The sequence below is a fragment of the Zalophus californianus genome, chromosome 4 (genome assembly GCF_009762305.2).
Source record: "Zalophus californianus isolate mZalCal1 chromosome 4, mZalCal1.pri.v2, whole genome shotgun sequence".
NCBI classification, from domain to species: Eukaryota; Metazoa; Chordata; class Mammalia; order Carnivora; family Otariidae; genus Zalophus; species Zalophus californianus.
This window is the reverse complement of record NC_045598.1, coordinates 130059396-130131484: the sequence shown is the minus strand read 5'-3', so window position 1 is coordinate 130131484 and position 72089 is coordinate 130059396. Positions and strand designations below refer to the sequence as shown.

At 36.4% G+C, this 72089-nt stretch overlaps 2 pseudogenes across 1 annotated transcript; both read left to right on the top strand.

Moving 5' to 3' along the window:
- The first annotated feature begins 7786 nt into the window (after positions 1-7786).
- On the top strand, positions 7787-8526 carry LOC113909585 (annotated as a pseudogene).
- Positions 8527-47784: 39258 nt separating this feature from the next.
- Positions 47785-70768, top strand: LOC113925784 (annotated as a pseudogene). The gene is made up of 2 exons (XR_003521056.1): positions 47785-47874; positions 69571-70768. The product of XR_003521056.1 is annotated as a heterogeneous nuclear ribonucleoprotein A3-like (transcript).
- Positions 70769-72089: the final 1321 nt, after the last annotated feature.

The window sequence follows — 72089 nt, the reverse complement described above, 5'->3', positions numbered from 1 at the left end:
TTTTGGCATATATATATAAGTTGTTCTCTCTTTAAAATTTTGAGATACAGTTTCTTCTAACAGATAAAACTATACCCTAAATCACTAGTGTATGGCTCTGTTCTAGTCTCCTGCCTGATCACACTCTCTCCCTTTTTTCTTTCTTTCTTTTTTTTTTAAATCTTCTTTCTTTTTTCAAACAACTTCTTATCTTATCAAGTCCTTTTATAAAATCTATTATAATTTTCATCTTTACAGTCATCTTCTATCCCTTCATTGTATCAACCCTTATTTTGTACATATATGTCTTTGTTCCTTTAAAATTTTAGGAGGCACTTTTTCCTAACAGACCAAAATATGCCCAAAATCTAGTGTGTGGCACTGATCTATGCACTAGCCTGATCATATTTGATCACATTCTGCTTTTTTTGTATTGTTCTGTTTTTGTTTTTATCTTTTTTCTTTTTTTTTTTCTCTTTCTTTTTTCTTTCTTTCCCTTTCTTTTCCCCTGGTTTCAGGTCTTTTCGGATTTGTATACAGTATATTTGCTGGGGACATTGTAAACCTGTTAGCATTTTGTTCTCTCATTCATCTATTCTCCTCTGGACAAAATGACAAGACGAAAAAAATCACCTCAGCAAAAAGAACAAGAGGTAGTACCGTCAGCCAGGGACCTACTCAATACGGACATTAGTACGATGTCGGACCTAGAGTTCAGAATCATGACTTTAAAGATACTAGCTGGGCTTGAAAAAAGCGCGGAAGTTATTAGAGAAACCCTTTCTGGAGAAATAAAAGAACTAAAATCTAACCAAGTCGAAATCAAAAAGGCTATTGATGAGGTGCAATCAAAAATGGGGGCACTAAATGCTAGGATAAATGAGGCAGAAGAGAGAATCAGTGATATAGAAGACCAAATGATGGAAAGTAAAGAGGCTGAGAAAAAGACGGAGAAACAACTACAGGATCACGAGGGCAGAATTCGAGAGATAAGTGATTCGATAAGACGAAACAACATTAGAATAATTGGGATCCCAGAAGAAGAAGAAAGAGAGAGGGGGGCAGAAGGTATATTGGAGCAAATAATAGCAGAGAACTTCCCTAATGTGAGGAAGGAAACAGGCATCAAAATCCAGGAGGCACAGAGAACCCCTCTCAAAATCAATAAAAATAGGTCAACACCCCGACATCTAATAGTAAAACTTACGAGTCTCAGAGACAAAGAGAAAATCCTGAAAGCAGCTCGGGAGAAGAGATACGTAACCTACAATGGTAAAAATATTAGATTGGCAACAGACCTATCCACAGAGACCTGGCAGGCCAGAAAGGACTGGCAAGATATCTTCAGAGCACTAAACGAGAAAAATATGCAGCCAAGAATACTATATCCAGCTAGGCTGTCATTGAAAATAGAAGGAGAGATAAAAAGCTTCCAGAACAAACAAAAACTAAAGGAATTTGCAAACATGAAACCAGCCCTCCAAGAAATATTGAAAGGGGTCCTCTAAGCAAAGAGAGAGCCTAAAGGCAGCAAAGATCAGAAAGGAACACAGACAACATACAGTAACAGTCACCTTACAGGCAATACAATGGCACTAAATTCATACCTTTCAATAGTTACCCTGAATGTAAATGGGCTCAATGCCCCAATCAAAAGACACAGGCTATCAGATTGGATTAAAAAACAAGACCCATCCATATGCTGTCTGCAAGAGACTCATTTTAGACCCAAAGACACCCCCAGATTGAAAGTGAGGGGGTGGAAAACCATTTACCATGCTAATGGACACCAAAAGAAAGCTGGGGTGGCAATCCTTATATCAGACAAACTAGATTTTAAAACAAAGACTGTAATAAGAGATGAGGAAGGACACTATATCCTACTTAAAGGGTCTATCCAACAAGAAGATCTAACAATTGTAAATATCTATGCCCCAAACATGGGAGCAGCCAATTATATAAGGCAATTAATAACAAAAGCAAAGAAACACATTGACAACAATACAATAATAGTGGGGGACTTTAACACCCCCCTGACTGAAATGGACAGATCATCTAAGCAAAAGATCAACAAGGAAATAAAGACTTTCAATGACACACTGGACCAAATGGACTTCACAGACATATTCAGAACATTCCATCCCAAAGCAACGGAATACACATTCTTCTTTAGTGCCCATGGAACATTCTCCAGAATTGATCACATCCTAGGTCACAAATCAGGTCTCAACCGGTACCAAAAGATTGGGATCATTCCCTGCATATTTTCAGACCACAATGCTTTGAAACTAGAACTCAATCACAAGAGGAAAGTCGGGAAAGAACTCAAATACATGGAGGCTAAAGAGCATCCTACTAAAGAATGAATGGGTCAACCAGGAAATTAAAGAAGAATTAAAAAAATTCATGGAAACCAATGAAAATGAAAACACAACTGTCCAAAATCTTTGGGATATAGCAAAGGCAGTCCTGAGAGGAAAGTATATAGCAATACAAGCCTTTCTCAAGAAACAAGAAAGGTCTCAAATACACAATCTAACCCTACACCTAAAGGAGCTGGAGAAAGAACAGCAAAGAAAGCCTAAACCCAGCAGGAGAAGAGAAATAATAAAGATCAGAGTAGAAATCAATGAACTAGAAACCAAAAGAACAGTAGAACAGATCAACGAAACTAGGAGCTGGTTCTTTGAAAGAATTAACAAGATTGATAAACCCCTGGCCAGACTGATCAAAAAGAAAAGAGAAATGACCCAAATCAACAAAATTATGAATGAAAGAGGAGAGATCACAACCAACACCAAAGAAATACAAACAATTATAAGAATATATTATGAGCAACTCTATGCCAGCAAATTAGATAACCTGGAAGAAATGGATGCATTCCTAGAGATGTATCAACTACCAAAATTGAACCAGGAAGAAATAGAAAACCTGAACAGACCTATAACCACTAAGGAAATTGAAGCAGTCATCAAAAATCTCCCAACAAACAAAAGCCCAGGGCGAGATGGCTTCCCAGGGGAATTCTATCAGACATTTAAAGAAGAATTAATACCTATTCTCCTGAAACTGTTCCAAAAAATAGAAATGGAAGTAAAACCTCCAAATTCATTTTATGAGGCCACCATTACCTTGATCCCAAAACCAGACAAAGATCCCATCAAAAAGGAGAATTACAGACCAATATCCTTGATGAACATGGATGCAAAAATTCTCACCAAAATACTAGCCAATAGGATCCAACAGTACATTAAAAGGATTATTCACCACGACCAAGTGGGATTTATCCCTGGGCTGCAAGGCTGGTTCAACATCCGCAAATCAATCAACGTGATACAATACATTAACAAAAGAAAGAACAAGAATCATATGATCCTCTCAATAGATGCAGAAAAAGCATTTGACAAAGTACAGCATCCTTTCTTGATCAAAACTCTTCAGAGTATAGGGATAGAGGGTACATACCTCAATATCATAAAAGCCATCTACGAAAAACCTACAGCGAATATCATTGTCAATGGGGAAAAGCTGAGAGCTTTTCCCCTAAGGTCAGGAACGCGGCAGGGATGTCCACTCTCACCACTGCTATTCAACATAGTATTAGAAGTCCTAGCCACAGCAATCAGACAACAAAAAGAAATCAAAGGCATCCAAATCGGCAAAGAGGAAGTCAAACTCTCACTCTTTGCAGATGATATGATACTTTATGTGGAAAACCCAAAAGACTCCACCCCAAAACTGCTAGAACTCATACAGGAATTCAGTCAAGTAGCAGGCTATAAAATCAATGCACAGAAATCAGTGGCATTCCTATACACCAACAACAAGACAGAAGAGAGACAAATCAAGGAGTCGATCCCATTCACAATTGCACCCAAAACCATAAGATACCTAGGAATAAATTTAACCAAAGAGGCAAAGGATCTGTACTCAGAAAACTATAAAATACTCAGGAAAGAAATTGAAGAAGACACAAAGAAATGGAAAAACGTTCCATGCTCATGGATTGGGAGAACCAACATTGTGAAGATGTCAATGCTACCTAGAGCAATCTACACATTCAATGCAATCCCCATCAAAATACCATCCACTTTTTTCAAAGAAATGGAACAAATAATCCTAAAATTTGTATGGAACCAGAAGAGACCCCGAATAGCCAGAGGAGTATTGAAAAAGAAAAGCAAAGCTGGCGGCATCACAATTCCGGACTTCCAGCTCTATTACAAAGCTGTCATCATCAAGACAGTATGGTACTGGCACAAAAACAGACACATAGATCAATGGAACAGAATCGAGAGCCCAGAAATGGACCCTCAACTCTATGGTCAACTTATCTTTGACAAAGCAGGAAAGAATGTCCAGTGGAAAAATGACAGTCTCTTCAACAAATGGTGTTGGGAAAATTGGACAGCCACATGCAGAAGAATGAAACTGGACCATTTCCTTACACCACACACAAAGATAGACTCCAAATGGTTGAAAGACCTAAACGTGAGACAGGAGTCCATCCAAATCCTAAAGGAGAACACAGGTAGCAACCTCTTCGACCTCAGCCGCAGCAACTTCTTCCTAGAAACATCACCAAAGGCACAGGAAGCCAGGACAAAAATGAACTATTGGGATTTCATCAAGATAAAAAGCTTTTGCACAGCAAAAGAAACAGTCCACAAAACCAAAAGACAACCGACAGAATGGGAGAAAATATTTGCAAATGACATATCAGATAAAGGGCTAGTATCCAAAATCTATAAAGAATTTATCAAACTCAACACCCAAAGAACAAATAATCCAATCAAGAAATGGGCAGAAGACATGAACAGACATTTTTCCAAAGAAGACATCCAAATGGCCAACAGGCACATGAAAAAGTGCTCAACATCGCTCGGCATCAGGGAAATCCAAATCAAAACCTCAATGAGATACCACCTCACACCCGTCAGAATGGCTAAAATTAACAAGCCAGGGAACGACAGATGTTGGCGGGGATGTGGAGAAAGGGGAACCCTCCTACACTGTTGGTGGGAATGCAAGCTGGTGCAACCCCTCTGGAAAACAGTATGGAGGTTCCTCAAACAGTTGAAATTAGAGCTACCATTCGATCCAGCAATTGCACTTCTGGGTATTTACCCCAAAGATACAAATGTAGGGACCCGAAGGGGTACGTGCACCCCAATGTTTATAGCAGCAATGTCCACAATAGCCAAACTATGGAAAGAGCGAAGATGTCCATCGACAGATGAATGGATAAAGAAGATGTGGTATATGTACACAATGGAATATTATGCAGCCATCAAAAGGAATGAGATCTTGCCATTTGCAACGACGTGGATGGAACTGGAGGGTGTTATGCTGAGTGAAATAAGTCAATCAGAGAAAGACATGTATCATATGACCTCACTGATATGAGGAATTATTAATCTCAGGAACAAACTGAGGGTTGCTGGAGTGGTCGGGGGTGGGAGGGATGGGGTGGCTGGGTGATGGACATTGGGGAAGATATGTGCTACGGTGAGCACTGTGAATTGTGTAAGACTGTTGAATCACAGATCTGTACTTCTGAAACAAATAATGCAACATATTTTAAGAAAAAAGAAAAAGAAGAAGATAGCAGGAGAGGAAGAATGAAGGGGAGTAAGTCAGAGGGGGAGACGAACCAAGAGAGATGATGGACTCTGAAAAACAAACTGAGGTTTCTGGAGGGGAGGAGGGTGGGGGGATGGGTTAGCCTGGTGATGGGTATTGAGGGGGGCACATTCTGCATGGAGCACTGGGTGTTATGAACAAACAATGAATCATGGAACAGTACACCAAAACAAATTATGTAATATATGGTGATTAACATAACAATAAAAAAAGAAAAAAAAAAAGACATGGAAGCCAGAAGACAGTAGGACATCTTTAAAGCACTGAAAGAAAAGAACCGTTGAGTTCTACAACCAGTAAAAATATCCTTCATGAATGATGACAAAATAAGGACATTCTCAGCTAAAGAAAAAATAAGATAATCTAAAACAATAACAAATTTAAAAGGATAGAAATCTTACAAAGTATGTTCTTGAACTATAATTAACTAGATATCAAAACAGAAATAGGGATGCCTGGGTGGTGCAGTCGGTTAAGCATCTGCCTTCAGCTCAGGTTATGATCCCAGGGTCCTGGGATTGAGTCCAGCATTGGGCTCCCTGCTCAGTGGGGAGCTTGCTTCTCCCTCTACCTTCTGCTCCCCCTGCTTGTGTTCCCTCTCTCACTGTGTCTCTCTCTGTCAAATAAATAAATAAAATATTTAATAAAAAAAAGAAATATATCTGAAAAATCCCCAATTTGTAAAATGTAGACAACAAACTTCTAAATAAACCATGGGTCAAAGAGGAAGTTGGGAGAAATTAGAAAATATTTTCACTGAATGAAAATGAAAAGATATTAAAATTTGCAGCATGAAGCTCAAAGAGTTCTTAAGGGGAAATTTATAACGTTAAATCTTATGTTAGGGAAAAAAAAAAGGTCTCAGGGCGCCTGGGTAGCCCAGTAAGTTAAGCATCTGCTTTTGGCTGAGGTCATGACCCCAGGGTCCTGGGATTGAGCCTGCTCCCTGCTGAGTGGGGATCCTGCTTCTTACCTCCTCTGCCTCACGCTCTGCCTGCTTGTGCTCTCTCACACTCTCTCTCTCTCTCTCTGTCAAATAAATAAAATCTTTAAAAAAAAAGAAGAAAAAAGGTCTCAATAATGAAAGAAAGTGGAAAAGGAAGAGCAAATACACCCAAACCAAATAGAGACAAGGAAAAGACAAATCTGAGAACAGAAATCAACAAAATTTTAATAAATTTGATGAAACCAAAACATGGTTCTTTGAAAAGATCAATAATATTTGTAAACCTCTAGACAGACTGACCAAGAAAAAAGAGAAGACATAAATCACCAGTAGCAGGCATAAGAGGTCCTACAGACATTAAAAGGATAATAAGGAAATACAACAAACAACTCTATGCTAATGAATTCAAGAACTTAAATGGGCCAGTGCCTTGAAAGACAGATATTAATAAAATTCACTGAAAAAGAAATAAATAACCTGAATATTCCTATATCTATTAAAAAATTGAAAACATTCCCACAAGGAAAACTCCAGGCTCAGATGGTTTCACTGGAGATTTCTACCAAACATTTCTAGGAAAAAAATATAATTATCAATATAATTGATATATAAATATCAATTTTAAGCTATCTCTTCCAGAAAATGAATTGAGAAAACACTTCCCAATTTATTTTATGAGCCAGCATCACACTGATACCAAAATTAGAAATAATGCATTGTAAGAAACTACAGACCAATATCCTTATGACCACAAATGCCTAAATCATCAACAAAATTCTAGCAAATTATATTCAGCAACATATAAAAATGTAATACATTATGAGCAAACTGGGATTTATCCAAGGAATATAAGGCTGGTTCAATATTTAAAAATCAGTCAATGTAATTCACTATTAAGAATTTTTTTTAATCACAGATAATCTCAATTAATGAAAAAAGGAAGGCTTTGATAGGAGTCAACATCCATTCATGATAGAAATTCTCCACAAAGTACAGACAGAAGAGAATTTCCTCAACCTGATAAAGGACATCTACAAAAAATCTGTAGCTAACATAATACCCAAGTTTTAATCCAAGTTATCCAAGCCTTAATCATCTAGTCTATAAGATGAGGATACAAATATTTGCCTCTTGGATTTATTATGAAAGTCAAAGTTATTAGCACAATGCGTAGCACATTAAAAATTGTGAAAATAGTCCTCTATTCCAGCTGGAACCATGGAGGGTGCAGAAGAGAAGAAGTTTCCTATTGTGCCAGAAATCCTTAAGAAAAAGCAAAGGAATTTCACAGAGTTGAAGATCAAGTGTCTGAGAAAGAAGTTTGCCCAAAAAATGCTTTGAAAAGTGAGGAGGAAGCTTATCTATGAAAAAGCTAAGCATTACCACAAAGAATATAGGCAGATGTAAGGAACTGAGATTCGAAGGGTGAGGATGGCAAGAAAAGTTGGCAACTTCTCCGTACCTGCAGAACCCAAATTGGCATTTGTCATCAGGATCAGAGGTAGCAGTGGCGTGAGTCCAAAGGTTTGAAAGGTGTTGCAGCTTCTTCACCTTCTCCAGATTCTTCAATGGCACCTTTGTTAAACTCAAAAAGGTTTCTGTTAACATACCAAGGATTGTGGAACCATATATAGCATGGGGGGACCCAACCCTGTAGTCACTGTATGAATTGATCTACAAGCGTGGTTAAGGCAAAAATCAACAAGCGAATTGCCCTGACAGGTAACACATTGATTGCTTGATCTCTTGCTAAATATGGCATTGTCTGCGTGGAGGATCTGATTGACCAGGTCTACACTGTTGGAAAATGTTTCAAAGAAGAAAACAACTTTTTATGGCCCTTCAAATTATCTTCTCTACAAAGGGGAATGAAGAAAAAGGCCACCCATTTTGTAGAAGGTAGAGATGCTGGTAACAGGGAAGACCAGGTCAATAGGCTTATTAGAAGGATGAACTGAAGTATCTACCATGATTATTTTTGTAATCTGGTCAGCTAATAAATGACTACTTTCATATTGAAAACAATGGTGAAAATAATTATTATTATATATGCAATAATAATAAAATTTATATTCATTACACATCACTACTGCATTATTGGTTGGAATGTTGCATAGTCCAGAACTCAGAATGTCTGCAGTATTACCACACCACACACACATACACATACACACACACACACACCACACACACAGAGCACACATTGTAAAAAGCACAAGATGATTTTTAAAAAGTCAAATAGGAAGTAAAACTGGAAAAGGGAAATAATATCCTATGATTGATCATTTTTTATGATAATGAGCACTAGCAGTCACTTCCTAAAATCTACTCCATTGAAAAACAAAATGGAAAACATTGCAATGGATTTGAGAGGAAATCTGCTGACAAAGTTGTCCCTGTAAGAGAATCCAGTGCAAGACATAGTTTCAGACTCACAAAATCAAAGTTGCCTAGTGAAGGTGTTACTCATGGTTTTTCTTAAATCACAGTTCTCATTCATGAAAGTTACAACCAGTCTTCTGGAATTTGTGTCATTTTGGATTTCTTTCTTTTAGAAAGTTTATATAGTAAGGTCCAGATTATTTCAAAGCAGAAATTTTTATTCATATAAACTTGGGACCATTTTTCATGCTGGAGAGATTAAACTAAGAGCCAAATCTATGTGAGAACCAAAAAAAGGGTACTTGCCCACCCACCCACTTGCTAAAAATAAATCTTCTGATAAACAGAAGTAAAATTTCTGAGGTTCCTACTTCCTGCATCCAAGACTTAGTAGACTCCTCAGTAATTCTAAAGGTTCAAGTAGTATGAATGCTTCAGATACCTCATGTTTTATTTCAGAGTATGGAATTCATACCACTCTAAGAGTATTACCTTTCTATTGTGTTGTAATTGTTTCTGTGTTATACATTTTGGGGTGTTTGTGTGCCTACTATGCTCTATTTAAGTCCTCCTGAGTTTTTCTTCCTCTACATTTATGGTTTACTGATATACTAGGAATCTAGCTTAGTTTCTACCACGCCTAATAAGCATTTTATAGTTAAAATTAAATAATGAGGGGTTTTTTTGTTGTTGTTTTTTTTAATCTTGAGTGTCTCACATTACAACAAGGGCTAGTTTAACTAAAGAGTTTTAGTCTTTGGGACTGCAGAAACTCATACAGAAATAAATTGCTGATGGGTGGTCAGCAATATGATGAAACATCATTGAATAATTCTTTATATATATTCTTTAATGGAGTATACTGATCTTGCATTAAGATATTAGGATATTGCATCCTAATGGGAAGTTAAACTTAAAAGTTTCATACTGTTTGATTCTTATGATGTATAGAGTCCTTTATGAGTCCACTGGCAGACGTTACTATTTTAAACCTCAGAAATCATTAGATTAAGTACAACCATCCAGTTGGATACAAAATTTAATTTCCAAATGAAAAATGATTTCTAATGTAATTTACACAAATTCATGATGCTTTTTCTTTGAGGATAGGCAATATTAAATGTTCTTTGTACAGAGTACACAAAACATGCATCCCACGCTATAAAAGTTGATTTTATATCAATATCAAGGGATTTTGATAACATAAGAATACATGTCTTAAAAAAAAAAAAGAATACATGTCTTCACACTAAGGCAGGCCATATGGCCAAATAGCACAGAGCAATTTTTCTGCTATAAAGGGAAACATTCTCTACTTAAGGATTTCACAGTCCTGAAAATCCCTGGTTGTAAACCATGGTCTCATAAAGAGACTAATGAGCAAACCCAAATGTGTAAGATAGGGAAAAATGTATGCACTGGGGTGAGAGAGAGGCAGCTGACTGTGGAATCCTCTGCTGTGATATAAGGCAGAGAACAGATGGGATATTTCTAGATACTACATATTGCTAAAAATAAGGTAATGGACATCTGTCTTAATGCCCTCTCCTTCTAGTAATAGAAGTCTGATATTCCTCATTCTCAGGTCATGTAGTCTGGGTGAGACTGACACTAACCAGCTCCAAGGATGGGCATGTGACCCAAGACAGATAAACCAGAGCCAATGAAATTCAATCCTTATACTTTGGTTGGAACTACTAGGAAAAAAAACATTTTCTTACACTTGAATTGTTGGCAAAATAGGACATAAACCTAGAACTACCGACAGCTATTTTATCACCATGAGGGAAGAGCTTGCTCAAAAAAATGGGGCCAATACAAAGAAGCAGAGCCAAGAAAGAAATACAACCTTACTGACATCATTTGAGTCCCTGGAACAGACCATGTGAGTGAAGGTCTTGACTTTTCAGATATGGAGTCAGTACTTTTTTTTTCTTTTTTCTTAAGCCAGTTATCAAATAAAAGAAAGTTCTCTCTAAAGGATTAGTCTAAAATACACTCATGGTTTACACTTTTAAATATTTGAGGAGAGTCAATACTACAGTCACATATCTCATGTTTTAATATTAAAAGATTCTTTTGTTTGCAATGGGGAGAGTCTCTAGCAAGCACCATACTTTTGTGTTAATATCTTATTGTTTATTTCTTAATTTGTGTATATTTCTCATTACAGATACTCCAGAGTATTCGAGGCTTTCCCCCATTCATAGGGATCTCTGGCAGAGAATAAATTCCTTCATAAATAAAGAAAAATGTGCATATTAACAGAAATATCAGGATAGCCTATTTTTAACTTTCATAAGTTATTTATCAAAGTAAAGGTTATAAATATTAATAAGGAACAAATTAAATGAAAAAACATGAGACTAGTTATCTTTTTATCCTCATCACCTAGCTCAGTACTGGGAACTTAATATTGGTTAAATGAATAAATGTATGCACGAATAAAGAGATGAATAAATGAATTTTTTAAATTAATGGAAAATCATCACCCAACATCTGACTCTTGTATTTTTCCCATATAACATTATTTTTGTTGATTCAGGTTTCTCTACAAGTAAAGTGTAAGGTATAAATGGCAACTTGGTATCACTGTATGTTATTAGTACAAATCAGGGAAATCCACTAACAATTTTACAAATAGTCCACTCTTGTGGTTGAAGAAAATATCATGCTTTCAGGGGATTTTGCAAATGACACACTTCTCATTGCCAGCAGAGAAACAGTCTTCCCCTTCTTTTCCTTTTCTTCTGCTCATAAGGCTTTTAGGAAAGAAAAGTGAGTGATAAAATCATATGGTCCAAGTTCCACTTGGAACGTTTTAGTAAATATGAGCTTCTAATTTATTTTGATCTTTCAGAGGCTTGGCAAATATGTAATATCCATATAGTTGCCATAGAAATAGAACTTTCTCAGATGATTCTATCGTCATTATCAATCTCCACAATAAACTGATGGTGTAAACATTACTATCAACTTTTCAAAAATGAATAAACTGAGAACCAAGATGGATGATTGACCTTCACATGGCAAATTACCAGGCCTAGAGCACAAAACACCTGGCTTCCATATTTTATGAGACCCCGCAATAGTGGCTACCATTCCAAACCACAAAGACAAGAAGCAATGCAAAAGTCCCACTAATAGAACAAGCTTTCAGAGACTTCTCTTCCTTCTAGCCATGTCTGGGCTGATGCCAGTCTGATTCTTTCCTGTGCTACAATATATGTGACCAGATTCTCTCAAACATTGGTATGAAGACACTTTTAAACTCAGTCACTGGGTGCCTGGGTGGCTCAGTCAGTTAAGCATCTGCCTTCAGCTCAGGTCATGATCCCAGGGTCCTGGGATTGAGCCCCACATTGGGCTCCCTACTCAGTAGTGGGGATCCTGCCTCTCTTTCTCCCTCTGCCCCTCTCCCCCTACTCGTGTTCTTGCTTACTCTGCTCTCTCTCTCAAATAAATAAATTTTTTAAAAATAATAAATAAACTCAGTCACTAATACTAGTGCCATTACTAGTGTTTTCAGATTATGAATTTGCTGGAAAGGTTCTAGTTTCTCTATAGTACCTGACACATTTGTGACATTTGATCAATGCAAAATACTAATAAAAGTTATCATAACTATTTGAAAGGAAAGAAGATGTAGTCTTCTTAACTTTTTCTGTAGGACCTCCACAACTTGGAAAATATACTAGGCAATTCCCATGATAACCTCGCCAAATAGATTGACACAATTTTCCTCTTTGAAAGAATAAAGAAACCAAAGTTACTATGCCTGAGTAACAGAATTTAGAACTGAAAGAAACTCCAAAAAATTAGCAATCTGAGCTTCTTCATTTATATCCTGTATCATTTTCATTCCTACTATGTGCCAAGCACTGAACTAGGCAAAAAGACAAGAAAATTGGGGCCCAGCAAGGTTACATGACTTGTCTAAGACCATTCAGCTACCTCAAAGCAAAAATGGTACTCCAAAATTTCCACCACTGTTTCTGGACCACACTAGCTTAAGGTACCAAAGTAAAGTCAGGAAAGTTTTGTCTTCTCTAAGATCTACTCTATCCCACCTAACATGCGGGTGCCCTTGCCAGTACCTCCAATCTGATATGCAAAACTGGTTACTCTTAAAATATAGTTTTAAAGCTTTTTTTCTCACATCATATATTAACTGCAATGGGTAAGGCAGTGTATCAAATATTCTCTTTGGAGAAAAAGAATGCAGACTCAAGATCAAGATGAACCTATTTGTCAGCCTTGGAGAACCTCCTCGATACTTGATTTCTTTGTTTTTCTCCCATCTGTACAACAGAAATAATAAAACCTACATTACAAGGGTGTTGTAAGGTTAAAAATAATGCATTTTTAAAAAGCTTCGTACTTAGGATGAGTCCCATAAATGGTAACTATCATTCTTATTATTTATTTAAATATCACACTCTAGTTTTAGCAGGGAGTTGTCCTGTTGTTGGAATGCAAATTTCCCTCCATTATTCCATTGGTCTGAGACAAAGAACTGGTCCAACCAGTCTTTAATCTTTCTAATAAATTGTGCTCCCAAGCTCAATGGAAATTCCTCTAGCTAGCTTAACTGGCTCAACCTTTGCCTGGCCAAAGCTCTACACATTATTATCCAAATATGTAACTCTCCAGTGAAAACACTACTGTACCCATAATCACTTCCATTCCCCATCCTCATATTCTGGCCTTTCCCCTTAACCTCTCCAGTTTTCTTCTCAAGAAGATACAGCAGGAAGTAACCAAGCATTTTGTAGGCATGGCACATAGTGGAAAGACTATGGGCGTCAGAGACAGACGAGCTTACAATGGCAGCCCCTCCACTGTAGAATTTCAACCCAGATAGGTGAACTTGGGCAGGTGTCTTGGTCTCTTGAGTCTCAGTTTTCCTCCTTTATAAAATGGAGATGATAATATATAGTTTACAATGTTGTCAGGATTGATGAGACTATACATGCAAAGCATCTAGCACAAAGGAAAATCTCAGGGAAATAGAAACTGTCACTATTTTGAAAAGTGCTTCATCTGTCCCTTCTAAGGTTAAACTGTTGGATCTCATAACTTGATCAGTTCAAACTATTTCATAAAGTAAATCAGGAATAGAATCTTATTTTTTGAGCACAGACAACCTCAATACTTTCCTTCACCCTATGTTTAAATGCACCCTAATCCAATTAATTTTAGAAAAAAATGAGCATTGGGTAGAGGTATATCAACACCTCACTTTTAGAAGGACAGACTAGGTTTCAATATGAAGAATGCAAAGTGATTTTTTTCTTCTATTATTCCTTTCAATTGAGACCATGAGTACTCTTATCTATTACAGATATGACATTAATTTTATTAGCCACTGCTACTCTGCTCTGCCTCTTTAAACTGATTCAAATGGGATGAATATTTTCTGGAAAAACTGTAGTGAATCACCTGGGCCTGTACTTTCTGAAAAGCAGAAAAATAAAACAAATTCATAGTTGTAATTACTATTTTTCAGTTTTGAGACAGTGAAATTCATAGTCTTGCACTGGAACTATAAGCTCCAGATTTATAATACTAAAAAGTAATCAAACTGAGGGTTCTAGAGGGGAGGGGGGTAGGGCGATGGGTTAGCCTGGTGATGGGTATTGAGGAGGGCACGTTCTGCATGGAGCACTGGGTGTTATGAACAAACAATGAATCATGGAACACTGCACCAAAAACTAATGATGTAATATATGGTGATTAACATAACAATAAAAAATTTAAAAAAAAAAGTAATTATGAACATAATTAGATTTCACAAAAGCAAGCCTAATTAGGATGTAGAAGTCTTGAGTGGGACAGAATTTCAGGGTTGATCCCAGCTTCAGAAGGCATCAGACTTCCCTCTTTCTTTGAAAGAAAGAAAAAGAAAGAAAGAAAGAAAGAAAGAAAGAAAGACCTTTTTTTTTTAATTTTATTTTCCAGAAGGACTTTTGATCAATACACATAAAAGATTCTTTCTGTTGCCTGTCCTAAAGACAAATTCTTCCTTGGGAAAAATTCTTCACTCCTTTAAGTAAATTCTCTCTACCAGTAAATAAACTAACAAAAGCACTACACCCCCCTTTTCCGGGTAATCAATTTCAAAACCTGGACAAATTGTAGGAGTGAGGCACATTGATACATAACAATAGTCTCGTGGAAAAAGTAAACAGAGGAAAATGTCAGGTTGCCCTACTTTCTAATTAGAATTATTCACAGAAAACATTGTTTTCTTGCCTGACTGAAGGCCACTTCAGACCAAAAGGGTTGAAGTAAGCCTGGTCGGATGGTTTTCAATGAATTTCTGTTGAAAGTTTTTTGATAAAACATGGTGCTGGGGTTAAAACTTTAGGATCTGAAAAGGTTATTCTGGAGATCATTCATCCTCGGTAATGTGGTATCTAGAGACCCGATAAGGTTAATCCAAATTATCCGGGAGATTACCCCTGAGACAGCAAATGGTTCCATAAACATCACCATTGCTATCCCAAGCAGAGAAATGATATGCTTCACTTTTGTTAGCATTTTCAAGGAGACTAAACCTGAAAATGTCGGTGAAATGAAGACTTGGGTTTATAGGCAAAGCTGTCACTGGACCTCTGAATTATGAGGCTAGACTTCCAGTAGCTGCCAAGTTATAGGTCAAGCCCTTCTAGGTCAACTTTCACCTCTTTCACAAAACCCATGATGAAATTTCAAAGGCTTTCATGGGAAGTTTTATTAACTTAGGTTAGTTTGAAAGAAAAAGGTAGACAGGGCAAAATGTGAAATCCCATTATCTTTGTCCATTGTTTTCTGCCCTTTTTGCTGCAATGCTTATAGGATCACACATGGATAATCAATTATTTGGGGCACACAGTGGGAAGGCAGGTTGAAAAGGCTAAAAGGATTCTTAAAACTTTTAGGACATTTGGCACACAATATTCAAAAAGTAAAAAACGTAACTTCTTTTTCCTTTTACATTTTTAATACTTTTAACCTACAAGCTATTCAAAATGAAGCTGAAACAGTTTAATTTTTTTCAGAATTATCACACATGTTATAAAAGTATGGGGGTGGGGATACAAATTTACAAATCATAAGCTAAAACCTGTTATTACCTGGCATATAGTAGGTGCTCAATAAATGTTTGTTAGCAAATTCTGTTTAATTTCTGCATTAAAAACAAAGCCAAAGTGTAGTATGAGTTAAGACTGACATGTGCAAATTGTGTTATTTCCATACCCCAAGTGGTTATTTATACATGCAAATAATTGTTTGGAAAATGAAAAGTTTAAAATATATCCAGATATATAAACATAAGAAGACATTTTTATGTGGAGAAAAAAAAAAAGAATCACTATATTGGTGTCATTTAGTGTTTTTGTTTACCTTTCAGTGAAGTTCCCTAATTCTAGCACTGATTCGGGGATTTGGTTCTATGAAGTCCAAAACTGTGGTTGTTATCTATCATTCATCATAAACAAAGACCAAACCAAGCCAGCTGTGCCTTTCCAGCTCCACTGCCATCACCCATAACATGCCTCTAGCATCTTTGTTTTGTTTGGTTTAAATTCAATTAGCCAATCTGGCTGCATCACTTTCCCTTGTGTGTGACATATCAATAGTTCCTTATTCACAGCCTGTCATGGAGACCACGTGGCCTCACATTAGTGAAAAGCCACAGATTGAAAGTTCGGCCCTACCTCCAAATGAGGATCTATATACAGTCACAGAGACACAGTGCCAGGATTGAGAGAAGATATTCATCATACAACTTTAAATTGATGTCCTATTACCAACTCATACCACCTGCAGTATACTGTAAACTGATCTTTTGTAAATTCTGTAATTTTCTTGTGAATAGAATGCTTATACTGAATTGCATTTTTTCTATTTTGAGACTATGAATATTATAGCCCTAATTATTAGGGGGTTTTTTGTTTTGTTTTGTTTTTTAGCATTTCTTCATTTCTTTCCATCTACCAGAATCCATGGCCTAAGCTTCTCTCAACATCTGAGGGGTCCTTTCCCAGCAAACTTGGGATAACATGGGTACTTAACATGGACCATAAGGCCCTAATTGCTCTGGGCTCCTACCTAACTCTATAGCCTCATTATTTCACTACACTCCTTCTTGTCTCTGAACTCTGGCAACTCTCACCTTCTCTGGGCTCTTCAGACAATCCATGCTCCCTCCTGCCATAAACTTTTGCATACAGATGCCCCTGTCTGCAGTAATCTCCTTCCTTAACTCCCTGACTCCTCTTCAGTGTTATTCTCTGCTCATCTTTCAGATCTCAGCTCAAGGGCCACTGCCTCCAGGAAGCCTTCTTTGGCTTCTCCTAATATACAATACACTCTCCAATACCATGTTCTTACCCCAGTTATAATTATTCTTTTATTTACATTATTCTTAAGTTAATATCTATCTCCCCACCAGATGTAAGTTATAAGAGAAGAAATATCTTTTCATCAGGAGCAGGAGGGGACAGCAATGTGTGTGTGCACACATACTTTCTCTTCACCTGGCACAGTTGGCTGACATTTATTAGAAGCTTAAAAGATATTTGTTTAATAAATGAATTTTTTTTATCATTCCATGCTGCTTCTTAAAAAAATCTGAACAGATGTTAATTATAATCTATGTTTTAAAGAGCAATTATACCCAAAGCCTAATCTGTACTGGCTCAATTTATCTAAAACAAACAAATAACTTTTCAAAAAATAGGTATTATACCAAAATATTGTGATATCCATTCAAAAAAAAATCTCTTTTGCTAGTTACTTTGCGCCTAAAATATAAAACTCTAACCTCAGATGCACTAATCACCTAGAAGAAAAAAACACCAGAGATTTAAGAGACTGTGTGGGGTTTTATGCCACAAACAAAATGGACTGAGCCAAAACATTTAGTTGACTCAATTCTCCATGCCTGTTTAAGCATCTGAGTCACATGGAGGAAAGGAGAGACATCCATCACTGCTTCTCAGCCATCTAGACATCCTCCAATGAATCACATCAGTGATGTGCTTTGGTTCTACTCCCATCTCACTTGTTCATACAGATAGAGGCTAAAGAGAAAAAGTCTCTCCCACACTGCAATCAATCATACTGTATCAGTAAAATGGATAAGTAAAAAAAGTTATATAAATAATATAATTGTAATATGTATGTCATAATAATATGTATGTAATACATATGCTACAAAAATTTAACTTTCTGAATATAAAGGAAAAGAACATTGAAATAACTGGAAATAAGAACAATTTGTGGTCACAGGAAAACCTCCCATGCTAATGGAAAGGCCATTAAAGGTCAGTAGTTGAAGAGCTAACATGTGTACAGAGCTTACTAAGGGCTAGGCTCCAGTCTAAGTACTTTTACATATTTGAACTTACTGGATTCTTACAACAGTCTTATGAAATAACTATTTATTTCAAATATTTCAGACCCACTTCATAGATGAAGAAACTGATGCACAGAGTGGTTAAGTAACTTGCCCAAAGTCACACAAACTAGTGAGCAGAAGAACTAGGATTGAAACCCAGGCTGTCTGGCTCCAGATTCTACCCTCTTAAAAACATTATACTGGCTCTCAATAGTTGTCAGTCTTGGACTCCACAATCCTAAATTCACATATCACTCTAAAACATCCAAAATTGTAATTTTTTCCACAGACACTAACCAATAACTTTTTGAAGCTGCATATATTCGTTTTTCTCAGCATTAGAATATTTAAGATCTGGAAGAAAGACATCTGAGGAAGAGAAGAAAGTTAAAATAGAGAAAGCCAGAATCAACCCCTCCAGTTTGGTATCATAATCATAATCATTACTAACTTTTTTTAACATTGTGCTAAGTGCTTTATCAAATTGTCTTACTTAAATGACACATAACACACATAGATCAATGGAACAGAAAAGCAAGGCTGGAAATAAATCCACACATATATGGTTAATTAATTTATAACAAAGAAGCCAAAAATACACAATAAAGAAAGGACAGTCTTCAATAAATGACGTTGGGAACACTGGACAGCTACATGTAAAAGAATGAAACCAAACTACTATCTTACACCATAAGTAAAAAACTAACTCAAAATGGATCAAAGATTTAATGTTAAACGTGAAAACATAAAACTACTAGAAGAAAATATAGGCAGTAAGCTCCTTGATATCGATTTCGGCAATGATTTTTTAGATTTGAAATCAAAAGCAAAGGCAATAAAAGCAAAAATAAATTAAAAGTCTCAGCACACTAAAGGAAACCAACAACAAAATGAAAAGGCAACCACCAAATGGGAGAAAATAAGTGCAAATCATATATCTGATATGGGGTTAATATCCAAAATATATAAAGAACTCATACAAATCAATAGCAAAAAACCAATCTGATTTAAAAATGAACAATCTGAATAGTTATTTTTCTAGAGAAGACCTACAGATAGCTAACAGGCACATAAAAAGGTGCTTAACATCACTCATCATCAGAGAAATGTAAATCAAAACCACAATGAGATATCACCTCACACAAATTAGAATGGCTATCATCAAAGAGATAAGAAATAACAACTGTTGGCAAGGATGTGAAGAAAAGGGAACCCTGTTTACTGTTGATGGGAATGTAAATTAGAGCAGCCACTATAGAAAACAGTATGGAGTTTCCTCAAAAATTTAAAAACAGAAATACCATATGATCCAGCATTTCCACTTCTGCGTATTTAACTTAACAAAATGAAAACACTAATTTGAAAAGATTTATGTACCGCCATGTTCATTGCAGCATTATTTACCATAGCCAAGATATGGAAACAACTCAAGTGTTCATTGTTAGGTGAATGGATAAAGAAGGTGTGATAGATAACACACTGGAATATTATTCAGCCACAAAAAAGAATGTTAAATCTGCCATTTGCAACAACTTCGATAGAACTTGAGGACATTATGCTCAGTGAAATAAGTCAGACAATAAAAAGACAAATCTCACTTGATCTCACTTATTTGTGGTATCTAAAAAAAAAAACAAAACAAAAACAAAAAAATGAGCTCATGGATACAGAGAATAGATTAGTAGTTGCAAGAACTGGGGGTGGTAGGGTAAGTGAAATGGTTGAAGAGGGTTAAAAAGTACAGACTTCCTTATTAAATAAATCAGTCATGAGAATACAATGTACAACATGGTATAGGTAACAATACCATACTGTACATTTGAAAGTTGCATAGACTATAAATCTTAAGAGTTCTCATCACAAGAAAAAAATTGTAACCATGTGTGGTGATGGATGTTAACTAGAATTATGATGGTGATCATTTCACTATATATACAAATATCGAACCATTATGTTGTATACCTGAAATTAATATGTTATATGTCAATTATATATAAATTTAATTAATTAATTTAATTTGTAGCCCTATGAGGTCACACTACTTAGTTCCATTTTATAGTTGGAGAAAACTGGAGATCAAGGTATTTGAGCAACATTCACAAGGTCACACAACGAAGTCCAGAGCCCACAACAAAAGAACTGTTATGTGGTCTTCTGAAGTTCTAGATTCTACAAAGCCCCCAGAACTCAGGTAAGATATTTATGCACAAGCAGGATAAAATGGGTAAAAACAAAGCAGGGTTGAGTTGTAGGGATGAGGGACATACATTAACTAATTTCCAAGAGAATGCCTAATGTAGGAAGAGGAAAAAGAGAAAATTGAATCACTAGTTCATGTAGAAAAGAAAATACTGCAAATTAAGTTTAGGGAAGGTTTTTCAGGGCTTTTAAAGAAGTTAGAGATATGACAGTAAAAATTCAAATAACAAATACTTGTATAAAAAAAGAATTTGGCAATACAAATAATAATAATAATAGCAACAATTATGATAGTTGTTTACTAAATATCAGACATTATTCTAAGGTCTTACATTTACTAACTCATTCAATCCTCAAAATCACTCTGATAGATAAATACTATTCCTATTCACATTTTACAGATGAGGAAACTAAGAAACATAGAGTTTAATTAACCTATCATACAAGAGGCAACTCAGGCAGTTTAAGACAGAACCCATGCTATATTTACTTCTAAGATATTCACAGTGGGAGGCTGCATTTATCTGTTGTATTAGATGCGTGTGTGACTTCATATGCCAAATCCGGGTTACATGCAATCATTTTCATTGTGCTTTTTCAAATAGTATTTTAAGTCTGTATATTTCTTTTTGAAAGATGGGATTATGCTCATTTTCTGGGAAAGTATGCTTTAATATGAAACTTAAAAGAAACTAGTAAAGAATAAATAGCAAACCATGGGCATGTATCCTAACTTTACTGATTGTTAAAATCCCTGTTATCTATTTTAATCTATAATTTCTTCAATCTCCATTCTTCCTTCCTTCCTTCCTTTTTTCCTTCTTTAGGCATTAGGCAGACTTCATTAGGACAGTAATGGTGGCCTGTAGGACAATGATATCAAAGCTGTGGAGAAAAGGCAGCCTGAGCAGCTCAGTAACGGCACCTCTTAAAGATGGTGTTGGAACCACGTCGTGAAGGAAGCCTGGTTACAGCTGGTAATGACAGCCCCGTGAAGATGGTGTTAGAGCAGGGCAGCAGGCATAGTCTGACAAGATCAATAGTTGGCTATATAAAAAGGATCGAGCAAATGAATAAATATATTGGTGATAATGAGAACCAGGTTTCTCAATTACTGAGAAGAACCCCACAGTATTGGAGTTATTAATATGAACTTAAAGTCTCAGAATGTATAAATATAGATGCAAAGGGATGTGTGTACTTGTGTGTATTTCTTAGCTCTGGCCTGGGAAAAACAATACCCCAATTGCAATGAACACATTGCGCACCCTGATCTTGGTTTCTAAATTCCACTTTATACTGAAAGGAACTAGGACTTCTTGGGGGGAATGGCTCAATCCAGGGCTGGGCAAGGAAAGTACAAGGTGAGCCTAAAACATTTTTTGGCCTCAAGAAGTAAAGAAATGCCAAAAGAACACAGAAGCCAGTTTAAAGGAACAACTTAAGGTCAAGTCTGGGTCAATTTGAACATCAAAATAATAATGACAGTAACAGATTATAAGCTATTGAATAAAATAGGAATCAATGAGTCTACACTGATATAAGTAAGTGAGTGAATAAATAAATGGAGAGAAAAGAAAGCTCTGCTTATAATATAACAATAGCTAATAAACGTGGAAGAAATGACAGAATTAGAATCAACACCACTTAGAAACCATCATACTGATAATTCAAGCATGATAAATCAATGGATGCTAAAACTTGTCGGTGAAACTGAGGTGAGGAATATGTATTTATATAGTTTCAAAGTATTTCCACTAAAAACACTTTAAAAATAAAGAAAAAAAAGCAACTTCACAGCAGAGACTCCTTTGGCAATCAAGTGGTCAGAATTTACACCACCAATGAAGGGACAAATCAACATCATGTGCTGTTCAACTGGAATGGAGTATCACTTCTGTAACATTTTTGCCAAAAACTGCATAATCTGATCATAAGGAAACATTTCGAAAACTGAAATGGGGGACATTCTACAAAGTGACTGATCTGTGACCTGAAATTTGAAAAGGATATGAAACTGAAAGGAAGACTGAGGGACTGTTCCAGATTGAAAGAACTTAGGGAGACATGACAATTGGCTGCAGGGTGTGATCCCAAAGCCTTACACTACAGAGGATATCAGTGGGGCAATGGTAAAACTTCAATGGAGGCTCTAAGTGAAGAATGTGCAGGAGATTTTTGTGCTGTTCCTACAATTTTTTTCTAAGTTTGATATTATTGCCAAGTAAATTTTTCTTATCTCAAATGGATAATAAAGTAAGGTTGGATATGACACAGCTTAAGACTAAATTGTAATTTGTACATTAACCAGAAAGTTCATAGAAATCTGATTAAGTACTTAAATAGGCAGAAATATGTGCTAAGAAATCACTCAGTCCTTCTTTTATACAGTTGGAAACTGAGTCCCAGAAAATAAAGAAAAATTGTTATGATTTCATCAGATTCACAGACTATTAATCATAGGTAATGTTTTCTTTTAAAAATCTGAGGTTATTCTCTCATGCTTTAAAATTATTAAAGCAAAAGCCCATATTCATAGTGCAAATAATGCCTCAAGTAATTTCCATAAAGGATAGACAGAATGATACACATTTTTCAGCTACTGACCTACCCCAAACTCTGTGAATTTAGATTCAAAATTTTTTACTCACATAAAAGGCATTTATTCTTTCATTAGAAATGACTACTCCTTTACCACTTGTTCCTCAAACTCCTAGGGACTAAAAGAGTGTATAGATCAACTTCTCTTTTTTTAAAAAGATTTATTTATTTATTTATTTTTTTGACAGAGAGACACAGTGAGAGATAGAGAGAACACAAGCAGGGGTAGTGGGAGAGGGAGAAGCAGGCTTCCCGCTGAGCAGGCAGCCCGACACAGGGCTTGATCTCAGGACCCTGGGATCATGACCTGAGCCGAAGGCAGATGCTTAACAACTGAGCCACGCAGGCGCCCCTAGATCAACTTCTAAATAGATTTGAGAAACAAATGAATTCCACAGATAATGTAGTAAACATTTCTCCTTAACCTTCATTCCAGTCCAAAGAATTACTGTTGATCAAGCATCTAATCTCTTCTCCCCCTGCCAGTAGTTGACTCAAGGATGCATCAGCCTTTCATGCGGCTTGGGAGTACAGAAGAATCTTCTCTCCTGGATGATGCTGACCTGCTAACAGTCATATTTTGACCATAAGAAGGAGCTTAAGGATGGAGCAAAAACTATGAATGACAAAGTAGAGATACAGAAGAATCTCAGTGTCCAATAACAATGCTTATCCACTGAATTAACTAACCCTGAAAATTGCTTTATTTCAGGATTTTCTATTATAGAAAATAACAAATATTTTTCTATTCAATTTAATTTGAGATAGGTTTTCTGTTGCAGCCAAAAGTATTTAAATACATATACGTCAATGATAAAAGCATAAGATCAAAGAAAATCTCCTACAAAGGGGATAAACCTTAAAATATGCATTAAAATAAAAGAAAATATCAGCCATAGACCTCAAATTACTTAAGAGTTTCCATATCTCAACCAGTTTCTGGAAGGGTACAATACTGCATAGGTGGATTTTGTAAGCAAGAGTACAGAAGTCCATAGAAGATAAAGGAGGGGCATGAAGTGAGCTAAACCAGCCAACCAAATTCAAAAGCCTTTTTGTTGTGGGGAAATTTCCAAGTTTCTTATTTATATAGAACATAAACAACATATTCTGCTTCAAGGTTTGCTCACAAGTTATGGTAACTCAATGCTTAGCATCCCAAAACATGGGTTAGCCAAGCCCAGGAGATCACAGAGGTGAGTACAGCAAATAGCCCCATCAAGGCCACTGTGGAGAGCAGTTAACATAAATTGCTTGTTAAAAATGAGTGTTCCTAAGACCAAACCCAGGGACCACATTCAAAGCACCCACCCCAGTAGCCCTGTTTGACCTTTAGGATGGCATACACAAAATGCTGAGTTGGAGAATTGTCAGATGGAATGGAGAGATGAGATGATAGCTGAGAGATAATGTTAAATGGGTTCCTACCCAACCAAAGCTATCAGGTTTCTCTGAAATGGCATGTGACTTCACTGGGGTATCAGTTTACTTAGGTACTTGCCATTGGTCTGGAAGGAGATTCCATGTAGGGGGATTGCCATCTGCTGGTGGCTCTCTTCTTAGGGACAGATACCCTTGACTGTGCCTTACTTAACAACACACATGATCATTCAGCAAGTAGTAGTTTCTTTTTCATTGTTAAAATTAGACTGTCTTGTTAATTAGACAGCTATAAAATTCTCCTGAGGAAGTTGAGCAAGGTAACTCAAAAAACAAGAGAGAAAAAAACAATAGATAACAAATGCATTTTTGTCTTTGCTACACTAACAGTTTTCGTCCAAGTGGTACACTAAAATCCTGCAGATAAAATTGTCTTCATGTTTAAGCAAGTATTAACAAATTTTTATAAAATGGATGGTGACGCCTATGCTTGGAAATGTAGAAACATAGTACATTGATTTATCTGACCATATATTTAAAGACCAAGTCTTAAAATCTCCTGAGAGTCCTAATCTCCCGGGGAATATATTTTCCATGTGGCATATAAAAAGAAAAGAGAAACACTAGCTTCCAAGCACAAAGCTACAGATTCAGCCTTCAAAACAGAGGTTAAAATTCCCATTTTTTTAGTGAAATTCCTTGGAAGCATACTGCTTTATATTGTAAATACAGTTGTACAGGCAAAACTCAGTCCTTCAGGATACAGAATATGGGTTTTAGACCACGAAATTTCCTTCAATATCTGTCCAATATATCCCCAAGTCATATAAGCATAAGAAATATGGAATTAGGTTGTATTATTTCACCCACATTTTATTCTTCAGAGCAACACTCTTCTCTTTAACAACATTGCAGGACCTCTGTATTAGGAAACAGCCCCTCAGAACAGACCAGTTTATGCCATTTTCTTTAATGTTCAGTAACAGTACAAAAATCAAAATAAAAGCATAAGCAGCCTTAAAGCAGAAAGAAATCCTGTCAGAGGCCGCAACTGGGATAAATCTTGAGGATGTTGTGGATAAGGGAAATAAGCCAGTCACAAAAAGACAAATGTTGCATGATTCCCCTTATATGAGATAGCTAAAGTAGTCAAATTCATAGGGACAGAAAGTAGAAAGATGGTTGCAAAGGGCTTGGAGGAAAGGGGAATTAGTGTTCAATGGATATAGTTTCAGTTTTGCAAGATGAACAAGTTCTGGAGATTGGCTTCACAACAACGGGAATATAATTAACCTGACTGAATTGTACACTTAAAATGGTTAAGACAGTAAATTTTATGTTATGTGTTTTACTTCATCACAATTGAAAAAAGATAAGCAAACATGGTAGAGGCTGTAAACATGATCTATAAGCGAAGGTTAAAGGGTTTGCCATCACAGTATTTAGTCTAGCAAGACAGAGTACATGCAGTTGCTTAATCACATGGATTTGAAAATGTCTCCTAAAGAGCAAACCCTTGACCTGTTTTCTCTACTGCTGCAGAGGACATAATGATGACACACACTAAAACCAAAGAACAGCTGCAGAACGTAGTAGAAAGAACAACCAAACTTTGAGGAAGAAATTCTACTCTACTTCTAACTCTGACCTTCGACAAATGAAGTGTCAGAGAAAGAACATCATAACTTTGAGGTAACCTGGACTTTGGGAAAAGAAGTGACTGCTTTTGACTTTCAGTTTTGTTTTGTTTCTGTTCACTGAATATATGAATTTGGGCCAATTATTTAAAGCCCCTGGGGCGCCTGGGTGGCTCAGTTGGTTAAGCGTCTGCCTTCGGCTCAGGTCATGATCCCAGGGTCATAGAATCAAGCCCTGCACTGGGCTCCTTGCTCTGCGGGAAGCCTGCTTCTCTCTCTCCCTCTGCCACTCTCCCTCTGCCACTCTCCCTCTGCCACTCCCCCTGCTTGTGCTCTCCTGCTCTGTCTCTGTCAAATAAATAAATAAAATCTTTAAAAAAATAAAATAAAGTAAATAAATGAAGTCCCAGAGCCTCAGTTTTCTGACCTGTAATTTTGGGGGTACGGGTATACCTATCTGACAGAGTTGTTATGAGGCTGTGAAGTCGAACTAACAATGACAAGAATGCACCTGGCATGCCTGGAGCATTGTAGGTATTCAGTCCGTGCTCTTTCCCCAAGTGTCCTGCCATCTGTTTTCTTTTCTATAAAATGGAGGGCGATGGTAAGTGCCTAACAAAATAACATCATAAAATACCTGATATGTGCTTCTATGCCTTCTCTGACCTTCAATTTTGCCATCTACAAAACATTGCATTAATACTACGTAAAAGGGTTGTGAGAATAAAGAGAGATAATAAATTTAAAATTGTTCTGTACTGAACATGGCACTTAGTACTGAACAAATCTGTTATCATTATTATTCTTTTTCAGGAATATATTCAACAATCATCTCTTGAAAAATATTATCTATAATCATGCCTGGTCCTGGATCAGCTGGTCTTTTCATCATTCTTTAAGTCTTCTCTAAAGGAACCAATATTTTTGTCAAACTGTTAACAAAAAAACCACTGAACTTTTGTCTCAGCAGTGATATCAAGATTTCAAGCCCTGACTAGGAAGGCGATTTTCGTAATAGTGAAGGATCATGAACATGTAAACAAGAGATACTAGTTAAAAACCTCAAGACATTTCATTCAACATCAACATTAGTTGATTATTGTTTTCATCACCTTCACATTAGCTACTTCTAATTAATTCAATGTTGAAATAGAGAAACAAAAAGACAGTATGTGCATCCTTCATGGCCTGGAGACCCTAAGAGAACACTGCTTCTCTCTCCATTTATAGGAACCACTGAAATCCAAGGGTAACAATAATTCAGTAGGTGTTTTTGTTGCCTCCAAACCATTATTGAGACCACCACAATCAGGACTTGACTAATTGTAAAGTTTGCTAAGTTTGTTTCTCTGTTCCATTCCTTCATTTTCAGCCCCTTACCCCATTCCATTCGTTCGTTTTCAGTCCCTTACCCCATACCTTGTACCCTTTGAGCCCTTTTGCCAGGACTCGGGCTCATGACCTACCTCCACGAGAGCCTATTTTATATCCCACCTCCAAAAGATTTCTCTGTCCTCTGTCCCATCTCTTCAGCTCCCTGTTCTGTACATTGATAATCTGACAAATTCACAATAATACTATAGCATGTGTTTATACAGTTTCCTACTTCAAAGTTGCTCATTTAAATTCGTTACAAATCCCTGGGGTGCCTGGGTGGCTCAGTTGGTTAAGCATCTAACTCTTGGTTTCGGCTCAGGTCATGATCTCGGGGTCCTGGGATTGAGCCCCGCTTTGGTCTCTGTGCTAGCATGGAGTCTGCTTGTCCCTCTCCCTCTGCTCCTCCCATCACTCGCACTCTCTCTCTCACTCTGTCTCTGTCTCTCTCTCAAGTAAATAAATGAATAAAAATCTTTTTTAAAAATAAATTCTTACAAATCCTTGTTGAGAACTATGTCTTAACCCCAAAAAGCTGTAGCAAGTCATTTATTCACCAAACATTTACTGAGCACTTGCTATTTTCCATGTAGTAAACTTGGTACTAACATTATGTACCTAAGTGAAATACATATGTGATTCAAGAAGCCCACAGTCTAGTAGAGGAAATAAGTATGTGTGCAAATAATTGCAGTAAAACTAAATGAGTGGTAGTAGAGGTATATTCAAAAGTTGTAACAGTAGGTAATTGAGGGATAAAGTTAAATAACCTGTTCCAGATCACAAAGCTGTGACTGGTAGAATTAGGATTTGAACCCAGGTATTCTGGCTCCAGAGCCTGTGGGCTTAACCACTATGTGGTAGGGGGAATAGTCTCTAATGAGGCCTATTATTTTGAAATAAAAATCCCTAAATAATTTAGAAAATGTATCTGATCAATTTCATTAAAAAAGAAACTTAAAATAATATGTTAACCCAGTAAGGGAAAAAACATGACACACATTAAGATATCAACTAATCTTCTTTACTGTATCCCCACTGCCTGTCATATTAGGCATCCAATAAATATTTAGTTTTTAAACAATGAAATAATATTTATAAAACCAAATGTACATTTACCTATAACCCAGCAATTCCACACCAAGATATTTACCTAAGAGATACAAAGATATATATCCATATAAATACTGATACAAAAATGTTTACCGCAACTTTATTTGTAATAACTAAGAACTAGAAAAACCCAACTATCCATCAATATTTGGCTTATAATGGCTTTAAAAAACTGTGGTGTATTTATTTAGTAATGGAATACTAGTAAGAAATAAAAGAGACTACCAAGACAGGCAACAATACTGATGAATCTCAAAATAGCGTGCTATAGTTAACTTACATTTAGACTATACTTAAGCAGGGCAGACAAGAAGGAGAGCATGATTTTGTGTAAGAAGTATAATCCAAAGAATTAGATGAAGGGGGGGAAATCAGAAGGGGAGATGAACCATGAGGGACTATGGACTCTGAGAAACAAACTGAGGGTTCTAGAGGGGAGGGGGGTGGGAGGAGGGGTTGGCCTGGCGATGGGTATTAAAGAAGGCACGTTCTGCATAGAGCACTGGGTGTTATATGCAAACAATGAATCATGGAACACTACATCAAAAACTAATGATGTAATGTATGGTGATTAACATAGCATAATAAAATAAAATTTAAAAAAATTATACAAAATAAAATCTAAATTAATTCTTCCCAAAAAGAAAAAAAAAGGAAGTATAATCCAAGGAATTAGAAACCTGGGATTTGGTGTGATATCACTCCTCTTCCCAGATCTTTACTCTGTTGGCTAACTACTTGTTTGCCCATGGTCAACTTAATTAACCTATCTGGCCTACAGGTTTTTATGTCATTAATTCATTCATTCAGTAAATAATTATTGAGCCCATATTATATATCTTAAAAACTTAATACCTGAATGCTTTAAGGTGAAGAGGTAAACTGGATGATGCTGAGATTCCTGTCCATTCTAAAGTCTAACGGTTCTGGATGAAGAACTAAAGAATTAGCTAATTGTTCTATTCCATATATCTAATCAACTGAAAAAGAAAAGGAAACTTACTTTTTTCTTAGTAGAGGGGTTATATTAGAATTATATATAACTGTATTTTTCTTTTCCCTTTGAAAATAAAGACTAGCTTATCCATTCAAAATTTCCTATATAAATGTCATTTTTAAGAAAGATCATTTTCCAAGATATGGCCTCTTTTCTAAAAGATTATCTTTGAGCGGCCACTCCCAATCAGAAGCAAGCCTCTTCCTTATTAGACCATAGCTCCTCCTTGTGGTTGACAGGTGTAAGACCCTTAAATTCCAACCACAGAAAGTTAAAAAAAAATTGATTTGATCATATTAGGATAAACTCTGAGGTGAAAAACACCAGTATGATTTTGTCTTTACTCCATTTCCATAGATGCTCACTCATTCATCTTATTAACTAACCCAGCTCAATGAATGTTACTTGAGAGATAATCCAGGGTAGGATTTTCAGTCTCAGGCTCTTGAATCTGTGATGGTTTAAAGTAGCATATATGTTTTACAACTCAAATCTAGGTCTCAACAATAAATTCAGTGATTTTGCTTTGATCCATGCTAAATCCATGCTCTAGCATGGTAAATTATAGATTCTGCTTCATTGGGTAACAGGTCCTATCCTACTAACATAATTCTTATCGATGGCTTAAATAATACATAGAAGGATTTTTATCAAAATTGCGAATAACACTAAGATGGAAGGGGAGTTAAAATACCAGGTAACCAAATTAATCCAAAAAACAGTTTGACAAGCTGAAAAAATCAGACAAAACTAACAAGCTAAATTTTTAAGTAAAAACTCTACCTCAAAAATTTAAACATGAAATATAATTGGGACAAAACATAAGATCTTGCATTAGAACTTTTTCAGAAAATGAATTGCAACAGGATGGGAAAATCATAATTAGCAGCATCATAAGTAAAAATTAATCACCAATGGGAGCTGGCTATTCAAAAGGTAATATGAATTTGGACTACATTAAAATAAATGGAAACAACTTAAATGTTGTTCAGAAGAGAAAGGATAAATATTGGTATAGTTACTACAATAGAATATGATGTAGCAGTGAAAATCAATGGACAAAAACTTCATATAACAACATAGTTGAATTTCACAAACACAACAATAAGTTGCAAAAGAATATATATATATATTTATACAGGTTCAAAATTTTTTAAAAGATTTTATTTATTTATTTGACAGAGAGAGAGACAGCGAGAGAGGGAACACAAGCAGGGGGAGTGGGAGAGGGAGAAGCAGGCTTCCCACTGAGCAGGGAGCCCGATGCAGGGCTTGATCCCAGGACTCTGGGATCACGACCTGAGCCGAAGGCAGCCGCTTAACCAACTGAGTCACCCAGATGCCCCAAGTTTCAAAATTTTTAAATGCAAAATGATACTCTGTATTACTTAGGAATATATGAGTATATAATTAAAAAAGAGAAAAACACAGGTTACTTTGGGTAAGTGAGTGCATTTGAGGGAGGTACACAGGGAGTTTCAACTATAACTTGATAATATGCCATATTGTTAATATGGTGGTGAATCTATGGATATCCATTGCATTATTCTTTATATCTCTTTGTATGTCTTAAGTATTATGATATTTCTTATGTCTTAGATTGCATTTAAAGAAAGAAGGTAATTAAAGTCCTCTCTATTACACTAATGAGACCATATATTGACTTCTATGCTCTTTTCAGGACACTAAGTGTCCCTGAAAAGATATAGAAAAAAAGGAACTATAGTGAGAGGGAAAGGCACTCAAACCCATGTCATAGTGGGTTTTTAGTTAGTTTTTAAAAACTTGTTTTTGATTTTTTATTTATCACTACAAACTTTGTAGTGTATCTTGACATCTGGAACTGTGATATCTCCAGCTTTATTTTTCTTTCTCAAGATTGCTTTGGCTCTTTGAGGTCTTTCATGGTTCCATATAAATTTTAGCATTATTTGTTCTAGTTTTGCGGAAAATGCTGTTGATATTTTGATAGAGATTGTGCTGAATCTGTAGATTGCTTTGGGTGATGTGGACATTTTAACAATATTAATTCTTCCAACCCATGAGCATGGAATATATTTCCATTTAATTGTGCCCTCTTCAATTTCTTTCATCAGTGTTTTATACTTGTCAGTGTACAGGTCTTTCACCTTTTTGGTTAAGTATATTCTCAGGTATTTTATTACGTTTGGTACAATGGTAAATGGAGTTGTTTTCTTAATTTCTCTTTCTGCTACTTCATTATTAGTGTATAGAAATGCTAAGAAGTCAAACTCTTTTTGCAGACGACATGATACTTTATGTGGAAAACCCAAACGACTCCACCCCCAAATAACTAGAACTCATACAGCAATTCAGTAATGTGGCAGTATACAAAATCAATGCACAGAAATCAGTTGCTTTCTTATACACTAACAACGCAACTGTAGAAAGAGAAATTAGAGAAACAATTCCATTTACAATAGCACCAAAAACCATAAGATACCTCGGAATAAACCTAACCAAAGAGGTAAAGGATCTATACTCTAGGAATTACAGAACACTCATGAAAGAAATTGAAAAAGACACAGAAAGATGGAAAAATATTCCATGCTCATGGATCAGAAGAATAAATATTGTTAAAATGTCTAGGCTACCCAAAGCAATCTATACCTTCAATGCCATCCCGATCAAAATTCCAATGACATTTTTCAAAGTGCTGGAACAAATAATCCTAAAGTTTGTATGGAATCAGAAAAGACCCCGAATCGCCAAGGGAATGTTGAAAAAGAAAAACAAAGCTGGGGGCATCATGTTGCGCGATTTCAAGCTATAGTGCAAAGCTGTGATCAACAAGACAGCATGGTACTGGCACAAAAACAGACATATAGAGCAGAATGGAGCAGAATAGAGAACCCAGATATGGACCCTCAACTCTATGGTCAAATAATCTTCGACAAAGCAGGAAAAAATATGCAATGGAAAAAAGACAGTCTCTTCAATAAATGGTGCTGGGAAAATTGGACGGTCACACGCAGAAGAATGAAACTCGACCATTCTCTAACACCATACACAAAGATAAACTCAAAATGGATTGAAGACCTCAATGTGAGACAGGAATCCATCAAAATCCTAGAGAAGAACATAGGCAGTAACCTCTTTGACATCGCCCACAGCAACTTCTTTCAAGATACATCTCCAAAAGCTAGTGAAACAAAAGCAAAAATGAACTTCTGGGACTTCATCAAGATAAAAACTTCTGCACAGCAAAGGAAACAGTCAACAAAACAAAGAGGCAACACACAGAATGCAAGAAGATATTTGCAAAGGACACTACAGGTAAAGGGCTGGTATCCAAGATCTATAAAGAACTTCTCAAACTCAACACCCAAAAAACAAATAATCAAGTCAAAAAATGAGCAGAAGATATGAAAAGACACTTCTCTGAAGAAGACATACAAATGGCTAACAGACACATGAAAAAATGTTCATCATCATTAGCCATCAGGGAAATTCAAATCAAAACCACATTGAGATACCACCTTACACCAGTTAGAACGGCAAAAATGGACAGGGAAAGAAACAACAAATGTTGGAGAGGTTGTGGAGAAAGGGGAACCCTCTTACACTGTTGGTGGGAATGCGAGTTGGTACAGCCACTTTGGAAAAGAGTGTGGAGATTCCTCAAAAATTTAAAAATAGAGCTACCCTATGACCCAGCAATTGCACTCCTGGATATTTACCCCAAAGACACAGATGTAGTGAAAAGAGGGGCCATATGCACCCCAATGTTCATAGCAGCAATGTCCGCAATAGCCAAACTGTGGAAGGAGCCGAGATGCCCTTCAACAGACAAATGGATAAAGAAGATGTGGTCCATATATACAATGGAATATTACTCAGCCATCAGAAAGGATGAATACCCAACTTTTACATCAACATGGATGGGACTGGAGGAGATGATGCTAAGTGAAATAAGTCAAGCAGACAAAGTCAATTATCATATGGTTTCACTTATTTGTGGAACATAAGGAATAGCATGGAGGACATTAGGAGAAGGAAGGGAAAAATGAGGTGGGGGGAATCAGAGGGAGAGACAACCATGAGAGACTGTGGACTCTGAGAAACAAACAGGGTTTTAGAGGGGAGGGGGGTGGGGGGATGGGTTAGCCCGGTGATGGGTATTAAGGAGGGCATGTATTGCATGGTCACTGGGTGTTATACGAAAACAATGGATCGTGGATCACCACATCAAAAACTAATGATGTATTGTATGGTGACTAACATAACAATAAAATAAAAAATTAATTAATTAATTTTAAAAAAAGAAATGCTAGCAATTTCTGGCTACCAATTTTGTACCCTGCAACTTTACTGATTCATTTATTACTTCTAGTAGTTTTTTGGTGGAGTCTTCAGGATTTTCTATGTCATCTACAATAGTAACAAAACTGTTGTATTTTTTAAACATAAAATGGCCTAGTCGCAGATATTCTGATATAATGGTTTAAGGTAGACTCTAGACATATTTTTTTAAAGATTTTATTTATTCATTTGAGACAGAAAGATACAGAGAGAGAGCATGAGCAGGGGGAGAGGCAGAGGAAAAGGAGAAACAGACTCCCTGCTGAGCCGGGAGCCAGATGCGATGGGGGGCTCGATGCAGGGCTCGATGAGGGGCTTGATGCAGGGCTCGATCCCAGGACCCAGAGATCATGACCTGAGCCGATAGCAGATGCTTGAGCCAGCCAGGCACCCCAGCCCTAGACATATTTTTAAAACTCTCCCTGTTTCTATTGCACAGCCAGAGTTAAGAACACTGGGCTAGAGGTTGGTTATTATACCTTCTACAAGACACTTCACATTTCTCACAATTTTTTTGCTATCTAACACATCTCAAACCACAGCATAACATCTACATATATTTTACCTTTTATTTCTGATACTTAAAATGTTCTTGCAAAATAGCTTGTCCTGTATTATATTAAATTCAAAAATTAATGGGGATCTGACAGAAATCTCAAAACTAATAAATAAACAATAAGTTCCATGCAGGCCAAGACATGTCTGTCTCGGTCATTGCTGTGACACTATTATTTGCCCATTTGCCTGAATTTCATGAAAACTATAGAAATAATTGCTATAAATTATAATTCTGAGAAATACAACTAATTCAAATTGGTAAAATTCTAAACATTCTCTCCACCACCTCTACATTGGAGGTAAGCTCAATATTTGGGAGTGGGAAGGAATCCTGTATTGATTAGCTAAACCTCTCCCCTGAATCTACAAAAGCTTCAGAGAAATTATACACGGGATGAAGGAAGACATGACTAACCAATGAGAAACTTTTTGTTAAGCTTTTTATTTTAATTCCAGTATAATTAACATATAGTGTTATATTAGTTTCAGGTATACAATATAGTGATTTAACAATTCTATACATTACTATACATTATTTAACATTCTATACATTACTTATCCATAAGTGCACTCCTTAATCCCTATCACCTATTACCCCATCATTCCCCCACCCACCTCCCCTCTGGTAATCATCAGTTTGTTCTCCATAGTTAAGAGTCTATTTCTTGAGGACACCTAGGTGGCTCAGTTGGTTAAGTGTCTGCCTTCAGCTTAGGTCATGATCCCAGGGTCCTGGTATGGAGTCCCATATCAGGCTCCCTGCTCAGTGGGGAGTCTGCTTCTCCCTCTCCCTTTGCCTGCCACTCCCCCTGCTTGTACTCTCTCTCTGTGTGTCAAATAAACAAAATCTTAAAAGAAAAAGAGTCTAATCATGGTTTGTCTCTCTCTCTCTCTTTTATTTTTCCTTTGTTCGTTTGTTTCTAAAATTCCACACATGAGTAAAATCATATGGTATTTGTTGTTCTCCGACTGACTTATTTCGCTTAGCACTATACTCTCTAGCTCCAACCCTGTTGTTGCAAATGGCAAGATTTCATTCTTTTTATGGCCTAATAATATTCCACTATATATATATATATATATATATGTATATATATATATATATATATATATATACCACATCTTCTTTATCCATTCATTTAACCAATGAAAAACTTTTTACACATTATTGCAAAAAGATTAGTATGGTGCTGAGATTAGAATGATTTTATTCACTCATTCATTCATTTGTTCATTTCATAAATATGTATTGAGCAAGCTCTAGGTGTCCAGCCCTGAGCCAAGCACTGGGGATATAGCAGTTTTTTAAAAGACAGATATTGGTTTCCCCTCATGGGGCTTACATTCTGGTAGAGAAAGTGGACAGTAAACAAGTAAATAATAACAAAGCATGGGAGGTGTTATTAAGTTTGTGTAGTAGTTCCACTACTTACCTGTTCTGTGATCCTGAGCAAGTTGTTAACCTCTCTAAATCTCATTTCTAAAACAGAGATAAAAGTGTACCTTGTTCATAGGTTGTTTTGAGAATTAAATGAATTAACTGTCTAGCACACAGTAACATTTAATAGAGGTTAGCTAGTAATATTAATGTGAATATCCCAATGAATTCATAGCATTCCAGGTTTTTATATTTTTTATGTTAAAAACTGCTACAACCAAATTTCCTTTCAGTTCATTCTCTCCTCAACATAATTCCTTTTTTAATATACTGTAAGTAAAGATTCCCCCCACCCCATTATCTTTGGTCTATGTTGTGGGAATTCAGCTCCTTTCATCCTTTTTTACAAATCTTTCCTTCTACCCTAACAGCTTTTCACGTCTATCTTTGCTAAGTACTTTCCATTTCTCTTTTACTTGTACCCAAAAGGGAGAAAAAATTCAATGTCCAGGTCTAATGAATGCCCAAACCCAGTTGTTTGTGGAAATTTGAAGACCAAGAGGGTTTGAAAACTGTAGGTCAGTATGTCCTCATCTAGTCTGGAACAATAATGCAAATGTGATACTCTATAAGAATGAGCTCATAGAAGAGTGGGGCAATGTATTCATTTATAGAAAGGAAATTGCTCTCAGGATACCTGCTTTCTAGATCAGTGAATAGATGGCTGTCAAGCTAAAGTAAACCTCTTAAAAGTTAATTTTTATGTGTAAGTCAAGCTGTGCAGAATGACCCTGAGATGGAATTAGGTTTATGGGATGGGAACCAAGAAGTGCATTTACAGCTGCTCAGACACAGAAGAAAAACTGCTTCTAGAATCATAACAGGTGAAAAGAATTTCAATCATCCCTGCCAGGAGTCAGTAGGATGCAGCAGGAAAACACCTGAACTCTAAGCATGGCACCAATATTTACTAGCTGTAAGGCTTTGGGCAAGGTGCTAACCTAAGTTTGTTCAGCACCAGTAAAATGGAAAAGATGATAATAATATCTACCTTATGAACGACTTTGAAAATTAAAGGAGATAATGATTAATGTATAGCATCCTGGGTCTAAACATTTATGACAACCAAACATGGGTTTTTATCATTGACAGAGAAAGAAGTATAACTGATTTGGCAGATCAGCACAGATTGCTATAGGAGTAAAAATGCAGAGCCTTACCGAAAGGTGATTTAAAAATAAGAGAGAGGGGGGGGGGGGGCTTATAACATGGGGATGAGATGAATGAAAAGAAGTCATTGCAAATAAGACAGGATATAGTTACTGATAAAGGGAAAATGAAAAAGGGGGCACCTGGGTGGCTCAGTCGGTTAAGTGTCAGTCTCTCGATTTCAGCTCAGGTCATGATCTCCTGGGATGGAGCCCCACCTCTGGCTCTGCACTCAGTGGGGAGTCTGCTTGAGGAGTTCCTCCCTTTGCCTTTGTCCCTCCCCCGCTCACTCACTTGCAGGCTTTCTCTCTCTCTCTCTAAAATAAATAAATAAATCTTTAAAAGGGGGGGGAATTAAAGATATTTTAATCAAGTAGATGGCCCAGTGTAAATATTTTAAATATAAATATTAGCTCAACAAATGTTGTTCCCTTTCCTCTAGCAAGGTATCTGGAGCAGCAAGAATTTGAATTTTCAAACCCAAAGAAGTTAGATCCTTAAAAAGTTACTTGGTATGCATATGGTTTTTCAAAAACATGAAGACAAAATGAGTGAAGCACAGATTTGGAATTGGAGGATCTGGGTTCAAGTTCAAACTCTACTGTTTACTAGTTGTATAACCTAAGAGAAACTACACCCTTAATGAGATTTAGATAAATAATAATAAAATAATTCCATCTTACTCCATTCCATAAGGTAGTTGTAGGATATGAAATAAAATTACAGAATATATGTTAGAAGTGTTCTGTAAACTGTAATGTGCTATATCAACAGATATTGGATACCTAATTTGTTCATATAAGTATATAAATATATAAATTTATGTATATTGGTTTATATAAATTTATATTTAATAAGAGACTTTTGCTATGATTATTGATGATAAGTTTCAATTACAGTAAGAATAAGTGACTTCTTAAGCTCACACAAAGAAATGATTCCAAGTCCTTGAAGCTGATGAGTAAATTACTCTATTAATCAGGACTTAGTCTGAACTAGCAGTTGTTTTCATAAATCTTAAAGAATTGTGGCTTTTCAGTGGAAGAAATCACAAAGGAAAAAGAAGAAGAGATTTCATTATATAAGCACTTAAAACTTCTGTACATGAAATATAAAATTAAAAGGAAGAAATATTTACAACAAATATGACAAAGGGCTAATGTCCTTAATAAACAAAGGCCTCATAAAAATAAATAAGCAAAACAAGAAGCCCTCAAAGAAAAATAGGACAAGGACCTTCTTCTACAAATAAGTAAATAAATTCATTTTTAAATTAACCTATTTAATCATCAAAGAAATGAAAATTAAAGCCATCATGTGGCATCATGTTTGAGCAGAACTTAACAAAGATTCAAATTATAAATAATGGTGTGTTGGTGAGGTGAAATGGGAACTTTCACAGGTACTTTGGAAACACAAATTAGTAGAATCTTTTTGGGGAAACAGTGAATAACACATATCAAGAAGCTTAAAAATAATCAAGCCCCTTGTCCAAAAAGTTCCACTTCTTAATGCAGAACTAGGTCCTAAAGACCCCCAGAAGTTCCTGGGAATTAAAGTATGTAGTAACAGACAATAATAGCCAGCACTCGCTTCATGCTAATTGTTTTAAGTGCCTTGCTTATATTTTCCTGTTTATACAGAAACCCTATTATCTTCTTTATCTCAAATAAGAAATTGAGCCAGAGAAAGATTAAGTAATTTGCAAAGGTTACACATTTGGTAAGCAGAGGAGCTAGGATTTAGTTCACACGTGGGCAATAAATTCCACTCCTTTTTTAAAATGATGACCCACAACACAAGCATTTGTGACAATATACGACAAAAAAATATCATATGTGCCATTTATTTTGTTGGTAAAAGTTACTGTGGCTTTCCACAGAAGAATTTCCCTTTCTTTTGACAATGAAAGCAGTTAACTTCTTCTAATCGGTAATAACTGAAAATTGTTGGGGAAGTAATAGGTAGAGATGGAAAAAAATAATGCATGTAAAAATCTTAGAATGAACTTGAGATTTATTCTCAAGACTCTTAATGACCCAACAGATAATATAGCTAGGGATAATTTAATCTTCATGGTCATTATATATTCTATTCTCCTAAGTACCATTTCCTTCCCCCACCCCCACCCATCCTTCTTATACATTAAATTAAATGGTTAAGTATTCAACCTACAGCCCCAAACCTTGGAAGTCCTTGTCCCAGTCTCCATATGGCATCCCTACTACTGGCTTTCTCCTTATATATTCATAAGCTGCAACAGGAAGACCAATCATATGATATCACTGTGAACTAGGGAATGTATGAATTGAGAAACCATGCATCTAAAATCCAAAGTTTACTTGGAATTTACTTCTTTATTCATTGAGAACTTCTCATTAACGTTTATCTTCTTTGAAAATGGAAAACTCTTCCATAAAATGAACAGTATACTATTTGAAATCCTTAAAAAAATACTGAACTTACAATTCTTCCAAAAAGTGCCATGGAACTAAGGGAAAATGCCAATAACTGAGTTGAAATAAAAACCTGACTTTGTTCAGCCAACTGTCCCTATGTCATATATTATAAAGTATCTTACATAATGTTCAGCACTCACATTTTATGACATTGTTAATAATGAAAATCTTGTGCAAAAAGCATTATAAAAGGTTAAAGTTATTTTATTGATAAATAAGGTGTTCACTGGATTTATAAAGAAATATTAAAACAATCACAAAATTTGATATTTTAACAGATATCTAACTGTAATAAAAATGGAAAATTCCATTTAAATTCTAGGTTAACTATGAATTAAGCAATTTTTTATTTGACTTGCTTAAAACCTTTCCTTTCTTGGTATATATTTCATACATATTAACAATATGAAAATGACCTCCTTTTTTCAAATAAATACATTAATAAGCAGTGCTGACATTTCTCTGGACTTTGCTTAAACTGCCAGAGACTTTTGGCATTTAGCCAAAAGTCTAATTGCAGTGTATGTGGATGCCAAGGAATGAATTTTTTGCTTTAAAAGAAGTATCTGTGACTACTGACGTGACATGCAAAAATATGCTACAGCCTAGACAGAAGCCTTGAGGAAAATTTCCAATGTCTCACAATATAGGTAACAGATTTTTTTCAACATCACAAGTTTTCCATCCTTCCTTCTACCCTTCTCATTAAATGAGGTACATATGTAAAATGCCTATACACAATAGCCTCTCAGACATTAGTTCTCTTCTTTCTACTTATGTCTGGAGGCAGGGAGAAGGGCAGGATGGAAGTTAAATGAGCACTGGATAATCTCGAGTCTCAGTATTTGGTAACTACCCTCACATGGAGACTTGACTGATATTTGTTTGTGTCATACTGTTTTTACTTCCTGCCTATAAGTTTTCCAAGAACTAAATTTTATAACTATTTATGAAAATAGACAACACAAATCATATATACATACACACACACATATACGTACATAGAGATAGATTTTAATCATGGAATAAATATTCCATCAAAGAGACTTTTATCTTCCACAGAGGCAGTTCTCAAATGACTTTCATGGTATCATGTTAAAAACCAGAACACGGTCCATTTTTACAGTAGATTTACTCAATCACAGTTACTAATCAGATTAGCACCGCTTTTATGTTTAACAAATTTTAAAAGTTGGGGGATCACTAGAGAAGCTACATATTATGAGCCTACATTGTGTTTACTTGTTAACCTTAAAAAAAAAAATGGTCTTCAAAAAATAGCTTCAAGGAATTCTTTTTCTTTTTAAACCATACTTAGAATAGGATACAAATGCATCACCAAAAATTTATTCATTTTTAATGTTATAACATAAACATTTTATTTTAAAAGTAGTTAAACCTTTATTAATATTAACATATTAAGCAGCTAAGCTCCATTTCTACATATACAGTATTTGAGGCTAGGACAGGAATGTTACCTGAAGAATTTCTCAAATTAGCTGTAACAGAAAAAGGTCTTCTAAATATGGACAGTGGAAAGCCTACAAAACCAACCAGACTGAGCTATTACAATTCTTAAAGGAAGTAACATAAATCAATATAAAAGACTTTACGTGGAGAAAATAAAGTAAGTTTCCATGCCTCTAAATTTCTCATAATTTATAAGAACCATTTAGGTCACTTTATCTGACTTAAATTAGGCTAAACTGATGTCTTTTATCCAAAAATAGACAAAATTTATGTTATCTACTTACGTCACTGGATGAAATTTAACAATGTCAATGTTTAATTTGTTAATAGAACAAAAGCAAATAGATCTTTGACAAAGGTCTGACATATCACAAAACTAATTAGTTCAAATTTCATCTCTTGATTTCTACAGTCCACACTTTGGAGGATATACCAAGATCCAATCAAAACTTAGGAAACCAGAGTAGAAATTCAACATCTGAGTTTATTATACAAATGCCTTGACCCAATACACAGTTAATAGTTTTTCCTTAGAAAGCAAAGACCCAAAATAAGCTGTTATACAACCTCACTTTTGTCAACATACATTTATCTACTACTCTGAGGTCTCTGACTCTAATTTTTCCTAATGAATTATTTATTCTAACTACATACCCTAATTTAAAATCAATTACAAAATAATTTATAAATATACATTGTACATAAATATAAATTCATAAATATATGTGTATATATGACATCATCAAAAGAATAAACTGGACCTTTCTGAAGGAAGTATAATTCTTTGCAGCAAATTCCTTTTTCCAGCATAATCTTTGCAGGAGTAGAGGAAAGAGGAAGGAAGTTGGATAGTTAATAGAGCGTGTCCATAGATCCCACAAATGAATGATCAATTTTCAAAGGATTCTTAAGTTTCCAGGTGTCTGGTAGATTTCCCCATGGCTTATCTATTAAAATTCTAGATGACAGCAATGACATTCACAGACATGGCTGTACAATGCGTTTGGGAGACATAGAAGTGACTGAATCCCCATCAAAAGAAGCTCTTCAGGGTGGTCCCATGAAAGAACCATAGGAACCTGATGTTTCCAAAAGCTGAAGAGAGAACTACTAAACCAATCTTCAAGGAAATGTCCTTTTTACTAGAATATGAAGATAATTTTTCCAAGATATGATATCTTGTCAGGATTCTGTGAAAGAATCGTATGAGTTTAAAATGTTCTATTATATCCAGGAAAACTTTGAGGGAAGGCATAAAAGGAGGAAATAAGCCTTCCAGGCAATTTAGAAAAGAATTTAGAGAAGAATTCAGGCTAACAAATTTTCAAGATAGCTGAGCAGGCTACTTAATGAAGTCAGGATGAGAAAATCAACCAAGTCCAATTGAGAACTCTAGCAGGAAGAACTAAGCCTGAGATATGATCAGTATGGGAGCAGAACAAGATGGGATGGGAGGGAGGAAGAGCTACAGACTACAATTTATCATTCACCAAATAACTCAAACAGAGCAAAGAGAACTTCTAGAAAAACTTTTTCAAAGATCAGGCTACCATGTTTCAAAGAGTCCACACAAAGGAAAAACCAGAGAATTATGATGAATGTGGAACTTAATTCAGCTCAAAATAAAATACTCTTGCCACTGAAACTATACTAGACCTTTTAACCTTACTTTGAGGATTGAGAAAGCACAGAAATTTTGCAGGACCTCTGTGATTTTATTATTAACATTTCTATTAATACTAGTGAGTATCTGTTGCCCTAATAAGCTTTTGTACGTGAGAGTTACATCTTTCAAGAAGTGCTTTCATTTAAATTAAGCCCACCAAAATCTAAGACCCTATACCACAATTCAAGAAGATTATAAAATAGTGATCATCATATAATCATAGCTATTTTTTGCCCTTCCTAATGTTCTAGGGTATAAATGTTTGCCCAGGGCTCCTATACAGAATTTGAAAAACAGAATATATAATGTTATTTAAACTTAGTGTTAATTTCTTTTAGGTCTTAAATATATAGTTGGCAAAAGTTTATGATCCCCTTAAGAGAAGATTTTCAAATCAACATAGTCCTCATTTGAGTTTTTTACATATACCTATTTTGGAGGTCTATCTGAACTGAAGCAGTACATTCTTCTTAAGGTGGCTGTTATGGGGGCGCTTAGGTGGCTCAATCAGTTAAAGGGTCTGGCTTTTTGTTTTGGCTCAGGTCATGATCTCAGGGTTCTAGGATCGAGCCCCACATCCAGCTCCTGCTCAGCGAGGAATCTGCTTGAGGATTCTCGCTTTCTCTTTCCCTCTGTCCCTCCTGCTACTCATTCTCTCTCTCTCTCTCTCATAAATAATAAATCTTTTTAAAAAGGTGCTTGTTATGGGCTGAATTGTGTGCCCCCCAAATTCATATGTTGAAGTCCTAACCCCCATTACTGTAGACTGTATTTGGAGATAGGGCCTTTAAAAAGGTAGTTAAGGTAAAGTGAGGTCATATGAGTGGGCCCTAATCCAATGTGACTGGTCTTTATCAGAGGGAGAGAGTAGGACACAGACAGCACACACAGAGACTGAGGGAGGACCCTTTGAGGACACAGCTGGAAGACAGGTCTCAGAAGAAACAAACATGCTGACAACTTCATGGTGGACTTTTAGACTCCAGAAATGTGAAGAAACAAATTTCTGCTGTTTAAACCACCCAGCCTGTGGTATTTTGTTATGGCATCCCTAATAAACTACTATGATGGTAATTTAAAAACTTAAAATATGATTATTAGGCTAGGAAATAGGGGGAAGCTAAGTAAGAAGCGTCAGTCCTGAATGAAGAACAGAGCTGTAAAACCTAATGAAGAGAAAAGCAAACATAAGCCTCAGTTTCTCTAAGTTTTAGATTGAAAAAAATAATCTTGTGTCATGTGCTAAAAACACGTACAAGTGTTGTGTACTTACTATGTGCCAGATACCATACTAACATTTAAAACAGATACACTAGAGAGTAAAATTAATCAAGTGTTCAGATATTCCTTTTCTAGAAGACACAATGCCTGAAAATGGTCAGATTTTTCCTAACTGAAAATGGTCTATTTTGTATTTCCTTAATCATTATCTCAGAATCATAGTGTATACAGCTCCTTTTTTTCCAGTATTCTCTACATAGTTTTCTATTTAAGCTAATCCACTTCTAAAGATACTGTGATCTGACTTTGTTCATTAAAAATTTCTCAAAAGACTACAAATTATTTTGATAATATACTCCAGTGATTCACAATTCCATGGCAAGAAATTCTTGCTATGGAAACTAGATTTCAAGTTCTTTGAGAATGGAGACTTTATTTCTACTTCAGATAAAACCGTGAAATGGACGAAGTTTATCTTCAGAATTCCGAGTGCTCTTCCTTCAGCATCACCCCCAACTCCTTTATATAAATTCCTGTTCACTTCGTCAAGGACTCAAGAGTTCTTGCTCCCCTTTCTTCCCTAAACCCCATCCCCACTCCATCCCCATCCAAAACTTCTCTCAGGGAACAATCTCATAAACCTGCCTAATTGAGATATGAAAATATTGAAAAAATACTAAATAAAAATACTTTTCCCCAAGCACAAAAATCTTTTTCCAACAGCAATTTTCTCTTACCAGAAATTCTAGTCTCCTGCATACCTTTTTCAGCAACCCTGAGCATTTTGAGTTCCAGAGTCCATACGTTGTAAGTCATTTCTGTGAGAGGAAAGTAAAAAACAAAAGTAGGAATTAGTGATTGGGATGGAAAAAGCAGAGCAGCAATAGAAGTTTTCTCATTTACCCCTCCTCCAGGGTTAAAGGAAGCTAAGAAAAAGTAACCTTGGGCCTTGGAATTGCACTTCTACTTCTGTAAGGAGAGATAAAGTTGAGTTACACAGAAAAGCTGGTGGTGTGTTTTTATTCACATTGCAGTGATCAGAGCCAAGGGTATAGAACCTTGGGTTGAGGACATAATTTAGGAAATATCTATTTAGTTATGTCAAATATGTAAAATAAGGTTACACAAAGCTTGGTAAATGTTAAGGTCTCTGAGTTATGCTGTATTTCTGGGACCACTGTGGAAACTGGAGACTGGAGTCAACAATTCTGGGTCATTGAATTTCAAAAGGCATTCAAACAGGGCATCAGACACACAAAAAAATAGCCCTTTAGTACTTGTGCTATCTTCCATAAGGCAACTGGACATATTTTTACATCTCACTGAAACTAATTGATAGAGATCCTGAAAATTTTCTAAGAAGCAAGTGATGGAGGGGGTGCTTGGGTGGCTCAGTCAGTTGAGCGTCTGGCTCTTGATTTTGGCTCAGGTCATGATCTCAGGATCCTGCAATTGAGCCCTGCATTGGGCTCCACTCTCAGCAGGGAGTCTGCTTGGGGATTCTCTCTCTCCCTCTCCCTCTCCCTCTGCCTCACCCTCCTACTAGTACATGTGCGTACATGCTTGCATTCTCTTTCTCTCTCTAAAATAAATAATAAAACTTTTTTAAAAAAGAAGCAAGCTGTTGATTGATGGAAATTAATTGTAAAGTGTCCATTATTACTAATATCAAATGGTTAAATGTTACTGACTGTTCTCTATTTCATGTACAAAATTTTCTTGACTTTAAGATTATTTATAAGAACTTTTATAGGATCCTAAAATCTTCAATCTTTCTAACTATTTATCTGATAATGTCTTATATCTTTTAACTGTGAATTTTCCTATCAAAGAATTTTCAGGAACTTGGCTATCAGCGTGTGTGTGTGTGTGTGTGTGTGTGTGTGTGTGTGTGTGTGTCGGGGCAGGGTGAAGACTCTGCTCTTTTACATTTTCAGAGTAGGTGAAGTCTTAAATTGGGGTGGGGAACGGCGACAGAAGGAAACAAGCTACAGCTTGTTTGTTGTCAACAACTAAAGCTAACTTTACTGCTCAGAACCAACTTTCACAGAGTACTGAAAATGTCCATTTCACTCTCCTGGCAATTATTAAGTTAAAGTGATTATCTAACCTATATCCCTGCTGCCAGAATTTGAACCTATTCCCCTTTTCTTTTCTTAATACAAATTATTATATTATTTATCATTATATTTATCATTATCAAATTATTACAAAAATATAATCATGTAAGTCATATTTCTAAATTTTGTGGCAAATGTAAGTAAGTATAATAGTTTGGGTAAATTAGATTTAAATATTAAGAAAGAATTCTTTATCTTCTACTTGTATTGGTCATGGCCACAAATATTCTATTCTTCCCAAACTATCTAAAATAATGTTGACAAGATCTTCTTCTATGACAATTAGGATAAATGGGCAAGACCTATAATTAAACCACTATAACTGTACTGATGAAATTCAGAGGATGAAAATCAGATTGGTTTTAATAAAAAAATGTTGCTTAGGAAAAAATATTTTAAAATATTATGCCATACAATGAATTAAACCAATTTTTAATTATAAATAAACTGATTTTAATTCTATGTATTTTAATATACATATATAGGTATGGATAGATATGTGGAAGGTGTTTATTTTCCTTTACAGTGAAGTAATGGTTTAGGTCTATTAAATTAATGCATCTAGAATCCCCTTTAATAAACACATGCTAATGATATTCTTTCAAGTATATGCTATTTGAAGTTTGTACTTCCATAGGGGCCTTGCTAGAAGAGACATGACAAGAAAAAGGGTTTTATATGAACCAGCCTTCTTTTTGAAAACTGGCAGGTCACTTAAAAGACTCTAGGGTTTCCTTTCCACTTTCCTCCAAATCACATCATAGAACCTGACACCTGTTCTGTCTGGAAAAAAACAAAAAAACAAAAAACAAAAAACTGTGGCCCTAGAGGAATAATTAACTAATGATTGGAGAATGTTAACATTTTCTTTAAAGAAAGGAGAGGGAAAAAAGCTTTGCTAAGGACAAAAGTACTTTATATTTGCAAAGAGCTTTACAGTATACAAAGTATCCTCACATCCAATATTTTATTTGATTTTTAAAACAACACTATGAGTTAGGTAAAGCAGCTGTTATTTCTATTTTACATGAAGAAATTAAGGCTCGGAGATGTTAAATGACTTTCTTAAAGTGCTCACACTGTTAAGTAACACTGATAATTTGAGCCATTCTTTAAATTCCAGGAGCAACACTTTTTTCGTCACCACTCAGAGACTGAATACTAGAATGCTAGTGGACAGTTTCCTGGAAATACAGTCCCATCTCTCAGAGAAAGAATGGCAACTCTTTATATGTTATTAACATACTACAGACTTCTAAGAGGTATGATTCTTTTTCTCAATCTTCCTAAGATATCACTAAATCTTTTTTTTCAAGGAAGCAACAGAGAAACATTCATGTTATCTCGACTAAGACATCTACAGCCATCTTATCAATAAGTCAGACTCAGAGAGGAAGCTGGAGGTGTAATAAACAAAGCAGGAAATCAATTCCTATGCAATACTAAAGAAATGGCTCAAGGGGTGCTAGAATAGATCCAGGCTGCTGTTCACTGGGCAGCCAGCTCTCTTTCTTTGCAGCTTCCTGGTGTATGTCTTTGCCTGTAAGCAGTGTTATGAAATAGTGTGATTTTAATCAGCTTTGACTGTACCTTGCTCTAAAGGTTTACTCAGTGCAGTCCTTAGAGGCACATTACCGTTCGGCCCCATTCCAGGGAAGAAGTCTGTTCTTCATCAGCTTTAGAAAGACAGGAGTGCTTTTGTCTCATCATTCCAGAGCTACCAGAAGCACCTAAGACACGGATGGCCAGCCATAGACCTGGCCTTGCCAAACTACAACCACACTGTAAACAGGTCAGTGTAACTCAATTCTCTAGTAATGACTTAGGAGAGGTATGTCAAAATGGCACAGCCTCTAAGACCACTCAATCCCTAGTTACATTTACCAATAGCAAGTCAGTGCAAACAAAAGTCCCAGACCATCAAATGTATTCTGTACAATACAGCACAAATATTGTCTAATGCTACCAATATGTATGGCCAATTGCCCCCAAATTTCATAGATTTCTTCACAATCTCTGAGAACCTTCAGATACATTCATTCAATCATTCATTTAACAAAGTTCTAGACACTGGTTATATGGTGTTAAACAATCACAGTTTAAAATTTGGTGATATTACAATAAATAAAAGTGATAATCACTATACTCATGAACATTTTAGTCTAGGTAAGAGATAGTCAATAAATTATTAAATTAGCAAATAAACAGAATGTGATTATAAGGTAAGAAAGATGCTACAAAAGAAAAATACACAAGGCACTGTAATAGGAAATAACAGTGCTTGGATGGGGAATGATTTTTAGATAGGGTGACCAGGGAAAGACTCTCTGAGGACTTAAGCTCAATTTTGAAAGATGAAAATGAGCTAGTGATGTAAAAAAATCACATTAAAAAGCACTTCAAGTGTTGCAGGATTATTGAGCACAATGGTGAAGAAAGAATTCGAGATGTTTTATGGTATAACTTAGCAAGTTTATTTAAGTAGCCCAGGGACAAGACCCATGGGCAGCAAGAGCTACACTTTTGCTGTATAATGGTTATATGCTTAGTGCTCAAGGGGGAAGGGGCATGCAGGGAGTATTAGATTATAAATGTTTTTTATGAATTTCTACTCATAAAACTACTTTGACAAGATTTCTCTGGTGCTTATCATTCAGTTCAATATTAACTATCAGTGACACGTACAGGCAGTCATGACACCCTTCAAGAATATAGCAACCAGCATGTATTTGATCCTTATCAAAACTATGCAGGCTATAGGTCAACATTTTTCTGCTTCTATCCTTCATCATTTCCCCCCTGACCAATTGTTGATCCTTAAATCTTTAAGGTTGTTAAAGGGCGAAGGGCCCAGCCTCTTGAACTTCTTCAAGCTGACAGGGGTTGTAAAGATATCCCTATCTATGGACCAAAATTGGTCACTATCTTTCCCTAGAAGTAACAGTTATGGAAGGCCATTGTTGTAGAGTGCAGAGTGGACATTCAGGTGAATTTGTCTTGAGTCATAAGGACTATCTGTCAGCTGGGCGAAGGAGTCAAGAATTGCTTGCATGTATCTCAACAATAGGAGAGAAAAAAGTGAAAGAGACAACATATTAGGATTAATACTATAATAAAAATAAGAAGTATGATAAAGAGACCCTTTAGGGTAGACCATAGTCCACCTCCCAACCAGGAATTTAACCAATCATTAAGTGCTATGTAGGGTCTTTAAAAGCAATTTTTTATTTATATCAGTAAGTAATCCTGTTATATTTTTGTCATAATCTGGAATGTAGATGCAACATTCCATTTTAATAATAGCACATGTTCCTCTTTGTGCTGCTATAAGATATCTAATACCAATCCATTTTATAGAATTGCTTTACACATTTGAGTTAACTTAGTATTTAATAATGTAATGCTATTTGAGTCATTTAAGGCCTTAATTGTGTATTCATCAAGGGCATCCATATGCCATATGACATTTTCTAAACCTGATAGAAAAAAAATCAATGTCAGATAGATGGTCATACCAACAGAACATGGATCTTGTCCATCATTGTTTCATATATGGAAGATCAGCTGGACTTATGGTAGTCTTAGTGCCACAGCCATGCATCCAGGCATAACCTATAGTACATGTTCCAATCCAGCCTGGTGGAATACATGGCCACAAATTTGGCCCACATAACCACTGTGTTCCATTAGGTGCTAGCCATCTGATGTCTGGTTGCCTTGTCCAGTCAGTAGTAAAGCAATCAGTTGCCTATAAAATAATGGTATGGTCACAGGCTTCTGCAGGGAGCATCCCATTTGGCGAGTATCTTTGGGCCGTAAATCAAGGATATGGTTTTTCTGTTTCCAACATAAAAAAAGCCCTTTGGCTTAGTTGTCCTAGTGTAGGAGTAAGCCACATATATACATTCTATATTTAATATGATCCTTCCTGGGTATATTGATAGGAAGGACTACATAAGGAATTTGTTGTCATGAGCCTATCTGTGGGTTGGCATATTCAGTTAAAATTCTGATAGTTTGAGGATTAAAAAAAAAAAAGGCCTCTTACGGCCTGGAAAGTCTCATGTAACATTTACCATAGGCCAGCAAGAAACATTCTTTTTAGTAATAAAAATATCCCTATCTGTGCTGGAATTGGGGTGACTTCATGTTGGGTTTGGTTAAAGGTGGCCACTATATGCTTGGCTAAAGCCTCTATTTGTAATTTTGCATCGATACTAGCTTCCCAGGACAAATATGGCTAAGGAATAAAACCATTAAGAAGCTTTCTTTGCCTGATGTCTAACCTTAACAATATCCTAATCACAAGAAATTACTGGCAAGTGGGAGATGATGTGTCCTGGTAGATAAGGGCATCCCCAAGTGCATTTTCCCAATCCAATTATAAGGAAGGTGGGGCCATCCATTATCTCCACAGGTTCATAGTTAACCCCATGGAGTGGGGTATACTCTGACTTTTAAGGAATTTTGTAATCCCAGCCACATAGAATTGATCAAGGTGAGAGCTGGGTTACACAATTGTTGGGGTGTCCAACCCATTGTCCAGCTGTTTAAATAATCATATGTCCACAGGGTCCCCCACCAAGTAAAAAGCAGGAACATCGTCTCTATATAAGGTATTATGGCAATCTCTCTGAAGTTTACCTCCAGTTGTCTAGCTTAGACAAACAACAAATATTTAAAGACAATCAAATCTAGAATCTAATATTCATAAGGATGCATTATTGAAACATAATTTTTCTCTCTCAATTCACCCTTATTTCTAGAGATAGCCAAATCAAGACAATTCATTTGTAAAACAAGTCCAATTTTAACAAACTTGGCCTAATTATTTATATAAGCTCAGCAAGAATAGTGATTGATCACTAAAATCACTTAAAATCTGCTTTGCTAGAATTTTTTTTATAAAGAATCTCTAGATTGAACTTTTAATAGCCTCTCGAGGCCAGAGCCAAGCCAAATATTTGTTGTCAGACCTGCCTGCAATACCTGTGGATTTGGGGATATTTCTCTTCATGAGGTCCCCACAATATCCTAAGGTTTCCTGCACCTGCCATGAAGTGACATTCTTTATTCACCTGATAAGGCTGATGGGAAATCTGTAAGCAAGGTATCAAGCTAACATGCTCAAGGGGCTTTATTGGCTCCATAAAGTCAACCATATTTCCATAAAGCTGTCTGGTCATACCTGAGTCTATGCATGTCTCTCTCAAATATGACATCCCAGTCAAAGCCTTGGTAATATAACCAATGTTTCCAATGGTGTGCTGTTACAAGGAGAACAGATTCTCATTGAATTGCCATGAGAGAAAGAATACTCATTGATAGTTTCTGAATTCTGAAGGGTTCAGGTAGGGAGAAAAGTTAGAAGTTTCAATTTTTTCGCAAAGGAATATTTGATCATATTTCTGTAAGTCATGGATATCTTAAGAGAAAGTTTCCTTAAATCTAGAAGGGCAAACATTAAAGAACTAGCAATGTTTCCAACAAGAGTCATAAAAAAAACTGAAATCATCTTCCTCAATTTATTCAGTCCTATGTTATTAATTTTTGTTCTGTTTGAATGCTTTCCCATTAGTTCTGGAAATTCTTACCCAGTTCAGAATTATGATTTTACAGATATCAAAAACCTGTATTTGTCAAAGGTCCATTTTATGAATCTCCTTGAAATGAAACACATTTTGCAAGAGAATCAGAACAATGACTATTAATGACAAAAAAAAAAAAAACCAACTCAGAAATGGACATGATTTAAGATCTGATATGAGAATTTACTATAATGAAATTGACAAAGAAATCTGGTTATTTCTGTGACACACATTTCAATAATTCAAGTAATGACCTTATACTGGAACATATTAAAACTTCAGGAATTTCATATATTTTCTAGAAGAGTTAGAGCATTTACCCTTACAATACAACCTGAGGCTTATCATTATTGGTTTGACAGTGCTTTCTAAGTAACTTAACATATCAAATAAAACAAACCTAATTAGTCAAAAAAGGTTTCATTTGCCATTTCAATCTTGGGAGGTTTGTTAAAAACCTTAGAAAGTTTTAAAGCACATACCTAAATAGGATTACAGATCATTATAAATTTAATATTTATATTTAACCAAGGTGGCAATAAGGGATTCTACAGGAAGCTATTTGGTTGTTAGCAAAACTTAGCTCCTTTAACACTAAGAAGTTTATAACATTCTTAAGTAATCAAAGACCTGATAAAGACAAACCATAGGAACTTTTGTTTTTCTGGGCAGATAAAGAAAAAAAACTTTATGTTTGTTTTTTTTTTTTTAAGATTTTATTTATTTATTTGACAGAGAGAGACACAGCAAGAGAGGGAACCCAAGCAGGGGGAGTGGGAGAGGGAGAAGCAGGGTTCCCGCAGAGCGGGGAGCCCGATGATGCAGGGCTCGATCCCAGGACCCAGGGATCATGACCTGAGCCGAAGCCAGATGCTTAACGACTGAGCCACCCAGGCGCCCCTGTTTATGTTTTCTTATCAAGAGCAGAACAACAATCCAAGAAAACTCTATCTTTTTAACAAAGAGAAAAGCAGAATTTCAGTCTTATATCAGTGTACTTTTAAAGTCCATTCTTTCAACCTCAGTCCTGACCACACATAAAATTCTTTTCCAAAGATTTCCCTTCACAAGCCTTCTTTTTCATTCAGATTTTATCCTAAACCTTTTCTCTCCAGTCTCATTTTAGAACAAAATTACCTTCTTTTTCTCTCAACAAAATATATTTCCATTCCTTATATCTTTCTCATATATCTCCTATTTTCCTACGTACAGATTTGCTTACCTTATTTTCATCAGTCTTAATTACATTGAGCAGAATTTTAACTCTTAGAAACCTTAGCTTCAGTGAAAATTAGGTAGTAACCAATTGTGAGCTGTTACACCAGAGCTCTTTAGATCTGAAATTCATGAATACATTTCATAATTTCAATAAAACATGTTTTTCCATAGTACAATCTTTCAATAAAACATATTTGCCAACAGACCCAAGTATCCTTAGTTTCTCCACGATAAGAAACCAAGGCAAATTAAACCTACGTTCAGTAACCAATGCTTTAGTATTTTATCTTATTTGGAAAAGACTTAGATATCCAATGAATTCAATCCAATTTTTCATTTAATTTAGCAAAACTTCAAAGGTTCAGGTTACTAAAAATTTTGAAAGCTACTTAAAAGTTTTACTGATAAACCTTTTTATTTATACAACCTGTTAACAGTAATTCATGAAAACTCTTATGAGACAGACAACATTAACCATCATTAAGATCATCTTTTTGCTGACAATTGCAACAGAGATAATGGGAGCTGACAATTGCAACAGAGATAATGGGAGCTGACTGATCTTTTGTAAAGATCAATTTGACTGATCTTTAGTAAACTTTGGAAGAATGAAAGTTTCATAGTAAATGCTGTGCACCTGGGTCCACTAAAAGTCAATCAATTTGTTCCACACTGTCAATTTTTACCAGGGGCACCTGTGGGGAAATGAAGTGGGAAGTTTAAGTCCAAGGTAACCCTTGGACATTTCCATGTTGATTCAGGAGGTGCTCATTGAACCTCATAAGGAGGTGGCCCAACAGCTTGGGGTGCCCTTTGCTCTGTGATAGTAATGGTAGTAGGAATAGAAGTCAGTGGTGCCAGAGGCATGGAGGATTCTACAGGAGCCAGATATGAAAGCTGGACCTACGTACGGTAATGCAGAAATAGGAGGAGAGGGAGGAGGAGGCAAAAGAGGTGAGGTGCTGCCAGCAAGGCTGGAGACAGATAAAAGCCCAGAGGGCAATGAAAGAAGACTCCCCACCCTAAAGCTTGCCAGCTCAGACAGGTGAACAGATACGTTTTCTTCCCACCAACAAAAAGTGAAAATAGGCAGTCCATGTCAGGCCAGAAAAGACAGGGAACCTCCCCAAAACAAAAGGAATTTTGGCAGATGCTTTGGAATATTCCTTCAAGTCCCCATTCCAAGGTAAACTAAGCAGACAATTGGCACCAATTATCATAGCCATTAACCCAGGAAATGAATGAGGGAGAAAACCCCACATATGACAAGAGTCAAGCAATATTCATCCTGTCCTCTCAAGGTATATTCCAGATCTGACACACAAAAGAAGAAGGAAACAAAGAGTAGACACATGACTGAGGAAGAACAGAGGGAGGCAGGTACAGGATCTTTGCAGCAACCTGTTTACAAGAGAGTTGGGCACCTTGTTGGGGGGGGGGGGTTCTATCTTTTATAGCCCAACAGCTTAGGATGCTTTTTCTTTAAATCCAAATTGACTTTAATATGCTAGGAGACAACCTAAGAAGGAATGCTTTGAGATCAAAAAAGGTGATCCCATAGTTAATTCTTATAAAACAAGGAGAGTACTTTAACTAACTAGGAGTCCATTACCAAAATTCCCCTCTGCTTCTAAATGGCGTCCCATTAGGAATATTGCTGAAGGTTCCTGAGGTTCAGGGAGGCATCCCTCTTTCCTGACCACTCTGATACCTCTGTACTACCTACCTTCGGTTCCCCATTGCCTTCTAGACTATAATAAGTGCCTGTGAATGGACTGAAATGCCCCAGAGATTGGGGCTGCCTCTTTCTATTTTGGGGTAATTGATATATTTGGTGACCAATAATAATATCCTTTGTAAGCCTCTAGATCTAGTATTTATGGGGTAGAGGTCCTGGCTTTTGTTAAGAACAGGCAGCTATTTTATATCATATTAAGTATCACATATCTAAGTTAGAAAACCTTTCAATCTGAAAGGAGGACCGAGAACACCAAAGAACCCATGGGTAAAGACAAATGAGAGACATGAAAAAAAAAATGAAAGTATGGAACCCCTATCTAATCCAGGAAACTTTCTTGTGAGCTTTATCCATGATCCAGTCTCAAGGGAGTGGTCTCCAGTTGGATGAGTACCCCAATTGGGTAATAGCTCCAGCTGGTCCCTTTTGGGAAGCATGCAGTCAGACATATCTTAGATTTTATGCTCAGCAAGAGATCACACTGGGTTTTTCAGGGGGAAGCCTTAAATGGGAGTTTTAAGATCGGCGACTGCCCTAATGACATGTATGTCCATCCAGTACCCGAGAAGAATACAAATATTAAAAGAACAAGTAAAAAGAGGGAAAGCCTGATTTCTGAGCCCAACACCATTACAGCCAAGGTACTGGTGTCCAGCTGGATGGCATTAGTTTGTCCCTCTCCATAGAGTAGCCACAAGAAAGAAATTATTTCCTGAGCACTCGGGCAAGATGTACTTTGAAAGTTTGTACTATTCAGAACATCTCCCCCCAAAAAAGAGAAAGAACAGGTAAGAAACAAAGACTGGCAGTAAAGAAGACTTACCAAGTTGCACTGACACTCTTGGATTTACTCCATTATCCCTGTCTGGGCCACTAAAAATGTTGTGGGATGGTTGAGCAAAATGGTCAAGAAAGAAATCTTGAGACATTTTATGGTGCAATTTAGTAAGTTTATTTAAGTAGCACAGGAACAGGACCCATGGGTAGAAAGAGCTGCACTTTTGCTGTATGAAGCTAGTGTTTATTTGCTTAGTGCTCAAGGAGGAGGGGATGTGCAGGGAGTAATAAATAATAAATGTTTTCTTTGAATTTCTACTCAAAACAACTTTTACAAGATTTCTCTGGTGCTTATCATTCAGCCTGATATTAACTATCAGTGAGATATACAGGCAGTCATGAGACCCTTTAAGAATATAGCAACCAGCATGTATTTGATCCTTATTGAAACTATGCAGGCTACAGGTCAGCCTTCTGGGCTGAAGGTGAACATTTTTCTGCTTCTATCCCTCGTCACAAGCAGATGACCCAAACAAAAGTGCTAAAGCATAAAGGAGTATGACACCTAAACACCTGAGAGGAGACCATTGTGGATAGAGTATAATAAGGAAAAAGAACACTGGAATTAGAAAGGTAAGTAACATAGGGTAGAACATGTAAGACCTGTATTCCATGACACAAAGTTTTGATTTTATTTATAAATACAATGGGAAACCAGTCAAGTGTCTTAAGCTGAGAACTAACATAAACCTATTCACATTTCTAAAAGTCATTTGCTCTCATTACTATGGGGAAATCAATTGGAAAGAGATAAGACAAAAAAAAACACCTGTTGGATTGTTGTTCTTTATGCAAGAAATGATGTTGTCATTTATGCAAGAAATGATAGTGGTCTAGGAAAATGGCAGCAGAGATGGAGAAATGTAAACAGATTCAAGATATATTTTCACGATTACACATACTAGATTCAGCTACCATATAAAAAGTCTTTTTTTAATTTTTTATTGTTATGTTAATCACCATACATTACATCATTAGTTTTTGATGTAGTGTTCCGTGATTCATTGTTTGTGCATATAACCCAGTGCTCCACGCAGAACGTGCCCTCTTTAATACCCATCACCAGGCTAACACATCCCCCCACCCCCCTCCCCTCTAGAACCCTCAGTTTGTTTTTAAGAGTCCATCGACTCTCATGGTTCATATCCACCTCCGATTTACTCCCCTTTATTCTTCCCCTCCTGCTATCTTCTTCTTCTTTTTTTTTTCTTAACATATATTGCATTATTTGTTTCAGAGGTACAGATCTGTGATTCAACAGTCTTGCACAATTCACAGCGCTCACCATAGCAATACCCTCCCCAATGTCTATCACCCAGCCACCCCATCCCTCCCACCCCCCACCACTCCAGCAAACCTCAGTTTGTTTCCTGAGATTAAGAATTCCTCATATCAGTGAGGTCATATGATACATGTCTTTCTCTGATTGACTTATTTCACTCAGCATAACACCCTCCAGTTCCATCCACCTCGTTGCAAATGGCAAGATCCCATTCCTTTTGATGGCTGCATAATATTCCATTGTGTATATATACCACATCTTCTTTATCCATTCATCTGTCGATGGACATCTTTGCTCTTTCCATAGTTTGGCTATTGTGGACATTGCTGCTATAAACATCGGGGTACACGTACCCCTTTGGATCCCTACATTTGTATCTTTGTGGCAAATACTCAGTAGTGCAATTGCTAGATCGTATGGTAGCTCTATTTTCAACTGTTTGAGGAACCTCCATACTGTTTTCCAGAGGGGTTGCACCAGCTTGCATTCCCACCAACAGTGTAGGAGGGTTCCCCTTTCTCCGCATCCCCGCCAACATCTGTCATTTCCTGACTTGTTCATTTTAGCCATTCTGACGGGTGTGAGGTGGTATCTCATTGAGGTTTTGATTTGGATTTCCCTGATGCCGAGCGATGTTGAGCACTTTTTCATGTATCTGTTGGCCATTTGAATGTCTTCTTTGGAAAAATGTCTGTTCATGTCATCTGCCCATTTCTTGATTGGATTATTTGTTCTTTGGGTGTCGAGTTGGATAAGTTCTTTATAGATTTTGGATACTAGTCCTTTATCTGATATGTCATTTGCAAATATTTTCTCCCATTTGTCGGTTGTCTTTTGGTTTTGTGGACTGTTTCTTTTGCTGTGCAAAAGCTTTTTATCTTGATGAAGTCCCAATAGTTCATTTTTGCCCTTGCTTCCCTTGCCTTTGGAGATGTTTCTAGGAAGAAGTTGCTGTGGCTGAGGTCGAAGAGGTTGCTGCCTCTGAATCCTAAAGGAGGTGTTCTCCTTTAGGATTTTGATGGACTGCTGTCTCACATTTAGGTCTTTCAACCATTTGGAGTCTATTTTTGTGTGTGGTGTAAGGAAATGGTCCAGTTTCATTCTTCTGCATGTGGCTCTCCAATTTTCCCAACACCATTTGTTGAAGAGACTGTCTTTTTTCCATTGGACATTCTTTCCTGCTTTGTCAAAGATGAGTTGACCATAGAATTGAGGGTCCATTTCTGGGCTCTCTATTCTGTTCCATTGACCTGTGTGTCTGTTTTTGTGCCAGTACCATACTGTCTTGGTGATGACAGCTTTCTAATAGAGCCAGAAGTCTGGAATTGTGATGCCGCCAGCTTTGCTTTCTTTTTCAACATTCCTCCGGCTATTTGAGGTCTCTTGTGGTTCCATACAAATTTTAGGATTATTTGTTCCATTTCTTTGAAAAAAGTGGATGGTTTTTTGATGGGGATTGCATTGAATGTGTAGATTGCTCTAGGTAGCATTGACGTCTTCACAATGTTGGTTCTTCTAATCCATGAGCATGGAACGTTTTTCCATTTCTTTGTGTCTTCCTCAATTTCTTTCATGAGTATTTTATAGTTTTCTCTGTACAGATCCTTTGCCTCTTTGGTTAAATTTATTCCTAGGTATCTTATGGTTTTGAGGACAATTGTAAATGGGATCGACGCCTTAATTTGTCTCTCTTCTGTCTTGTTGTTGGTGTATAGGAATGCCACCGATTTCTGTGCATTGATTTTATATCCTGCCAGTTTACTGAATTCCTGTATGAGGTCTAGCAGTTTTGGGGTGGAGTCTTTTGGGTTTTCCACATAAAGTATCATATCATCTGCAAAGAGTGAGAGTTTGACTTCCTCTTTGCCGATTTGGATGCCTTTGATTTCTTTTTGTTGTCTGATTGCTGTGGCTAGGACTTCTAATACTATGTTGAATAGCAGTGGTGAGAGTGGACATCCCTGCCGCGTTCCTGACCTTAGGGGAAAAGCTCTCAGCTTTTCCCCATTGACAATGATATTCGCTGTAGGTTTTTCGTAGATGGCTTTTATGATATTGAGGTATGTACCCTCTATCCCTATACTCTGAAGAGTTTTGATCAAGAAAGGATGCTGTACTTTGTCAAATGCTTTTTCTGCATCTATTGAGAGGATCATATGATTCTTGTTCTTTCTTTTGTTAATGTATTGTATCACGTTGATTGATTTGCAGATGTTGAACCAATCTTGTAGCCCAGGGATAAATCCCACTTGGTCATGGTGAATAATCCTTTTAGTGTACTGTTGGATCCTACTGGCTAGTATTTTGGTGAGAATTTTTGCATCCATGTTCATCAAGGATATTGGTCTGAAATTATCCTTTTTGATGGGGTCTTTGTCTGGCTTTGGGATCAAGGTAATGGTGGCCTCATAAAATGAGTTTGGAAGTTTTCCTTCCATTTCTCTTTTTTGGAACAGTTTCAGGAGAATAGGTATTAATTCTTCTTTAAATGTTTGGTAGAATTCCCCTGGGAAGCCATCTGGCCCTGGGCTTTTGTTTGTTGGGAGATTTTTGATGACAGCTTCAATTTCCTTAGTGGTTATAGGTCTGTTCAGGTTTTCTATTTCTTCCTGGTTCAATTTTGGTAGTTGATACATCTCTAGGAATGCATCCATTTCTTCCAGGTTATCTAATTTGCTGGCATAGAGTTGCTCATAATATGTTCTTATAATTGTTTGTATTTCTTTGGTGTTGTTTGTGATCTCTCCTCTTTCATTCATGATTTTGTTGATTAGTGTCATTTCTCTTTTCTTTTTGATAAGTCTGGCCAGGGGATTATCAATCTTGTTAATTCTTTCAAAGAACCAGCTCCTAGTTTCGTTGATCTGTTCTACTGTTCTTTTGGTTTCTATTTCATTGATTTCTGCTCTGATCTTTATCATTTCTCTTCTCCTGCTGGGTTTAGGCTTTATTTGCTGTTTTCTTCTCTAGCTCCTTTAGGTGTAGGGCTAGGTTGTGTATTTGAGACCTTTCTTGTTTCTTGAGAAAGGCTTGTATTGCTATATACTTTCCTCCTAGGACTGCCTTTGCTGTATCCCAAAGGTTTTGAACAGTTGTGTTTTCATTTTCATTGGTTTCTATGAATTTTTTTAATTCTTCTTTAATTTCCTGGTTAACCCATTCATTCTTTAGTAGGATGCTCTTTAGCCTCCACGTATTTGAGTTCTTTCCAACTTTCCTCTTGTGATTGAGTTCTAGTTTCAAAGCATTGTGGTCTGAAAATATGCAGGGAATCATCCCAATCTTTTAGTAGTGGTTGAGACCTGATTTGTGACCTAGGATGTGATCAGTTCTGGAGAATGTTCCATGGGCACTAGAGAAGAATGTGTATTCCGTTGCTTTGGGATGGAATGTTCTGAATATGTCTGTAAAGTCCATTTGGTCAGGTGTGTCATTTAAAGTCTTTATTTCCTTGTTCATCTTTTGTTTAGATGATCTGTCCATTTCAGTCAGGGGCTGTTAAAGTCCCCCACTATTATTGTATTGTTGTCAATGTGTTTCTTTGCTTTTGTTATTAATTGCCTTATATAATTGGCTGCTCCCATGTTAGGGGCATAGATATTTACAATTGTTACATCTTCTTGTTGGATAGACCCTTTAAGTAGGACATAGTGTCCTTCCTCATCTCTTATTACAGTCTTTGTTTTAAAATCTAATTTGTCTGATATAAGGATTGCCACCTCAGCTTTCTTTTGGTGTCCATTAGCATGGTAAATGGTTTTCCACCCCTTCACTTTCAATGTTGGGGTGTCTTTGGATCTAAAATGAGTCTCTTGCAGACAGCATATGGATGGGTCTTGTTTTTTAATCCAATCTGATAGCCTGTGTCTTTTGATTGGGGCATTTAGCCCATTTACATTCAGGGTAACTATTGAAAGATATGAATTTAGTGCCATTGTATTGCCTGTAAGGTGACTGTTACTGTATATTGTCTGTGTTCCTTTCTGGTCCATGCTGCCATTAGGCTCTCTCTTGGCTTAGAGGACCCCTTTCAATATTTCTTGGAGGGCTGGTTTCGTATTTGCAAATTCCTTTAGTTTTTGTTTGTCCCGGAAGCTTTTTATCTCTCCTTCAATTTTCAATGAGAGCCTAGCTGGATATAGTATTCTTGGCTGCATATTTTTCTTGTTTAGTGTTCTGAAGATATCATGCCAGTCCTTTCTGGCCTGCCAGGTCTCTGTGGATAGGTCTGTTGCCAATCTAATGTTCCTACCTTTATAGGTTACATATCTCTTCTCCTGAGCTGCTTTCAAGATTTTCTCTTTGTCTCTGAGACTCGTAAGTTTTACTATTAGATGTCGGGGTGTTGACCTATTTTTACTGATTTTGAGAGGGGTTCTCTGTGCCTCCTGGATTTTGAAGCCTGTTTCCTTCCCCACAATTAGGGAAGTTCTCTGCTATAATTTGCTCCAATATACCTTCTGCCCCTCTCTCTCTTTCTTCTTCTTCTGGGATCCCAATTATTTTAATGTTGTTTCGTCTTATGGTATTGCTTATCTCTCGAATTCTGCCCTCGTAATCCAGTAGTTGTTTATCTCTCTTTTTCTCAGTTTCTTTATTTTCCATCATTTGGTCTTCTATATCACTGATTCTCTCTTCTGCCTCATTTTTCCTAGCAGTTAGTGCCCCCATTTTTGATTGCACCTCATTAATATCCTTTTTGATTTCGATTTGGTTAGATTTTAGTTCTTTTATTTCTCCAGGAAGGGTGTCTCTAATAACTTCCATGCTTTTTTCAAGCCCAGCTAGTATCTTTAAAATCATGATTCTGAACTCTAGGTCCGATATCGTACTAATGTCCATATTGAGTAGGTCCCTGGCAGACGGTACTACCTCTTGTTCTTTTTAATGAAGTGATTTCTTTCATCTTGTCATTTTGTCCAGAGGAGAATAGATGAATGAGAGAACAAAATACTAACAGGTTAACAACGTCCCCAGAAAATATACTCTAAACAAATCAGAAAAGACCTGAAACCAGGGGAAAAAAAGGGAAAGAAAGAAAAGAAAAAGAAAAAGAAAAAGATAAAAACAAACAAAAACAGAACAAAACAAAAAAGAAACAGAATACGATCAAATATGATCAGGCTAGTGCATAGATCAGTGCCACACAGAAGATTTTGGGTGTATTTTGGTCTGTTAGAAGATAGTGCCTCCTAAAATTGTAAAGAAAGAAAGACTTATATATGTACAAAATAAGGGTTGATACAATGAAGGGATGGAAGATGACTGTAAAGATGAAAATTACAAAAGATTTTATAAAAGGAATTGATAAGAAGTTGTTTGAAAAAAGAAAGAAGAAAATTTAAAAAAAAAAGGGAGAGAATGTGATCAGGCAGGAGACTAGAACAAAGCCATACACTAGAGATTTAGGGTATATTTTGATCCGTTAGAAGAAACTGTATCTCAAAATTTTAAAGAGAGAACAACTTATATATATATGCCAAAAATAAGGGCAACTACTATGAAGGGAGAGACTATGACTCTAAAAATGAAAAATAAAAAATTCTTTTTAAAAAGGGATTGATAAAATGTTGGTTGAAAAAGGGAAAAAGAAAAATTCAAAAAAAAATGGTTAAAAAATTAACTTTGAAAAACTAATGAATCATGGTAAAAAAGCCATGAATTCTATGTGCAGTATTCCCCTAGCGCTAGAGTTCTCCCATTCTCCTTGATCGGTAAACTTGGTCTTGGCTGGCTGTTCGTGCTGATCTTCTGGGGGAGAGGCCTATTGCCGTGGTTACCAAATGTCTTTACTGGAGGCGGAATTGCCCCACCCTTGCTGGTCCAGGCTAAGCAATCTGCTCGGGTTTGCTCTCGGGAGCTTTTGTTCCCTGCAAGCTCTCGGTACAGCTTTGGAGGATGAGAGTGAAAATGGTGGCCTCCCAGTCTCCTCCCAGAGGAGCCGAGAACTCGGGGCCCGCTCCTCAGTGCGCCCCCAGAGAAAAGCAGTCAATCACTCCCGTCTCCCCGGTCGCCGGCCGCACTCCGTGCTCACCTGGTCTGTGACCAAGCGTTTCTATCTCTGGCACCCAACCCCGTGTGGAGTCTCCAAACCCAGCAGATCCCTGTGGTGTGCTCCCACGCTGCTCCTCCCGGGGGAGGAAGGGGAGTCTCCCCGGCTCTGCCGCTTGTTGGGTCCCTGCTGGAGGAGCAGTGGCCCGACTGGGCCGCGGATCACAGTTTATGGCAACCCCGAGCTGAGAGCCCACGCCTCGGCTCCGTCTCTCCAGCCGGCTTCTCCGCTCTGATACCTGGGAGCTCTGCCACACTCAGGCACCCCCGGTCTTTCTGTGACCCCGAGGGTCCTGAGACCACACTGTCCCATGAGGGTTCCACCTCCCGCTTAGCCACTGGAGTGACGTCCCTCAGCGGAGCCGACTTCTAAAAGTTCCAATTTTGTGCTCCGCGGCTCTATCACCTGCCAGAAGCAGCCGACAGAGATCCCCTCCCCCACCATCTATCCTCCCGAATATCGCCTCGGATTCACTTCTCCACACGTCCTACCTTCCAGTAAGTGGTCGCTTCTCTGTTCAGAGTTGTTGCTACTCTCTTCTTCGATCTCCTGTTGAGTTCATAGGTGTTCAAAATGGTTTGATCCCCATTCAACTGAATTCCTGAGACCAGACGAAATCCAGGTCTCCTACTCCTCCACCATCATGCTCTGCCTCTCCTACCATATAAAAAAGTCTTATAAAAACTACCATTTTTAGGGCACCTGGGTGGCTGACTCAGTTGGTTAGGCGACTGACTTCAGCTCGGGTCGTGGTCCCAGGGTCCTGGGGTTGAGCCCTGCTTCAGGCTCCCTGCTCCGCAGGGGGCCTGCTTCTCTATCTCCCTCTCCCTCTCCCTCTGCCGCTCCCACTGCTTGTGCTCCCCTGCTCTCTCATTCTGTCGGATAAATAAATAAATCTTAAAACAAAACTACCATTTTTAGAGAAAAGAGTATGTCTTATAATTCTTTGTCCCTGTTTGTTATCCATGGATAACATATCTACCACCTGCCTTTACTATACCTTATATTTTCAAGTTGTTTCCCAGTTTTTATTTAATCACAACAGCAATATACCAGGTGTATGCTAAGAACTTTACATATGCAATATCATCTAATTTCATTTAATAATCATCCCATTTTTGTGCAGCAAAGGCAGTCCTAAGAGGGAAATAAATTGCAATATAGACCTACCTCAAGAAGCAAGAAATGTCTCAAATACACAACCTAACCTCACACCTAAAGGAGCTAGAAAAGAACAGCAAATAAAGCTTTTAGTTATAAAGAACTTATCAAACTCAACACCCAAGAAACAAAGAATCCAGTTAAGAAATGGGCAGAAGACTTGAAAAGACACTCTTCCAAAGAAGACATCCCGATGGGCAACAGACACATGAAAAGATGCTCAACATCACTCATCATCAGGGAAATAAAAATCAAAACCATGATGAGATACCTCCTTACACCTGTCAGAATGACTAAAATTAACAACACAGGAAACAACAGGTGTTGGTGAAGATGTGAAGATACCGAGAAAGGGGAACCCTCTTGCACTCTTGGTGGGAATGCAAACTGGTGCAGCCACTCTGGAAAAAAGTATGGAGATTCCCCAAAAAGGTAAAAATAGAACTACATTACAATCCAGCAATTGCACTACTAGGTATTTACCCAAAGGATACAAAAATACAGATTTGAAGGGGGTACAGGCACCTCAATATTTATAGTAGCATTATCAACAATAGCCAAATTATGGAAAGAGCCCAAATGTCCATCAACTGATGAATGGATAAAGGAGATGTGTGTATATATACAACGGAATACTACTCAGCCATCAAAAAAAATGAAATCTTGCCATTTGCAGTGATGTGGATGGGGCTAGAATGTATTATGCTAAGTGAAATAAGTCAGTCAGAGAAAACAAATATCATATTATTTCACTCATATGTGTAATTATAAAAACAAAACAGATGAACAAATGGGAAGGAAAAAGAGAGAGAGGGAAGCAAACCATAAGAAACAAACTGAGGGTTGATGGAGGGAAGGAGGGAGGTGGGGGATGGGCTAGATAGGTGATAGGTATTTATTTTTTAAGATCACATCTTTTAAAAAAAAAAGACTTTATTTATTTATTTGACAGAGACAGAGAGAGAGAGCACAGATAGGCAGAGCAGCAGGCAGAGGCAGAGGGAGAAGCAGGGCCCCCACTGAGCAGGGAGTCTGACGCGGGGCTCGATGCCAGGACCCTGGGATCATGGCCTGAGCTGAAGGCAGCCGCTAAACCAACTGAGCCACCCAGGTGCCCCTGAGTGATAGGTATTAAGGAAGGCACTTGTTATGATGGTCACTGGGTGTTGTATGTAAGTGATGAACCACTGAATTCTACTACTGAAACACTGAATTCTACCATGTTAACTAACTAGAATTTAAATAAAATTTGAAAAAATAAAGATTGTGGTTCAAGAAAAATGTTTTTGGAATTATTGCCACTTGCTATATCTTTAATTTCTATTTGCCCATGTACAATAAGAAGTTTTAGGTATAGCATCCCTCAGTATTAATGGTATTAATCAAATGTATATATGAATTCCTTATCACACCATACAAAAGCTGATCTTTACATATTAATTACTCTGTGCTAGGAAGTATCCTAAGCAATTTATATATATTAACTCATATTAATCCTGTGAATAAGTACTATCACTCCCCCATTTTATAAATGGTAAACTGAAGCAAAGAAGTCAAGGAGTTTCCCAAGATCACACAACCGGCAAATAGTGAAGTCGAAATTTAAAACCAGGCAACCTGTCTCAAAAATCAGAGTTCCCATGTTTATGTTTAGTACTGTAGTATGTGTAGTCCTTAATTTCCAAGACCCTGGAGTTAGAAATAATATACTGCTGAGAGAATCAAAGAAGACCTAAACAGATGAAGAGATATGCCTTGTTCATAGGTCCAAAGACTCAATATTGTTAAGATGTAAACTCTCCTCAAATTGATATATATATTCAACATAATCCCAATAAAAATCTCAGCAAGACTTTCTTGTTGAAATTGACAAACTAATTCTAAATTGCATATAAAAATGTTAAAGACCTTAAAAAAAAATCCTAGACCTAGAATAGCCAGTTCTGGGGGAAAAAAGTGATAATAAAGTTGGAGAACTTATACTACCTATTTCAAGAATTATTATGAATCTGTAGTAATCAAAACAGCACTGTACTGCCATAAATATAAAACAAATAGATTGAAGGAAAAGAATACAGTCCCAGAAATAAACCCACACATAGATAACTGATTTTTGACAAAGGTGCAAAGACAATGTAGTGGAGAAAAGCAGCTATTTCAACAAAGTGTGATGGAATAACTGCATATCCATATAGAAAAAATGAATGTCGATCCATATCTAACAATAAAAAAATAACTCAAAATGGATAATAGATCTAAATGGGAAACCTAAAACTATAAAACTTCTAGAAGAAACACAGAAGGAAATCTCTGGACCTTGGATTAGACCAGAAGTCAGCAAACTTTTTCCTTAAAGGGCCAGATAGTAAATATTTTAAGCTTTGGACCAAGAGGGAAAAAATGAGAATACTGAATAGCTCCTTATATAGCAAGAAAGAAAACATATTTCCACAAATTTTTTGAAGAAATTCATTTTTTTATTTTTTATTATGTTATGAAGAAATTCAAAATATAACCATGATAACAGTGCAATTTTTTGTAGTACTGGTCCACAATATGGATATGAATATGAATAACAGAATTTGGGGGGGGATAATACTTCACTTAGTTGGATGTCAAAGTTAGTGTTCTCTAAGATCAAAACCAATTGCAGAGTAACATCAACAAAACTGGCAGAGTAAGTACCTCCAAAAGTTTAGCCCTCCATAAAAGCAACCAAAAAATGGCCCAAAATCCTGTCAAAATTAACTTTTTCAGAACTCTGGAAATTAACAAAAGGCTTGTAGCAATCCAGGAAGCATCTAATCAAGAAAAACAGCTAAATCTCAGTAAGAAATTGAACTTTGTTTTAACTTGCACTAGTCCCATATCCCAGCCCAGTTAGTCTTGAAAAAAATCACAGCTCACATTCCCAGTTACAGAGGGAGTAGAACAAAATTCCTTCTCAAAAAAGTAATATTTGACCTGTCTGGTGGTTCCCTGGAAGACTCCACTCAAAATGCTTGCATTTATTTGATCTCACTTGAATTTGTCCACAAAGAAATATCACCTTATACCTGGTAGAATAGCTAAAATAAAAAAGAAATAACAAGTTTTGGCAAGAATGTGGAGAAAAAGGAACCCGTGTACACTGTTGGTGGGAATGTAAATTGGTACAGCCACTGTGGAAAACAGTATGGAGTTTCCTCAAAAAAAATAAAATAGAAATAATTAATGCAAAAATTCCACTATTGGATATTTACCCAAAGAAAATGAAAATGCTAATCCAAAAAAGTGTATACATCCTTATGTTTATTGAAACATTATTTACAATTACCAAGATAGAGAGGCAACCTAAGTGTTCATCAATAAATGAATGGATAAGGAAAATGTGGTTGTGTGTGTGTGTGTGTGTGTGTGTATGCATATGTGTGTGCATACATGGACTACTACACAGCCTTAGAAAAGACTAAGATCATGCCATTTGAGACAACATGAATGGACCTAGAGGCATTATGCAAAGGAAATAAGTCAGACTGAGAAAGACAAATACCATATAATTTCACTCATATGTAGAATCTAAAAAACAAAGCAAATAAATAAACAGAAAACTGAATCAGACATATAAATAAAAAGAACAAACTGATGGTTGCCAGAGGGAAGGGGAGGATGAGCAAAATGGAAGGGGTGTGGGAGATACGGGCTTCTAGTTATAGAATGAATAAGTCATGGTAATAAAAGGTACATCATAAGGAATATAGTCATTGATACTGTAACAACAATGAATGGTAACAGATGGTAGCTATATTTGTGGTGAGCAACCATAACATGTAGAGATGTTGAATCACTATACTGCACACCTAAAACTAATGTAACATTGTGTGTCAAGTACATTCAAATTAAAAAAAATTAAAAGTATATATACCAAAAAAATCACAAGGGAATTGAAATATGTTAGAAAATATCTATTTTACACAAAAGACAACATTAATGAAGGAACTGAGGGGGAAAAGGAAATATAAAAAACAAGTAGCAAAATGGAAAGTATAAATTTTAACCTTAACAATAATTATATTATATGTAAATGGATGAAGTTCTCCATTTAAAAGTCAGAAATTGGCAGACTTGATTTTAAAAAATTGATCTAGGTGCACCTGGGTGGTTTAGTCAGTTAAGTGTCTGACTCTTGATTTCAGCTCAGGTCATGATCTCAGGGTTGTGAGATCGAGCCCCAAGTCAGGCTCCACACTGGGCATGGAGCCTGCTTAATATTCTCTCTTTCCCTCTCCTTCTGCCTCTTCCCCCTCCCTCTCCCTCTCCAAAAACAATTAAATAAATAAATAAATAAATCATGATCTAACTATATACTGACTACATGACACTTTAATTTCAAAGACAAAAATACGCTGAAAGTAAAATGATGGAAGAATATGTACAATGCAAATTGTCAGCAAAAGAGAACTAGAGAGTCTACACTAATATTAGACAAATTAGACTTTAGGACAAGTATTGTTACTAGAGTCAAAGAAAGACATAATGATAAAAGCATGAATCCATCAAGAAGATATAGCAATTATAAATATATATGCACCCAATAACCATCCCAACTTATATGAAATAAAACTGTCAGAATTGAAAGAAGAAATAGACAATTCAACAATGGCTGGAGACCTCAATATCCCACTTTCAAAAATGGATAGAACAACTATACAAAAAATCAGCAAAGAAATCACAGGTTGAACAATATAAACCAACTAGATCTAACAAGCATCTATAGAACAGCAGAATACACATTCTCCAATTCACATGGAACATACTCCATTATAAATAACATGTTAGGCCATATAACAAGTCTCAATAAATTTTAAAATATTGAAATCAAACAAAGCATACTCTCTAACAATAGTTTGAGAGGAAAAATCCAGAGAAGAAAATTTGAGAAATTTACAATATGTGGAAACTAAACAGTGCACTTTTAACCAATGGATCAAGGAAGAAATCAAGGGAATTTTAAATATAGTTTGAAATGAAAGAAAATGAATATACAGCATGCCAGAATCTATGGAATGCAGCAATAGCAGTGTTCAGGAATAACTTTATAGCTGTACATGCCTATTTTTTTAATTTCAAGTCAATAATCTAATAATAAAAAGCACAACTAAAATAATGAAATAGAGAATAGAAAAATAGAGAAAATCAATGAAACCAAAAGTTTGTTCTATGAAAAGATCAATAATTTTGACAGATCTTTAACAAAGGAAAAAAAGAGAGAAGACTCAAATTACTAAAACTATGAATAAAAGGGGAAACATTCCTACTGAACACATACATATATAAAGGAGTATTGGGGAATATAATGAATGTCAACAAATTAGATAAATAAAATGGAAAAATTCCTAGAAAGACACAAACTACCAAAACTAACTCGAGAAGAAATTAAGTTGCCAGAGCCACCTCCACGACCTCTTTGTGATCCAGCAGACTGCATTTCTTGTTTAGAAAGGGCTTTTTTCACTTCACAATTATGCCCATTAATAGTGTGGTATTTCTGAACAATTTTATCAACTGTATCATGATCATCAAAAGTTACAAAAGTAAATCCTCTCTCTTTTCCACTCTGCCTGTCTTCCATAACTTCTATGGTTTCAATCTTGCCATACTTTTCAAAGTAGTCTGGCAACTTCATGGGTCATGGAGGAAACTTTGGAGGTGGTGGTAACTTTGGCCATGGTGGAAACTTCGGTGGAAGAGGAGGCTATGGTGGTGGAGGTGGTGGCAGCAGAGGTAGTTATGGAGGAGGTGATGGTGGATATAATGGATTTGGAGGTGATGGTGGCAACTGGTGGTGGTCCTGGTTATAGTAGTAGAGGAGGCTATGGTGGTGGTGGACCAGGATATGGAAACCAAGGAGGCAGATATGGAGGTGGTGGTGGAGGATATGATGGTTACAATGAAGGAGGAACTTTTGGAGGTGGTAACTATTGTGGTGGTGGGAACTATAATGATTTTGGAAATTATAGTGGACAACAGCAATCAAATTATGGACCCATGAAGGGGGGCAGTTTTGGTGGAAGAAGCTCAGGCAGTCCCCATGGTGGTGGTTATGGATCCGGTGGTGGAAGTGGTGGATATGGTAGCAGAAGTTTCTAAAAAAAATTCAGAAGAAAAGGGCTACAGCTCTTAGCAAGAGAGACAGCAAGGAGTGGTCAGGAAAGCTGCAGGTTGCTTTGAGACAGTCGTCCCACAGGCATTAGGGGAACTGTAAAAATCTGCCACAGAAGGAACGATGATCCATAGTCAGAAAAGTTACTGCAGCTTAAACAGGAAACCCTTCTTGTTCAGGACTGTCATAGTCACAGTTTGCAAAAAGTGCAGCTACTGATTAATGCAATGTAGTGTCAATTACATGTACATTCCTGAGGTCTTTTCTCTGTTGTAGCTTTGTCATTTTCTTTTTCTTTTCATTACATCAGGTATATTGCCCTGTAAATTGTGGTAGTGGTACCAGGAATAAAAAATTAAGGAATTTTTAACTTTTCAATATTTGTGTAGTTCAGTTTTTCTACATTTTAGTACAGAAACTTTAACAAAATGCAGTTTTGAAGGTGTTTCCTTGTGAGTTAACAAGTAAAGAAGATCATTGTTAATTACTATTTTGTATGAATTTTGCTAAAGTTAACTGTAAAGAAACACCAGCTGACTTGAAGTTTAAGGGGAATCTATTCTCCACATTTCCAACCCATGAAATGAAGGGGCTCTGACATGTGGAGACAATAGATATTTGTATGTTTGCAATGTGTGTTTTAGATAAATAGAATTGGGTATTTAAATTAGCATATTTGTGAAATTAATAGCATTAAGATTTACCTTCAAATGAAAAATCTCAAAATTCAAAAAAAAGAAGAAATTAAAAACCTGAATACACATATAACAAGAGATTTAGTTAGTAATCACAAAACTTCCCACAAAATCTTCCGCTAATATCTATGAATTATCAGAAAGAGAAATTAAGAAATCAAAAAGAGTAAAATACCCAGGAATTAATTTAATCAATGATATAAAAGACTTATACACTAAGAACTATAAGACAGTAGTGAAAAAATTGAAGAAGACATGAGTAAATGGAAAGATATTCTATGCTTATGGAATAGAAAAAGTAATATTGTTAAAGTGTCCATACTACCCAAAGTAGGCCAGTTTCAAGGCAATCTCTATCAAAATTCCAATGGCATTTTTCACAGAATTAGAACAAATAATTATAAAATTTGTATGGAACCACAAATAACCAAAGCAATCTTGAGAAAGAAGAACAAAGCAGAAGGTATTGCACTTCTTAATTTTAAACTATACTACAAAGCTATAGTAATCAAAACAGTATGGTATTGGCATAAAAGCAGACACACAAACCAATGGAACAGAATAGAGAGCTCAGAATCAAGCCAACACTTTTATGGACAATTAACTTACCACCAAGGAGCCAAGAACATACAATGGAGAATGGACAGTCTCTCCAATAAATGGTGTTGGGAAAACTGGACAGCAACATGCAAAAGAATGAAACTAAACTATCTTACATCATACATTAAAATTAACTCAAAATGGATTAAAGACTTGAATTTAAGACCTGAAGCCATAAAATTCCTAGAAGAAAACATAGGCAGTAAGCTCCTTGACATTGTTCTTAGTGATATTTTTGTGATTCTGATTCCAAAGACCAGGGAAACAAAAGCAAAAATAAACAAACGGAATTACATCAAACCAAAAAACTTCTTTACACAAAAGAGACCATTATCAAAACCAAAAGACAAACTACTGAATGGGAAGTTATTCTTCCAAATCATATATCTGACAAGGGCTTAATATCAAAAATATATAAAGAACTCATACAACTCAACAACAACAAAAACTGATTGAAAATGGGCAGAGGAGCTAAACAGACATTTTTCCAGAGAAGACATACAGATAGTTAACAGACACACGACAAGATCTTCAACAACACTAATTATTAGGGAAATGCAAATCAAAACCACAATGAGCTATCACCGCACACCAGTTAGAATGGCTATTATCAAAAAGAAAAGAAATAATAAGAGTTGGAGAGGATGTGGAGAAAAGGGAACCATCGTAATGGTTGATGGGAATGTAAATTGGTATAGACACTATGAAAAACAGTATGTAGATGCCTCAAAAA